Source organism: Neomonachus schauinslandi, chromosome 12 (genome assembly GCF_002201575.2).
Source record: "Neomonachus schauinslandi chromosome 12, ASM220157v2, whole genome shotgun sequence".
NCBI lineage: Eukaryota > Metazoa > Chordata > Mammalia > Carnivora > Phocidae > Neomonachus > Neomonachus schauinslandi.
The window spans coordinates 74,785,687-74,857,775 of NC_058414.1; positions in this window are offsets into that span (position 1 = coordinate 74,785,687).

Here is a 72,089-nt window from a genome sequence, read left to right on the forward strand (position 1 = left end):
AAACATGTTCTTCCACTGACCTTTGGCTGCCATGATATCCTGTGTATACCAGTACACATGCCTTGGTGAAGGACTTCATTAGTGTTTCTATTTAACCACTGAGTCTCACCTTTGTATGTGCTATGATCTTGATGACAAGCCTCAGCAACTATAGCCATCATATTTTTGTTATAATTTTTCCTGAAATATATTATCTTGCCAAATATTAATGAAAATCAGGCTGCAAAAGCATTATGATCAGAAGACTATTAAATAAATACACCCTTCAGGTGGGTAAGGAAAAGACTTCTGGACAAACTCCAAAGAGCAAATGAATTGACGTATGATGGGAGAATGAAGCTAAATAAAAAGACATATAATTTTTCTGAATCATAGGCAATAGCACAGTTCTATTTCATTAAAGATGAATGAAATCGTTCTTATCAATATGTATTATTTTCAATGGAATTTCAATCTGGGTACCTCTAAACTGCTATTAGTTCTAAAAAACAGAAAGAGCCTGGAACGACAGTAAATTGGAAATAACAAAGCAAACTTTAATTTTAGTGTGTAAACTTGCTCTCTTTTTCTTTTAACCATAAAGTTGGCCAAGAAGCATTTGAAATGTCTTCAGAAGACAATAGCAGAAAAATGCTTGAGACCACCCAGACCATGATGATTGTTTAATTGGAAACACATAGCAAGAACACAATATAGTTTCTAGTGAAACAAAAGGAAAGATAAGGAACAGTTTTAATTTGAAAGAGAAAATCACTTTGTGAATCAACACATACAGAGTTAGGATTATAAGCACTGAAATTAATGGGAAAATGGTAGAGTGATAAAGAGTTTAGCACAGAAACTACTTCTCTCCCTAGTAACTGCGTACTCAAACCAGATTGTTTACTCTGTAATAAAAAAAAAAATAGAAAATTTCAGTTCCCCAAGACCTATTATCCCTTTAAAAATGTTTATATATTATTAGGGGTTATTGATGTTAAATTTAAAAATTCTCTTTTAGAGCTTTGAATATTACCTATAAGTTACACTAATGAAATACTTCTCAATGATATACTAGAAATTACCCTTATGACTTTTAAATCTTAGCTAAAGTTTATATAGTTCATGCTCCTTTGTAAAGTTCATTGAAATTAGTCTTAGCAATAATTTTTTGGTGTATGACACCAAAAGCAAAAATTAACAAGTGGGACCACATTAAACTAAAAGCTTCTGCACACCAGAGGAAACTAACAAAAACTAACAAAAAGTCAACCTATGCAATGGAAGAAAATATTTGCAAATAACATATCTAATTAGGGTTAATATCAAAAAATATAAGGAACTCATATAACTTAATAGCACAAAACTCAAATAACCCAATTTAAAAATGGGTGAATGACTTAAATAAACATTTTCCCAAAGAAGAAATAAAAATGTCCAATAGTATGAAAAGGTGCTCAAAATCACTAATTATCAGTGAAATGCAAATCAAAACCGTTATCTCACACCTGTTAGATTATTAAAAAGACAAGAGATAACAAGTGCTAGCAAAGGTGTAGAGAAAAAAGGAACTCTTGTACACTATTGATGGGAATGCAAATTGGTATAGCCATTACGGAAACCCTCAAAAAATTAACAGAACTACCGTATGACCTAGCAATCCCATTTCTGGGTATATATCTAAAGGAAATGAAAAACGGATCTTGAAGAGATCTATGCATTACCATGTTCATTGCAGCACTATTCACAATAGCCAAGATAGGGAAACAATGTAAATGTCCATCCATGATCAATTGTTTTAAAGAATGTGATACACACATACATACAGAGGAGTATTACTCAGGCACAAAAAGGAAGTAAATTTTGCCATTTATAGTAACATGGATAAAAATAGAAGACATCATTCTAGTGAAATAAGCCAGAGACAGAAAAACAAACACTGTAGATCTCACTTACATGTAGAATTTTAAAAAGTAAAACTCATACAACCATAGTAGAATGGTGGTTGCCAAGGTCCCAAGGGTGGGAAATAGATACTGATCAAAGAGTGAAAACTTTCAATTATAAGATAAATAAGTTCTGGAGACCTAAGGTACAGCATGGTGACTGGAGTTAATAATATTGTATTGTATACTTGAAATTTGCTAAGAGAATAGATCTTACATGTTCTCACTGAAAAAATAAAGGTACCAATGTGAGGAGATGAATGTGTTAACTTGTCATATTCATTTCACAATGTTTGTATATATATAAAATAACCATGTTGTACACTCTAAATATATATAATTTTTGTTAATTATACCTCAATAAACTGGAAAAAATAAACTTACTTAAAATTAAAAAAATCCAAATCACAGTAACTCTTTTAGTAAATGCTTATCATAAGCATATAACTAGTCAACATTGGTCAAGGCATCAGGGAACATGGAGCCCACATTTCCGTGAAGGAATAGAAAAAAAATTACACATTGATAAATAGTAACTATGAAAAATACATTTTATAATCAATTAAAAAATAAAAGTAATGATTTGACAAAAATATTATATCAAAGCAGTAAGTGTAAAGTTGCATAATTTCTACAGGATTGTTATGGAAGGTCTTTTTGGAGATTAAAAAAGAGCTTTGCATTTGAAAAAGTTGAGTGGCCAGAGAGGTGGCCAGCAGCACATATTCTTGGTGAGGCAACTTCTCCATTATCGGAAATGGATACATAAAGGTGCTGGGGCAGAAAAAAGTACAGCATTTTCTAGAAAAAGAAAGAAACCAAAGGTTGCTGAAGCTCAGTGGTCACTAGAAGAGTATGAAAATTAGGGTTAGAGATAAAATTGGGGTTCATATTGAAGGCTAACATACCCTGCTAAGAAGTTCGAGGGCTATTTTTAAGTACACTGAAAGCCACTAATTTTAAGCTGAAGTGATTCAGTTTATATTTAGGCTCATCACTTTTGCTGCTTGTTACATGGGGAAATAGATTAGAGAGGGCATGGGCAGAGGCAAAAAAACAAACAAACAACAAACCGGGAGGCTGTTGCAATAGTTAATGTTAAAGATGATGACAGGCTGTGGACAGAGGAATGGCAGTGGAAATGGAAATATAGGGATACATTTAAGATACATTTTGTAGGCAGACTGGACAAGATAACTGATAGAATATGAAGAGGAAGGAGAGGGAGGAATATATGATAATTCCTGGTTCGTGGCTTAAACCATTTAGTAATTAATGGTGCCACCATTTGCTAGGAGAGGAATACATTTGGGGAGGAGGATGTCATATAAAAGGGGACACATGATAAGAATAAAGTAAGGTGGGTGCCTGGGTGGCTCAGTTGGTTAAGCAACTGCCTTCAGCTCAGGTCATGATCCTGGAGTCCCAGGATCGAGCCCCACATCGGGCTCCCTGCTCAGCGGGGGGTCTGCTTCTCCCTCTGACGCTCTCCCCTCTCATGCTCTCTCTCACTCTCTCTCAAATAAATAAATAAAATCTTTAAAAAAAAAAAGAATAAAGTAAGGTTTACTGCAGAGATTTACTCACTGCATGAGTCTTTGTCCTCTCACTATCCTTTGTGTAGTGTGCTTAGATCTGGTATAGTTCTACTTACCAAGCAACATTCTCCAACAAAGGGACCATTTCCCCATTGCTCTACATATTTGTAAGTAAAGGGAGACAAACAATATTTTCTTTACCAGCAAATAATCAAAGTTTCCTAATAAAGGAAAGGGCATTATAATGGGTGCCTGGGTACCTCTGGAGCTCAGCTATTGGCAGTCCTCTAGATTTTCTTCTTACTATCTGGTATTGCTTTTTTTTTTCTTCCTAAATTTTGCTAAATTCCTAAAACAGGGGAAAGAAAATGAACATCCAGAGCTATCTGAATTTGGTTGTCCTCAGGAGAAGAGTAAGAAGTAGAAAACTGGCAAGTAGACAACTGATTTTTGTAAGAGGAGTCTGGGTTAGTGAAATAACATTTGGTGAATACTGCATGTGAAAAATCATAGTATTGATAATTACAAACATGTAGAGAGGAGAGCATTAGAGATTGCAAAATTCTAGTAATTATAGTGTTTTTAGAAGAATATCTGAGAAAGGAGAGAAAGAGAGACTGAAAAAGTAAGAAGAAAATTTCATTATGTTTTCAAGCAAGCTGAGATCTGGGGGGCTTCAAGATGGAAACTGTGGTCAGCTGTATAGAATGCTGTGAGCAATTTTAGCTATTAATACAGAATCTGATTGCTTACCCCCTCAAAAAAAAAAGTTTAGCTCAAAACAATTCAGTAGGCTACTAAGAATTGTAAGGGGATATTAAATGGCATACTAGAATTTATTTAGGAAAAAAATGTACATTTCTAAAATATTTCTTCTTAAAGATGAACTTGAGTTTTTATGCCCCAACTAATATATGAAATGTCTGTGTCAGTCCAATGGGGAGTTATAAAATTAAGAGAACATTTTTTCTGGATTGACTCTTTTGCTTCTACCTTATTATCAATTTTGACTTCATTAGCTCCTGGTCAGAGAGTAGAATCTAGAGTGATATTTCTGGTGTCAGTCATTTCTTAAGATATCACACCACTGCTTGATATTCCCTAAACCACATTACAGTATTTTAAAGGACTAAAGGCTTACATAACCCTTTCAGGGGAACCATAAGTGTTGCACATTCACTACATTTATATCAGTCTAGACAAAATTTCATTGAAATTCATAAGTGTGTTAAAATTATACAGATGGCTATCCATCTGTGTCATGAAATACACTGATGCATGAGGCTTAAAAATGCAAGCTAGAAAAAAATTCAGACAGGCTGTATGATAACAAATGCCAATTAGAACAAAAACCTCATTTAAAATTAATGTTATTTTAATAGCTTTGTGTCCTTCAATGTGATCAGCATAAAGACCATATAAAGTTCAGGTACACTTTGCAAATACTAAGATGTTATCGAAGTTTAATTTTAAACAATTATTTTTAATTCACTTTGATGACTACAGTGAACTATGAATTGTTTATAACTACAATTCTCTAAAGTAGATTCACATTTCTACCTGAAATGATATATTTAAACACAAAGGCTTATTTAAATGTCTACCTGCTAAAATTAAATGCTTTCTTAGTTTTTTTAATAAAATTGATATATATGATCTTGCATTATTCTCTTTTAAATTTATGAACTATTTTTGTTTGTATCTTCTAGGTCTTCTATCTCATTATATGTCATTTTTTGCTTTCAAAACACTTTAATAGATGAAATTTGTCTTCATGTCAACCCTCTAAGGTCAGTTATGATGCAGACAATATGCTTCATACAAAAATTAAGTTTTACCATTTATCATTCTTCTAAATCTAAACCATCATCTTTTTAAGATTTGAAAATAATACAAAACTTAAGCTGTTCAAGTTTTTTTCCTTTCCTTGCTACTAATTCATTCTAAGACCGTCCACCTACTTTGTGCCTCAATGTCCACATCAGTAAATAAGTGTCCAAATGGTATTTTTTAAAAAATGGGCAACCTAGACCGATTAAACCATTCCACGTGCAGACACAGTGATCCTAAGGAGGAGGAGAGGAGAGAGGAAGAGGGGAGGGGAGAAGAGTTTGGTGGAGGGGGATGAGGAGAAGAAACTCTAATCACAGGGGAATTCAGTGTAAACTTGCAAGTGTTAACAGATTTGCAGTATTTAAGTCTATGATATCTGAGGCTTCCTAAAGAAAAATGGAGGCAGCATCTTTCCTGAAAAAAAAAAAAAAATTACCTTTTTAAGTTGGCTTTATCCTACTAAAATATCATGGAACTTAAAAAAAAAAAAAGAATAATTTTCTGGTAATGATAGAGACTTGAACAAATTTATAAAATATATACTTTGAGTTAATTTCAGTCTCAGAAAGCACTTTAAATTAAATTTCATTTAATTTTCTTGGATATCTTTAATCAAATCACTCATACAGACCAGCAGTTACAGATTTCCACCTAATTTTACACCTGAGTTGACTGAGGCAAGAGGAATTAAATAATGTGTGCAACTCACAAGTTGAGTTAATGATGCAGTTGAAGGTAGAAAATGGTACCTTTTGTCTTCCGTTTAGCCATTAGCCTCTAACACTAAACAACTTTTCCTTACCATTGGATGGAGAATTGCACATTCAGAAATCAGATACATTAAGGAGCAATCAGTAAGCTGCTATTTAATGATTAAAAAAAGAAATCTTTAAATACGATATCGCAAACAGAAAAGGCACACCCTTTGTGCAAGTGTTTAACATAGAAGAATAATCTCTAACATTTATTCTTTATTTTCTTATCACCCCCTCCATAAATTACAATCAATCTTACAGGTAGCTTAAGATCTTATCATTCCTATGTCCACTTTTATGCAAATTTCCTACCTCCCACTTGAGTTTAGTTTATCTAGCCTATTTATTCATTAATTCAATCACTTATCAATACTGAAAGTGTTAAATTCTGGTTTGCAAAGATAAATAAAACATGATCACTTCCATGAAAATTATTGCAGTCTCAAAGGGAGACATAACCAATCAAACAAGATAGTGCATTACCGGTGGAAAATAAATATTTCTACAGGGCAAACAGGAAGAATATGAAATGCCGGGTCAAGAAAAGATTCCTACTCTTAATCCATTTTTAGAATAATATTTTTATTCTACAGTCATATCCTTAATTCATTAGCCTAGAAATGAATGAGAGGGGAACGATTTTTGGTCAGAGTCATATTTCTGCAGTCTTCTGGCTGAATCTGACAATCTTAAACTGGAGGAAGGGGAAAGTCTGAGCTAAAAATGAGAAATGTAAAGAATGAAAAGTACTTCAAGGAAAGGTAAAAAAATAAATGGAAAATGCAATAAGGAAATTCTAACATTTCCTTGGTACATTGTGAGAATCTGAAGAAAGAGAGTAATAGCTATTATTAGCTATATTTACAGATGTATATAAAGGTGAAGCCATCTGTCTTTGAAATCTTTTGTGTGAAGCTGATGTCCATATTGGCTCTGGATAATTTAAGAAGCATTCAATCTGGAATATCTATATTATGTGTCTCAGTGATGCTAACAGTATATACTAAAACACTTGGAATAATTCTAATGGCATTTTGGTTTTCATTTTATAGGTTTATCCATTACAACAGACTTTAGAAGGTACAGTGCAGGAGCTGTTGCCTTTAAATGCACACAAAAGACCATGGGTCACTATGTATCTATTCATCTAGGTGATGATCAGTTGAGAAAGGTGCTGGATACAATGGTACTGGTACAGTGCCCAAGTTGTCAAAGTTACATGTATCTTAATGTCTACAGACCATGTGTTTGTGGATGGAGAGCAACAATCAAGGTAAAGAATACTGATAAAGTAAAACAAATATCAGCTTGGGAGTGACCCTTTGTGTTTCAATACCAACTACTAAAAACCACAATACCCACTGATTTGGAAAAGTCTTTGGCCTTCTCAAACTTCAGTATATTTGGGGTCTCTACTATCCATATTACATAATTCTGAGGAATTCAATATTCCAAGGCCAAAATGTATACTCAATATCCAAGCAATAAGCAAGCACCCTGGGGCAACTTCATTTTTGGTGAAAAAACTACATTGGCCAAAACTTTAAAGACTTAGGTGAAAGTATCATTTAAAGACTTAGGTGAAAATATCATTAATAGCACTAGGTCAAGCTGAATATGTCTTTAATAAAGACAGACATATTTTATCAAAATACTTGTTGGTCTCTATTGGATGCATACGAGGGATAACATCTCAGGAGAAAAGAATGGCAAATGACTTAAATAGCACAGCAGTAGAAAACTAGATAAAGCAAACAGAACAGATAATTAGACATCATACTCAGAAACAAAGATGGGAAACAGCATACATGCTGAAAAATTAGTGCCCTTTATTATGCTTCTCGAGATAGAAAGTAGAAAAAACAGTGGACTGGGATCTTGGCAGTAGAAGTTCAAGGAATGAACTAGTGGGAAACTAATGGTCCCCTAATTTATGGGAACTCATAAACAGGAAATGTAATCTGTATTGATGCTCTCTAGCTTCTAAGGCACCATATGTAAACAAAAATAAGATGTGAAATTATTGGGATTGGAGGCCTATTAAAATCGGGATTTTATGGTCAAAGAGAGGTTAGGCATTAGTTAAAGGCCCATTTGTATGACCTTTGTATCTCCATATATCAAACAGGAAAAATGATTATGACTACCAAAGAATTAGAATCCATAATTAACTGCGATTTGGTCCTTCATTTAAATCCCAATCTGTGATAACAGTGTCATGTGGGTAAGTGCCACTTTTGGTGGAGCTCTAGTTGAACTCATAAAATAATTGGTACTTTGTAATACTGACTCAATTTGTAATATTATTTTTAATTTTTTAATTAAAGTACAGTATATAACATTGTATTAGTTTCAGGTGTACAGCATATTGATTTAACAATTCTATACATTACTCAATGCTCACCATGGTAAGTATAGCCACTATCTGTCACTATACGATGTTATTAAAATATTATTGACTACACTCCGTCCTTAACTTTTCATCTCTGTGACTTACTTATTTTATAATTGGAAGTATGTTCCTCTTAATCCCCTTTATCTATTTCACCCATACCCCAACCAACCTCCCCTCTGGCAACCAAGTTTGTTCTCTGTATCTATGAGTCTTGTTTCTGTTTTGTTTTTTAGATTTTCTTTAGATTTGTTTTTAGATTCTCTGGCTTACTTCACTTAGGATAATATTCCTCTAAGTCCATCTATGTTGTTGAAAATGGCAAGATTTCATTCTTCATTATGGCTGAGTAATACTGTTACTTGTATACATATACACACATATATACACACACACACACACATATACACACCCCACATCTTCTTTATCCATTCATACATCAACTGACACTTAGATTGCATCTGTATCATAGGGGTACTTATATTTTTCAAATTAGTGTTTTTGCTTTCTTTAAATCTCCAGAGGTGAAACTGCTAGATCATATAGTAGTTCTATTTTTGACTTTTTGAAGAACCTCTATACTGTTTTCCATAGTGGCCGCACCAATTTACATTCCCACCAACAGTACACAAGTGTTCCCTTTTCTCCATATCCTTGTCAACACATTATTTTTTGTCTTTTTGATAACAGCCATTCTGACAGGTGTGAGGTGGTATCTCATTGCGGTTTTTATTTTCATTTCCTTGATGATTAGTGATGTTGAACATCTTTTCATGAGCTTGTTGGCCATCTGTATGTCTTCTCTAGAGAAATGTCTACTCAGGTTCATTACTCATTTTTTAATTGGGGTTTTTGTTGTTGTTGAGTTGTATAAATTCTTTATATATTTTGGATATCAACCCATTATGAGATAGATTATTTGCAAGTATCTTCTCCCATTCAGTAGGTTGCATTTTCATTTTGTTGATGATTTCCTTCACTGTGCAAAAGCTTTTCATTTTGATGTAGTTTCATTTGTTTATTTTTGCTATTTTTGTCCTTCCCTGAGGAGATATCCAAAAAAGTATTTCTAAGACCGATGTCAATGTCAATGCCTATGTTTTCTTTTACACGTGTTATGATTTTAGGTCTTATATTTAAGTCTTCAGTCCATTTTGAGTTTATCTTTTAATAGGGTTTAAAAAAGTAGTTCAGTTTCATTCTTTTGCATGTATCTGTCCAGTTTTCTCAACACCATTTATTGAAGAGACTGCCCCCATTTTATGTCCTTGTCTTCTTTGTTGTAGATTGACCATATAAGCATGGGTTTATTTCTAGACTCTCTATTCTGTTCCCTTGATCTACATATTTTTTTTTTGTGCCAATAACATTGTTTTGATTACTACAGCTTTGTAGTATAGTTTGAAATCAGAGAGTGTGATTCCTCCAAGCTTTGTTGTTATTTTTCAAGACTGCTTTGACTGTTTAAGGTCTCTTGTGGTTCCATACAAATTTTAGGATTATTTCTTCTAGTTTTGTGAAAAATGCCATACCATTTTGATAGAGATTGCATTGAATCTGTAGATTGCTAGTAGTACAGACATTTTAACAATATTAATTTTTCCAATCCATGAGCACAGTATATCTTTCAATTTACCTGTATCATCTTCAACTGTTTTCATCAGAGTGTTTTATAGTTTTCAGAGTAGAGGTCTTTCACCTCCTTGGTTAAATTTATTCCTAGGTGTTTTATTCTTTTTGGTGCAATCACAAATGGGACTGTTTTCCTAATTTCTCCTTCTGATAATTTGTTAGTATGTACAGAAATACACAACAGATTTCTGTATATTAACTTTGAATCCTGTAATTTTACAGAATTCATTTATTAATTCTAACAGTTTTTTGGTGGAGTCTTCAGGGTTTTCTATATATATCATCATGTCATCTGCAAATAGTGACAGTTTTACTTTTTCCTTTCCAATCTGGATGCTTTTTACTTCTTTTTTCTTGTCTAATTGCTGTGGCTAGGATTTCCAATATTATGTGGAATACAAATGGTAAGAGTGGGCATCCTTGTTTTGCTCTTGATCTTAGAGGAAAAGCTTTCAGGTTTTCACCATTGAGTATGGTATTAGCTGTGGGTTTGTCATATATGGCCTTTATTATGTTGAGCATTCCCTCTGTACCCATTTTGTTGAGAGTTTTTATCATACATGGATGTTGAATTTTGTCAAATGGTTTTTCTGCATTTATTGAGAGGATAGTATAATTTTTATCCTTCATTTGTTAATGTTGTATATCACTCTATTGATTTAAAGATATTAAATCACAATATCAACCCATGCTTGCATCTCTGGAATGAATCCTACTGGGCAATAGTGTATGACCCTTTGAATGTACTGCTGACTTTGATTTGCTAATATTTTGTTGAGGACTTTTGGATCTATGTTCATCAGGGATAGTAGTCTGTGATTTTCCTTTTTTGTAGTGTCTTTGTCTGGATTTGGTATCAGGGTAATGTTGGCCTTGTAAGGTAAGTTTGGTAGTACTCCTTTCTCTTCAATTTTTTGGAATAATTTGAGAAGGATAAGTAATAATTCTTATTTAAATGTTTGGTAGAATTCACCTATGAAGCCATCTGGATCTAGACTTTTTGTTTGTTGGGAGTTTTTTGATTACTGATTTAATTTCATTACTAGAAGTTGGTCTGTTCAGATTTTCTATTTCTTCATGATTCAGTCATGGAATATCATATGTTTCTAGGAGTTTATCCATTTCTTCTAGGTTGTCTAATTTGTTAGCATATAATTATTTATAGATATTTATATATTTGGGTTATAGGTAGCAAAATGCAGAGAAGTGTTTCTTTTGTTATCACAAAAATTTTGGTCTGTACCATGTTCTAGCAGGAGAGCTATACATTTTTCTTCCTGGCACTGTACTGCCTGTCAATGTATGATATAAAACCAGATAGTAAATTCTGGAAATAAAGAGTACCTATTCCAAAGTTTTCATCAACTAGTGATATTTAAATGGGATAAATTCACTTTTATTCTAGAAAATAAACCAAATTCATTTTATACCGGAGCATAGGTGGCTTACAACCTGTCTTATTATCACTGTGCCCAAGTCCGGCTAGCAGCATTTTTCTCCACTACGAGTATCACCGCAGCTAGATGGCTACTGGTGTAGGACAAATGGAAAGCAGAACTCATGAAGGGAGGGGACTTTTGAGGGTCTTCTAGTGCATTACCTCACAAGTTAAAAGATACAATTTATCAATTGATTGTAAACCTCAAAGGCTGTCTTACTCTTAGGTCATCAAAGCAATATACTCTTAAACAAACCTTAAGGTAACAATTATTTTTATCTGATGAAATTGAAATATCTGTTAGCACTAATTGATGTCTCCTCAAAATCTATATGTTGAAGTCCTTACCCACTTATCTTAGAATGTGACTTTATTTCGAAAGATGGTCTTTGCAGATGTAATAAGTTAAATGAAGTCTACTGGAGTAGGGTGAGCCTCTAATCCAATATGACTGTTGTCTTTATAAAAAGGGGAAATGTGGACAAATATATACACACAGAGGGAGAATATAACATGTACATAAAGGCAGAGATCTGTGTGATGGAGCAGAAGCCAACAAACACCAAAGATTGCAAGCAAACTATCAGAAGCTAGAAGAGAGGCATGAACACATTCTCTTTCGCAGCCCTCAGAAAGAACCCACCCTGCCAACACATTGACCCCAGAATTTAGCCTATAGAAGTGTGAGATAATCTGTTCTGTGTAAGTTTGTGGTACTTTCTTATGGCAGTTCTAGCAAACTAATGCATTCACAACGACAACAGAACAATGTGTGTGAGTAAAACCCAGCTGGGTTTAGATTTTAGTTTAACTACCAATTAGAAGCTATTCCTTCTCCTTTCAGTGCTTTAGTTTCCTCATCAGTATAATGGAGATGATGCTAATACTACCTCATAGGACCCAGGTATGAAGACTAAACAAGAATCTATGAAAACTGCTTTGGGGCGCCTAGGTGGCTTGGCTGGTTAAACGTCTGCCTTTAGCTAGGTCATGATCCCAGGGTCCTGGGATCCAGCCCCAGGTCTGGCTCCCTGCTCAGTGGGGAGACTTTTTCTCCCTCTCTCTTTGCCCCCTCCCCACACTTGTGCTCTCTTATGCTCTCTCTCTCTCTCTCAAATAAATAAAATCTTTAAAAAAAGAATCTATGAAAAACTGCTTTGAATAGCTTATTAAATTAAGTGCTTAATAAAGCTTTAATAATATTAACATCAGCATTTTAGTATTATTACTGCTATTTACCAAAATGTTGAGTTAAATAAAGCAAAGACAATTATACCTACTTAATAAAGTTGTTTTGAGGATTAGACATAATACTGTAATAATTCTAAGACACATTTTTTTTCATTTTATCATCTCTGATGTTGAGATGTAAATTATAATTGATGATTTCTTATAATTACCAATGTTTTAAAATTTCATATTGGTACTTTAAGTAATGGAACATCTTACAATTATAATGCCTTACAGATTAGTTAAGTATACATCTATACATTATAGAATTATTACATTTCCAGGGGCACCTGAGTGGCTCAGTCGGTTGAGCATCTGACTCTTGGTTTTGGCTTAGGTCATGATCTCAGAGTCTTAGGATCAAGCTGCACATGTTGGGCTCTGTGCTCAGTGCAGAGTCTGCTTGTCCCTCTCCCTTTGCTCTTCCTCCCCCCTCACTCTCTCTCTCTCAAATAAATAAATAAAATCTTAAAAAAAAAAGAATTATTATGCTTCCAGGACAGAGTCTGTATTAAATACACTGTAGCTATTCTGAGTACAATGAGGTAAGCTGGCTAAAAAAGTTCATCTTTAGACTTTACCTGAAAGTCTAAATAACGGTGTCTGGAAGGGGTAAAGAATGGTGTTTGCTGAAGAGTAGGCAACAAAAGACTGATAGAATTGTTGAAGAAATAATGTGAGAAGACAAACAGAGGAGAGTCATTCCATGTAACTTTTTCAATGAGTTTTTAATTAAGGGAAAGCTGATGTGGGCAGTAACTGAAGAGAGAAGTGGAGTTAAGAGTATTTTTAAGTATATGATAAATGACTGCATAAGTTCAATAAAGAGGAACATGTAATAATGAAAGAGCTATAAGAAATAATTAATCGAGCAATATCCTTAAAAAGGCAAGTGGTGAGATTTGCTTTCTAAGAGGAAGGGCTGAACTATATGGGAGGTAGGACATTTCACAGTAACAGGAGAGAAGCAAGGTTCATCCAAATGGGTAAATGTGGTCTTGAGAGCTCGTGCAAATTCTTTTCTAGTTGCCTTTTTTTTTTTCTTCAATGAAATAGGAAGCAAGTTATCAGTTGAGCAGGAGACAGGTGGATGAATTGTTGAATGTTTGATAGAGAATGTATGGAATAGTGATCCACAAGACTGGGAGTATAAATGGATCACAGAACTGTGATAATAACCAGGTAACATTAAAGCCCACTAAAGTAACTTTTTTATTCTATTTCATTAATATTTGTGGTTCTTCTCTCAATTAGACTCTATTTTAATTAATGAAATTCTAGGAAATATTTTATTATTCATAAGGGAAATTCTATCAATTTTTTTCCCTAAAATGTTTTATCATTACAACTAGGTTATTCTCGATGGTCACTTTATGTAATTTCATTAAAATAAAAATTTGGTTGATAGTCTCATTGAATTTAAGTCAGGTGAAGATTAGTGTAGAAAGAGATCACATTTTGAGAATGAGTGATTCCACTGGGGATCACAGTAAAATATTTCACTTATTTTTTTTTTTCTTTTTAATAATCCTTAGGAAAGTTTTGCTATTTCAAGTACTCCTACATATTCCTAAGGTTATATTTAGATATTTCACATTTACTTCTACTGAGTAAAGAAGAGAGATTATAAACAATCATTTCCTAATGCCTGCTATAATGGAACCGTAGTGATGATGGAAAAATATCACTAACTGTGATCACTAGATGGCACCGATTCTTAGTCTGAGATAGCATAAAAGGAAGTATGTTCTAGTCCTTTGCGACGCTGTGAGCATACAGATGTGCAAATCATTTGGATTTTATTAAAAAGCTTTTCCAGACACTGAAGTTGAAATATTACAGATATTTTCTTGTATTGCCTGTTTTCCCCCCAGTAATGTTCTAATATTAAAGCTTTTGGGAAATTTAAAAGAATGCATTTTTTGTAGTCTTATTTCTAACTAAATTCTAATTTCAGCTAGGCCACATTAAAGATGTGACTAAACTGTCGTACAACAGAGTTACAGCTAATTGATTTTCTTGATGGAGTTTTATTATTGTTGTTGTTGGATAACTTGTTTTTATTTTCTGATATATTTAAAACTGGCAACAAAAAGCTATTCTCTCTGAGGACAATGTAACAAAGGGCTGTCCAGTTGGTTGCTGAAGAGCCTTAGAAGGGAGGAACAGCAGGCTTCAAAGCGGAGGCAGAAGACCACGTCCAGCTCCAGGAGGAAGTGAAATGGAGGCCAGAGCACACACCTTTCTCAGAATCTGTCCCCACCTGCTTGCGGCCATCCGTTGTCAGTTTCTAGCCATGTGGCCCCTATTACCTGTTGTTTACGACTTTTTCGTTGAGAGTATGGATCCCTGTCAAAAGACTGTACGTCCATCCCTTTCATCACGTTCCCCACACGGCATCTGCGCGTATTTTCCCGAGTTCTGTTACTCACGCCCCCACCCGTGAGGCCTCCCCTCTGACCCGAGGAGGAGCCACGGCGTCACTCACCTTTCCTTCTACAGAAAAACAAGACCATTTTCATCGCCCTGGGGAGGGGGCTGAGCATCGCTTGGGTGAATCCACATGCTCCCGACCTCTTTCCCTTCTTTTCGTTGCTCCCTACTGCACTCCAGCGCTAGGTCACCCGCGCAGGCCTCGAGCCTGAAGCTCCTCAACCTCACACTTTCTAACGCAGAGGTAAATGCCGTCAGGCAGCCTGGCAAACTCCACTGCACATGCGCACTGAAGATGCCTTTGTCTTGTGCATGCGCACTATAGCTCACTGGCTGTGAGAATCCAGGCCTGTGCTCCACGCTCTTCACCCACCCTGCCCCACCCCCAACTTAAGAATGATCCCGTGCACAGCTGTGTGTTCTTCTCAGTCCAGGAGCAATTAGTGGAGCTTGCTGGGAAGCACTATCGCCCGTGCAAAAGCTGCATTTTTTTCACGATAAGATCTGCATCAACCCGGGGATTCAGGACCATGACGCCTTGTTCGGCAGAGACCTTCTTCAGGTACCTCATGCATTTGTTTTCATTGCTTTGATATACTTTTAACCTCACTTAAAGGCAGAAGCCTGAGTGCCGGAGCATACTCTCCTCCTCCAACCCTCGCCTGTGTTTCTGGAAATTGGCAGGATTCGGGTCCCTGCCTTGGTTTCAGAAAGTGTGGCAACAGGTGCTCCCAAACAGAAACCGATGAGGTGGCAGTGAAGTATACTGGCCAGCCAAAAAGAGAAATAAAAAGGCGTTACTGTGGCGTCCCTCCTCCCCTACTTATAATAACATTCAGCTGTTCAATAACATGAATCTGTTTCTATTTGTGTGGGGGGCGTGCTAAGTTCTCTCCCTTCCCTTGCCTTCCCGGTTCCCTCTTCCCTTCCACACTCTCCCTTTTTCTCTCCCCTCCCTTTCCCCCTCCCTCTCTGTCTTCCTCTTTGTAGTGAAAATTTTTATCAAGTTTCACAAGTCGTGTATAAAACAATTACAGAGGTTCTGGATGAGGTTACGAGTAATGTTCTTCCCAGTAGAATTACTTTTTCTGTTGGAAACACAGGGATAACCAACAATTCACTTTGTTATTGTAGGGTTTTGATATTTGGCTTTGTAAGGGCTGTGACCTATTTTAGCACATATCCTTAAGGTGGTGCTCTTATTCCTAAGTATGGTCCTCCTAAGTGTTCTAATGAGAGTTTCAGTTCTTTACTTACCCCTTTTTGGTATGGTTTGAACACCAGCCTATAGTTCCTAAGTACCAAGTTGGATTATATTTCAGCCGGAAAGAATAGCATGTGTAAAATTGCTGCTCATCTATTTATCCTTCCCACTGACGTGTTTTGCCAATTCACAGTGATCTGTATTGTCTTTACGTCTCATCCTGTACGTGAGAGCTTAGGAGTCAGCTGAAACATAAGGGAAAATTGCATGTAGAATTTGAGAACTCACGTTTCTATGACTTTCTTGTCACCAATATGTTGCTTTTCAAATTCTAGCATCTTTAGCAGACCTGAAGTCCAACTTCTTTCTCCTCTGCCTAGTGAGACTGCTGCTTTATGCTTAAATTGCACTTCCCTTGGGCGCCTGGGTGGCTCAGTTGGTTAAGCGACTGCCTTCGGCTCAGGTCATGATCCTGGAGTCCAGCGATCGAGTCCCGCATCGGGCTCCCTGCTCAGCGAGGAGCCTGCTTCTCCCTCTGACCCTCCCCCCTCTCATGTACTCTCTCTCAATCTCGCTCTCTCAAATAAATAAATAAATCTTAAAAAAAAAATTGCACTTCCCTTTTCTGCTGGGTTGAATATGGGACTCTTGTGAAATTGCCTTCCTTAAGTGATATTAGCACCTCAAGTCTTATCTGAGTTGCTTGTGTGCCAGTGTCTGAAGATGGTCACTCAGTTATACTGACCAACTTTTATAGTTGTTTTTGATGGAAGATTTGGTCTGATACAAGTCTGATACTCCATCGTGGACAGTGCTGGAGATCTCTACTTGGGAATCTGAGGTGCTAAGGATCTAATTTGTAGGAAGTAGAGATCCACTGAATAGTTTTAAGCAATAAAATGACTATTGGTTTACAAAGGTTGTGCTGGCAGTAATGTGGTGGAATGGATTAGAGGATAATTATATTGATATTGAACCATGGAGACAATTGAAAAGGACATAGTTGTAATTTAGATGAGAAAACAAATAACCCAAAATAAGATTATAGAAGGCTGAAAGAGAGATTACAATGGAAGGGAGGCAGCTCAAAAACTTTAGGAGGAAATTACCCTCTCATATATCTAGGGTTGAGGTGAAAGGAAGAATTGGGAAGACTACTCAAAATATAATGTAAAATATTATAATAAAATAATGTAGATTGGAATAATAGTGGCCTGGAATAAGCTCAGAGCAAGGATCAAATTTTGGATACATTTGGAAGTAGTAAAATGAACATTTACTAATTTATTATAGGCCTTTGAGAAAGAATTAACATGAGTGTTTTGAACTGAGTATAAGAATGGGCTAACCTGTTCTACGATCAAGAAGACAGTGTAGAGAGCCAGTCTGTGTTTGAGTGTCAGGAGGTCAGTTTGGACATGCGGAAGGTAAGATGCATATAGACAATCAAATGTAAGTATCAAATAGGCAGCTAGATACCTGATTCAGCTTGGAGGTCAGAAGACGGGACCAGTATGAAACTCTCGATTTGGAAATCAGTAATATATAGGTAATATGTGAATTTTATGATATTGAATGAAATCACCCAGAAATGAATACAGATTAAAAAAAAATTCTAGGCACAATATTCTAGGTATTTTTTTTAAAAGTTAGTGCTGGCAGGATTTGCTTTTACTTTGGATGTGTACTATGCTAGGATTCCAAAATGACTGCAATTTTTAAAAAGAAAAGTGAAGGGTATAAATGGAGTGATCTGGAACACTTCAACATTGGAAATGATGTGGAACTAGCAGAGTTGACTGAGAAGGTATAGCCAGATCAGTAGGATAGTTGCAGTGTCTTGGGACACAAGTGTAGAAAAGTGTTTCAAGGAGCATGCAATGATCACTTGTTACAAATGTTGCTGTATTAATACTAAGATTGATAAATGATTATTGGATTTCACAAAATGCAGATCCTGCTGGAGAACAGTAGGAATGATGTCAGTCAAGTGCAAAAGGATGAGGGCAATTGCATTGAGAATGGGGAAGAATAAACTGGAGGCAGTTATTATAGGCAATAATTCAGAAAAATTTACTGTAAAGCAAGTGAAAGAAATAAGGTGGTAGTTACCGGAGGGAGTATGGTCACAATGCTCTTTTTATGAGAAAATGTCAGTATACATTTATGCTAATTTTCGTTATCCAGTAGAAAAAAAATTGATGATCCATGAGTTGAGAGGTAGAGGGGATTGCTGGATCCATGCTATGAATTAGCTAGAGAGAATGGGCTTTAGTGCACAAGAAGAGAGGCTAAGCCTTTGCTAAAAAGATGGAAATTTCATCTACAGTAACTGGAAAGAAAGCAAAACGTTTTTGGCAAGGTGTAAATAAGTGGGTAGATGTCCTGGAATCCTGTGGAATTTTACTGTGTCTTTTTTCTCAGTGAATCAGAAAACAAGGACATCAGCTGCAAGCAAGTTTGAAGAGGTTTGAGGAGAAAGAAAACATGACATGGTTAAGGAGAAGGAGAGTGGAAATGGACCAAGGAACTAACTTGTCACTGCTGTTCAGTATTAAGGGCTCACTTGAGGTGTCTTCCATGAACTAAAAGTGAAAACAGACTGTCTTTTTCTTCAATCACATCAGTATCTCAAGCAGATAGTTTTAAATAAGGCTGTGGTTTAGCCAGCCAGCAAGAAAAGGAGAAAGGGGCTAAAATGTTAAGAATTGACCATAGACTTTATTTTTATTTTATTTTTTTGTTTTGTTTTATTTTTTATTTTTTTATTATGTTATGTTAGTCACCATACAGTACGTCATTAGTTTTTGATGTAGTGTTCAATGATTCATTATTTGCTTATAACCATAGACTTTAATCAAGTAAGTAAGGAGTTGATGGTATGGTGGTATATGGGTAAAGGTCAGTGAAAAAATAGTAAGATTTATGAAAGGCAGGTTGGGGTTGTTTGGAAGGATTTTGGTGTTTTGTGACTAGACAAAGTGCGCTGGACATGTGGGAGTTGGTGTTCAAATGATATTAGAGAGGGAGTGCAGTTATTGTTAATGACAGATTGCAGCATGTGACCGTGAAGTTGAGATGCTGAGGTAAGCTGCAGAACAAGGTTGCTGGAGGAGACTGACTGCTCCAGGGAAAGTAAATTTCAGCTTGAAAGAGTTAAAACATGAGGTCTAATTTTGAATAGTAAAGTTATATTTTTAAGAAATCTGGTATATTTCCAGCCTAATCCACAAACTGTAATAAAATGTATATTGATGTGGGTGTCAGGAAGGCTAGATTCTAATCACTCTTTGTGACAAATTAATTGTGTGGTCTTGATGAAACACATCCCTTCAAGCCTTGATTCTTTATCTTTTGGCAGTGTCAGTGCCTTCCAGCTGAAGACCCCCAGGAACACACCTGTAGTTGAACAAGTTGGGTTTATTATTCATTGCACTATGAAAGAATGCAAACCATGGGGACCTCTTAGGCATCACAGAAAGAGAGCACAAAAAGACGTATAGGGGTCTTAATTCCTCTTAACATGTTAAAGTGAACCCAGGGATTTTAATTTATAGAGGTGAATGCATGCCAACATGGAGAAGCTAATGCCATTGAAAGATTTTTATTACTTATATTTTCCCCCTGAGAAGGGGGCAACTCACATCATGTAGTACCTCCTCGGAGAACACCAGTGTTGGTCAGCAAGCAGACAGGACTAGGGAAAAGCCCATGCCAGAGGTTTTTTTTTTTTTTTTTTTTTTTAAGATTTCTTATTTATTTTTTTGACAGAGACACAGCGAGAGAGGGAACACAAGCAGGGGGAGTGGGAGAGGGAGAAGCAGGCTTCCCACTGATCAGGGAGCCCGATGCGGGGCTCCATCCCAGGACCCTGGGATCATAACCTGAGCCAAAGGCAGACGCTTAACGACTGAGCCACCCAGGCACCCCCATGCCAGAGTTTTTATTACTATAGTAAGTGGAAGTTCTTAGGTGAGGACATCACCTATTGGGCAGCAAATGAAACACAGACCATGGAGTTTGTGGTTGGAAAATTTGTAGCATGATTTTCATGCACCTGTGAAAGCTGGATCATTGGAAAGATGTAAACAACTTTCTTTGGCTGTTAGTTCAGCCCTGTGATTAATGGATGCCAAATAGACAAATACAGAATTTAGGGAAACAAAATTAGAAGACTTGGTCCTTCTAATTTCCTCAATGATATATTCTTCCTGAATTAAAATTTTAACACATGAACTACAGGAATATGAGAAAGAATCTTAACCTTCTACATTTATAACCCTAGCTAAAAATTAGGATACTTGTACTTACCTCGACTGGTGTGAAAAAAATGAGACATTTAAATTACTTAGAACAGAATCTAATAAACAGATGTTGATTAACAAAATGTGAGCTCATTTTCTTACCTCTTTATGTGGGAGAAATTAATGTATAATCCAGGGTTTTGCTGTTCTCATTCACTTAGCCTTGTACTTTCAGTTCTATACAGGTATTATTGCAAAACTCAGCATGCTCTTTTGATTCACCAAATTAGTAAGCATTATGTTTCCAGTTTTACTAAAGGTTTGTGTGGTAGGATTATTTGTTTAGCAAATATTCACCTCTGCCTTCTTGTTCCCCCTTTGGTAGAGTTTACTTCCATACCCCACTGACTTGGCTTACCCAGATAACTTGCAGAGGCCAGTTGTCTTCTTGAACTCATGCAATTTGTCATCTAAAGAGCATACTCAGGTAGCATGTCATCTTCAGCCTGCATCCCAGAATGAGACACAGCTATGACATATGTGAATGTAAGCCTGGCTGACCCTAGGAACCCAGCCAGGCTCAACTCAGCACACTCAACATCTGTAGATTCAGGAGGAAGAAACGAATATTTGCTTTTGTAAATCACTGAAATTTTTGGGTTATTTATTGTAATAATTTCTGAATAATAGAGTGAGGGACAGGGGCATATCATATAGCACATGGCATTTCATTCAAAGTTTCTGGAGATGTAGTTCTTTTCCCCCTTCCTGGCTTCCAGATCCCTCCTCTTCCCTAATTGTCCCACAGTAGCTCAGTTTTACACCTTCTCACTGGTCTCCTTTATTATGTGGAGTTGTTTTCTTCCTGCTGGTGAAACTCAGGTGTTATTTCTGCAGTGTACCTTTCGCAATGTGTCTCCAAGTGATTGCCCACCTCCCCTACATTGCCTGACGCCCCATGCCTCGTTACTCTCTGTATGGACACCCTCCTTACCTCATTGACTTAAACAGTCTGCTTAGGATCACCCACCAATCCACACAGGGAAGACCTGTCACCAGATTTGGGCATTTACATGCATATCAGTAGATGCCTTTCTTAGCTAAATTGGATTCTGATATTTCGGGTTGGGATACCCTCCTCTTATGTGGTCATTCTTTTCATCCATCTGTGGTTATAGGCCCTACCTTTTCCCCCATCCCTACACTCCCAAAAGCAGACTGCCCCTCCATGTAAATATGCTTATTACTTTGCTTTGTCTTTGACAGCCAGCCCTCCACACCCCATTCAGGCTCCAATTCCCCAAGCCAGGCTTCTCACTCTTTCTTCCCTATGTTGTTACCCACCATCCCCAGCTCAGGCTCTGAAACTCATGCCTGGCAGCTCTCCGTGTAGATGCCCTACTCAGCTATCTAAAGATTCCAGATTCTGTATCATGTGTTATACACCTTTACCCCACAGTGGTCCTCCTCCTTCAATCTGCTCATCAAAGCACCTTCCCACATGGTAACCTCACACACCTGCTTGGGTTCTGATGTTCTGTGTCAATCCACGTGTAAAACGTTCATTACTAGGCTCATGTTCTGCTACTGCATGCCAGGTTGAACAACTTCCCCATGTGAATAACCCCCTCTTTCACTTGTGTTCTTACTCTGTGCCTGGCCACCCCACCTCATGGGGATCATGGATGCCCTCTTCACCATTCTGTGTCTCTGTCACTGCGTCAGGCATCCCTCATGATGGAGACACATGTCTTAGCCTATTCAGGTTTATGCTTCCCATACCTCTTAGCTTGTTTAGGATTCCGCTCAGGCCATACTCCTGCATGGAGCTCCTCTTACCTGCAGGAACTCTGATACTATATACTGGGCAGTCTTCCATGTGGATCCATGTTAGGTGACCTCCATGCATGGACATATCTTTCACCCTGTTTGAGCTCTAACAGAGCGTGCCCAGCTGCCCCTATTCCATGGACTCCATCTTCATCTTGCTTTTACTCTGACTCCTTCTACTCTAAATCATTTTCCATTACATGGACACCTTTCTAACACTGCTAGGGGTTTTTATACAAGTGGAGATAATTTAGACTTCTTATTCTCCTTTAAAGATCTTTCATTTTCGGAACACCTGGGTGACTCAGTTGGTTAAGCGTCTGCCTTTGGCTCAGGTCATGATCCCGGGGTCCTGGCATCGAGCCCCTGTTGTCGGGCTCTGCATTCCCACCCTACTTCTGTGCATGGGCACGCGTGCACTCTCTCTCTCAAATAAATAAATAAAATCTTAAAAAAATTTTTTTAAGAAAAGGATCTTTCATTTCCCTTCTTTTTTAAAAAATATATTTTGCTTCCTTCAAAGATAATCATTATGAGGATTTTAATTAGTATTCTGATGACCAAATAATATATACATAATGCATTAAAAAAAAAGAGAAGCACATAGGAAAAAAATCTGTAATTCTATGACTCAAGGATAAATACTTTAGAAAATTAGGTGAAATTCCTTCCAATGGAAGGAGATTATTTTGTTTAGACAAGTAACAGTATAGAAGTATACAGAGTGGAAACTTAAAAGCCTTCTTCTTCCATGGAAGAAATAGCATGGAAATAGACCCACACAAATATAGTCAACTGATTTGACAAAGGAGTAAAGGCAATCTAGTGGAGTACAGATAGTCTTTGTGAACCTAAAACTGCTATAAAAAAAAAGGCAGTTAAAATTTTTTCTTTCTTTTTCCTTATCCCATTCTCTAAGGCAGGTCAGTTTTTTTGGGACTCTCTCCAGTTAATCATCATGCCCGTTTTTATTTTGTGTGAACACAGATAGGATCACACATATCAATGTGTTTTACTATTTTAATAGTTACTGGTTATGTTAGTTATAGTTATGACATAAAGGATTATTTTCAGTTTTGAAAATATTATTATTATTATTATTATTATTTTTTAAAGATTTTATTTATTTATTTGAGAGAGAGAGAATGAGAGAGAGCACATGAGAGGGGGGAGGGTCAGAGGGAGAAGCAGACTCCCTGCCGAGCAGGAAGCCCGATGCGGGACTCGATCCTGGGACTCCAGGATCATGACCTGAGCCGAAGGCAGTCGCTTAACCAACTGAGCCACCCAGGTGCCCAGTTTTGAAAATATTATTAAAATGTATTTTAAATAATGCAAAGAATATGGAAACATGCAATTAAAAAATAAGGTACAGAAAATACCATCATCCATCTGTAAGTAACCAACATTAATAATTGGCAAACATTATCAAGACTTTTTAGGCATACATGCAGATCTAATAATGGATGATGGATAGCTAGAGAGAAGGATGACTAAATAGGTAGAAATAACTCTTTTAGAATGAAATTATACTACAAGTGGTATTTTAAAATTAAAGTATTTTAATTAGAGAAAATAAAGGAAAACTACAGAAATTGTTAGAGTTCAGATAATTTCCTTTTCCCACAACAGTTATTAATCCCAAAAATACTCTGCTAAATTTAAAGATCATGAAAATCATTAAGAAGTAATTAACACATATTATCTTTTACCCACCTCACCACATTGTATGTTTTGTTACTGACATTATTTTAATTTTTTCATAGTTTCTAACATGAAGATTCATTTTGTAACCTATTTAGCTCTGTTTTGTTGATATTCATGGTCAGGTAGTTTTTTATAGGAAGAACTGAATTGCCTTTTGTTTATATGTTTGAACAATAACTTGAGTGGTTATAATATTCTTGTTTCATGCTTTCTTTCCCTTAAAATGTTGATTTTGTTTTATTGCAATCTGTCATTGAATTTTACTGAAAAGTCTGAGGCCATTTTGGTCACTTCCTTCATTATAGGTGATTTGCCTTTTCTCTCTTGTTACCTGAAATATTTTCCTTTTATATTTAAGGTTGACTAACTTAGCCAAGAAATACCTTGATGATGCTCTTTATTAATATTTCTGGGCAGGATAGAATCCTTTCAATCTGCAGATTCAATTTTTCCTTAAATTACAAGCAGTTGTCCTGTATTAATGATTTTTCAGTCTTATAAAATTTCATTTATTAGATTTTCTTTTTCAGGGACACTAATTTTCTCTAGTAATCACATTTTGCTGACTTCTGTATTTCTCATCTCTCTAATTTCTTTCTATTTGCACTCTTTCTGCACATTCACAGTGCTTATTTTAGTCTTTCCATTAATTTGAATTTCAGCAAGATCTGTTTCTAACATGCCTGATTTATTCTTTGTGATGGTATTATTTTGGATCACCAGTGCTTTCTTTACCATAGCCATCTCCATTTTTTTTTCTCATTCTAATATTTGTAGTCCTGTTTTTGAAAAATTGTTTTGTAAAATCCTTGGTCTTGTTAACGTACATATACTTCAAAAGAATCAGTTTCTGGGGTTATTTTCCTTCCAAATTGCATTCTTAGTCCATATCTAGCATGCTAAATCCTTTTATCCCTTTGTTTCTCTATAACTTCCTTTAAAAAAAAATAGCAGAATATGAGAATGTAGTATGATTTTACAGGTGCCATATAATTTATTTTCATTTTGTTCATGCACTTGGACAGCTCTAATTTGCCCTTCTCTTTAGTCTTCTGTATCAATGGAATGTGGATAAAATTTACCTTTCCTGCCCTTAATTTTTACTTTTGTTATATACTAAGAACAAATTCTAGAATACTTTATAATTATTTGTATGATAGCAAAATTAAAATATTTTTCTTCTGAAAAGTTTTTTTGTGTAATTGATTAGTATCTTCAGATTTTTATTTCATATTTTACACAGAATTATATGTATAGTATTTTGAAAAATAATGAAATGGTAACCATTTCTTTAAATTATTCTGATTACAGCTTTGCTTAAAAATACTGAAATATAGGGTGCCTGGGTGGCTCAGTTGGTTGGGCCACTGCCTTCGGCTCAGGTCATGATCCTGGAGTCCCTGGATCGAGTCCCGCATCAGGCTCCCTGCTCGGCGGGGAGTCTGCTTTGCCCTCTGACCCTATCCCCTCTCATGTGTTCTCTCTCATTCTCTCTCTCTCAAAATAAATAAATAAAATCTTTAAAAAAAAATACTGAAATATATTCAAACTGTAACTTTTTATTTCTTAAAATTTATCTGCAAGAAATATTTTAGTTACATGCAATATCTGAAGCAAAGATCTAATAATTTCCAGAAAGTATTCTGTTAGAACTATTCAGAAATAATTGCAATCTATCCATATAGAAATAACAAAAGTACCGAAGTCATTAAGATTTTAAAAAATTAAATGTATTAGATGTGATGTGATTAACATAAGTCTCCTTAGGCGCATTATTCAAGTTAGTATCTTAAACACTTTAGGGGAAAAATATTCTATTTTAGAAATTGTAACAGGTGAGAAAATGCATAGAACACTTAAACTTATAAATCAGTGTGTTGACTAATCACACTGCAATCTCAGACCTGATGAAATTAGAAGTTTGAATGAGTAGAGTCTTACTATATTTAAACCAGCAGATAATGGGTAAATTTTTAAAGACTCCTATTTTTATTAGAAAAATATCTCTGCTTCTTGTCTTACATTTTGTGTATTTCCAGGTAATGATAAGCAGTATTTTCATGCTCTTCTGTAAAAATAAGGAAACCAATTAAAGTGAAATCATTGGAACTGTCTAGTGATATATAAAGATGGGCCAGTCTTATATCTCAGTGGCTCATGATTTATGCAGCACTATTCTTCGCTGCATTGTTTCTGCCTCTTTTCTTTTGAAAAATCGGGCAGGGGAAAGTTAAGAAAGATAAAAGAAAAACAGGGTGATGGTTGCCAGAGGCTTAGGGATGGACTAATGGGGATTTATTGTTTAATGGGTACAGAGTTTCAGTTTTGCAAAATGAAAAGATTTCTGGAGATGGATAGATTGTTGTTACACAACAATATAAATACAAATGAACTGTACACTTAAAACTGTACGCTTAACAGATAGTAAACCTTATGTAATATGTGTTTTACCACAAAAAATATGGAAAAAAGAAATGAAAAAGATCATCTTTAATCATATAACCTTGACATGTATTGAAATATTTGTATATATTGTTTTAGACTGTGTGCATATGTGTATAATGTGCGACCATGTCCTGCTTGTGTTTTAAAACTTGATTTTTCGGGCGCCTGGGTGGCTCAGTTAGTTGGGCGACTGCCTTCGGCTCAGGTCATGATCCTGGAGTCCCTGGATCGAGTCCCGCATCGGTCTCCCTGCTCGGCAGGGAGTCTGCTTCTCCCTCTCCTGCTCCCCCCTCTTGTGCTCTCACTCTCTCTCTCAAATAAATAAATAAAATCTTTAAAAAAAAATAAATAAAACTTGATTTTTCATTGTACAATCTACTATAAAACAGTTTCCATCTTGACATATTTTTCTACAGTATAAATTTTTAATATTATACGGTATGAATGGATGTGTCATAATTATAATAGTCTTGTGTTGTAAGACCTTTAGGTTATTCAAAATTTTCACAAGAGTTACATTTTCTTTCTTTCTTTTTAATGGGTTTTTTCTTTAAGAATTTATTTATTTATTTGAGAGAGAGACACACAGCGAGAGAGGGAACACAAGCAGGGGGAGTGGGAGAGGGAGAAGCAGGCTCCCCACTGAGCAGGGAGCCCAATGCGGGGCTCGATCCCAGCACCCTGGGATCATGACCTGAGCCAAAGGCAGACACTTAACGACTGAGCCACCCAGGCGCCCCAAGAGTAACATTTTCATAAGCTTTGTGTACACATGACTTTTTTATAATCCTCCAAATATTTTCTTTCAGATATTTGTGTATATCACTATAAGTAGAACTGCTAACTTGAATGAGATGGTCATTTTAAAGATTCTGATAGTGTTTCCAAACTAGAGAAAATTTCTACCAAATTTATATTCTTATAAAGATAGAAATAGTTGAATTGATTGTAATGTGATCAATCTGCCTCCAATTTTATAGCATATATAAATTTCAATTCTGGAAAGTCTTTAAAAATCCATATTTTCTTTAAAAGTAAGTACTGTCATCTTTTGGGATAGGGCGTTCTGTATGAATCAGATGAAAAGATTGCTGTGGATCTGTGTGTTCCCCTTATTGTTTCATTCAAATTCACTTTTCTGTTTCAGTTAAGATATTTATAGAGAGCAACTACCATGCAGACATTTATTGACCAATTTACTGTATTTTAGAGTTTTCTAGTCTTTTCAAGGTTTTTATTCTCTCTACTAAATTTTATTTCCACAGAATTTTGATTGAAAATTGAATTTAACAGGCAAAGTTAAAGAATCCTTGTTTTACTGAATTCTGTTAATATATTTTGCTTCCAATCAGCTTATTTTAATACTAATTTAGCTGGATTATAGGCCCAATAAGGGCAGCAAACTAATTTCAGAAGTCAATAAAAAAAATATTATACTGAATTTTCTCCCTGAAGCTGTTTTTTTTTTTTTTTTTTTAAGATTTTATTTATTTATTTGAGAGAGAGAGAATGAGAGACAGAGAGCATGGGAGGGAGGAAGGTCAGAGGGAGAAGTAGACTCCCTGCCGAGCAGGGAGCCCAGTGCGGGACTCGATCCTGGGACTCCAGGATCATGACCTGAGCCGAAGGCAATCGCTTAACCAACTGAGCCACCCAGGTGCCCTGAAGCTCTGTTTAGGAAAGGTTTACTTCTTCCATACTAATGTAAGTCTAATAGCTTTTCTTACTGATTTTTATCCCTAAAACTTGTATAAAAACTGGACTTGGGGAGTCTGGCCAAGATACATACTTTTCTGTAGACATGCAATTTGTTAGCAACAAAATAGTTTTTAGGAAATGAAGTCATCTTTAATATTCTGCACAACAGAATCTGTGTTTCACAAATTTGGTGATTCATGGTATTTGGAAATATGTGTTTTTCAGATTAATTTAAAATTTAATTTACATACTCACACAGAACATAATATGGTATACAAGAGGTTTTCAACTGTTGATTAATAAAGAAATGTCATGATTTAAAAAAATTAACTTCAGGGATTTCACTTTTTGGAAAGATAATTACATGCAGATAACATTTTGTTCAAAGATCCAGACAATCTGTAGATTTTGTGATACAATTTATCCCTTAAAATATAATTTGTATAACACATGAGTATATTTTTCTCTCAAATCTATACGATATATCTTAAGGGTGGTACTTCCTAGTGTATTTGATGTTAGTTTTCCTAATTTTATTTATTTATTTATTTATTTATTTATTTATAAAGATTTTATTTATTTATTTGAGAGAGAGAGAATGAGAGACAGCACGAGAGGGAAGAGGGCAGAGGGAGAAGCAGACTCCCCGCCGAGCAGGGAGCCCCATGTGGGACTCGATCCCAGGACTCCAGGATCATGACCTGAGCTGAAGGCAGTCACTTAACCAACTGAGCCACCCAGGCACCCAGTTTTCCTAATTTTAAATAGTATTCAGTAGGATACTCTAATACAGTATGCGATTTATAAATAATACATAATATTGCCTTGTAACAAAATTCACACTATAAACCCTACTTATATTAGCACATGGATAGGATGCAATATAGGATGATGGAAAAAATACCTCTGTGGGCGTCAGGATGCTCATGTCAGAAGTGTAGAGATGCTGTTCTGTCATTAACTTGATCTGTGGCTTAGATGATGCATCTGAGCCTTTGCTTGCTTGTTTATTTATTTATTTATTTTAAAGATTTTATTTATTTATTTGACAGAGAGAGACACAGCGAGAGAGGGAACACAAGCAGGGGGAGTGGAAGAGGGAGAAGCAGGCTCCCAAGGAGCAGGGAGCCGGATGTGGGGCTCGATCCCAGGACCCTGGGATCATGACCTGAGCTGAAGGCAGATGCTTAACCAACTGAGCCAACCAGGCACCCCTGAGCCTTAGTTTATTTAAAATGAAGTGTCTGTCCTGGATGACTCCTGCAGTTTTTTTAATACCTGGAATGTAATCTCATTAGGGAATACAAAAAATTTAAATACTCTTTTTAAAAACAATAAAAAGCACCATTCAATTTAAAATCACACTTCTGAATTTCTGTTTAGTGTATGCCTTATTTCATATTAGGTAAACATTGCTTCACAAAAGGTTTTTATTTGTATTGCTAGATAAATATTTAACTTAATTTATTCCTGGTTGGAAACAACTATAATAACTGTCAGAGTAATCTATTTCAAAAACAGTCTGTCAGAAAGTGCCTTAAGTAGGGGGCGGAGCAAGATGGCGGAGGAGTAGGAGACCTGGATTTCGTCTCCTCTCAGGAATTCAGCTGGATAGGGATCAAACCATTCTGAACACCTACAAACCCAACAGGAGATCGAAGAAAGGAATAGCAACAACTCTCTGAACAGAGAAGCGACCACTTTCTGGAAGGTAGGACGTGCGGAGAAGGGAATCCGAGGCAATATTTGGGAGGATAGACGGCGGGGGAGGGGCCTCCGTCGGCCGCTTCTGGCAAGTGATAGAGCCGCGGAGCACAAAATCGGAACTTTTAAAAGTCTGCTCCACTGAGGGACGTCACTCTGGTGGCTAAGCGGGGGGTGGAACCCTCCGGGACAGTGTGGTCGCAGGACCCTCGGGGTCACAGAAAGACCGGGGGTGCCTGAGTGTGGCAGAGCTCCCAGGTAATGGAGCAGGGAAGCTGGCTACAGAGGCGGAGCCCAGGCGCGGGCTCTCAGCTCGGGGTTGTCATAAACCGTGATCTGCGGCAGTCGGGCCCCTGCTCCTCCAGCAGGGACCCAACAAGCGGCAGATCCGGGGAGACTCACCTTCCTCCCCAGGGAGGGCCATGCGGGAGCGCACCGCAGGGATCTGCTGGGTTTGGAGACTCCACCCGGGGTCGGGTGCCAGAGAGAGAAACGCGCAGTCACAGGCCAGGTGAGCACGGAGTGCAGCCGGAGACTGGGGAGACTGGAGTAACTGACGGCTTTTCTCTGGGGGCTCACTGAGAAGCGGGGCCCCGAGTTCTCGGCTCCTCCGCGGCGGAGATTGGGAGGCCGCCATTTTCACTCTCCGCCTCCAAAGCTGTACGGAAAGCTCGCAGGGAACAAAAGCCCCGGAGAGCAAACCCGAGCAGATTACTTAGCCGGGAGGGGGCAAGGGCGGGACAATTCCACCTCCGGCAGAGACATTTGGAAACCACGGCAACAGGCCCCTCCCCAGAAGATCAGCGAGAAAGGCCAGCCAAGACCAAGTTTACCGATCAAAGAGAACGGCAGAACTCCAGCGCTACGGGAATACTGCACATAGAATTCATGGCTTTTTTACCATGATTCTTTAGTCTTTCAAAGTTAATTTTTTTTTTAACTGTCTTTTTTTCTTTTTTTTCTTTTTGAATTTTTCTTTTTCCCTTTTTCAACCAACATCTTATCAATCCCTTTAAAAAAAAAAAAAACATTTTTATTTTTCATTTTTAGAGTCATATTCTATCCCTTCATAGTAGTTACCCGTATTTTTGGCTTATATATATAAGTTGTTCTCTCTTTAAAATTTTGAGATAGTTTCTTCTAACAGATTAAAATATACCCTAAATCTCTAGTATATGGTGTTTTCTATTCCCCTGCCTGATCACATCCTCTCCCTTTTTTTTTCTTTTTTAAAATCCTCTTCTTTCTTTTTTCAAACAACTTCTTATCAATTCCTTTTATAAAATTTTATATAATTTCCATCTTTACAGTCATATTCCATCCCTTCATCATATCAACCCTTATTTTTGTACATATATAAGTTTTTCTTTCTTTAAAATTTTGGGAGGCACTTTCTTCTAAAAGACCAAAATACACCCCAAATCTAGTGTGTGCCACTGATCTATATACCAGCCTGATCATATTTGATCACATTCTGGTTTTTTTGTTGTTGTTGTTGTTGTTTTGTTTTGTTTGTTTTTGTTTTTATCTTTATCTTTTTCTTTTTTTTCTTTTTCTTTTTTCTCTCTTTCCCTTTCTTTTCCCACTGCTTCAAGTCTTTTCTGATTTGTTTAGAGTATATTTTCTGGGGACGTTGTTACTCTGCTAGCATTTTGTTCTCTCATTAATCTATTCTCCTCTGCACAAAACGACAAGACGGAAAAAATCACCTCAACAAAAAGAACAAGAGGTAGTACCGACTGCCAGGGACCTACTCAATACGGACATTAGTACGATGTCAGATCTAGAGTTCAGAATCACCACTTTAAAGATACTAGCTGGGCTTGAAAAAAATATGGAAGTTATTAGAGAAACCCTTTCTGGAGAAGTAAAAGAACTAAAATCCAACCAAGTAGAAATTAAAAAGGCTATTAATGAGGTGCAATCAAAAATGGGGGCGCTAACTGCTAGAATAAATGAGGCAGAAGAGAGAATCAGTAATATAGAAGATGAAATGATGGAAAATAAAGAAGCTGAGAAAAAGAGAGATAAACAACTACTGGATCACGAGGGCAGAATTCGAGAGATAAGCGATACCATAAGACGAAACAACATTAGAATAATTGGGATCCCAGAAGAAGAAGAAAGAGAGAGAGGGGCAGAAGGTATAATGGAGCAAATTATAGCAGAGAACTTCCCTAATTTGGGGAAGGAAACAGGCATCAAAATCCAGGAAGCACAGAGAACCCCTCTCAAAATCAATAAAAATAGGTCAACACCCCGACATCTAATAGTAAAACTTACGAGTCTCATAGACAAAGAGAAAATCCTGAAAGCAGCTCGGGAGAAGAGATATGTAACCTACAAGGGTAGAAACATTAGATTGGCAACAGACCTATCCACAGAGACCTGGCAGGCCAGAAAGGACTGGCAGGATATATTCAGAGCACTAAATGAGAAAAATATGCAGCCAAGAATACTCTATCCAGCTAGGCTGTCATTGAAAATTGAAGGAGAGATAAAAAGCTTCCAGGACAAACAAAAACTAAAGGAATTTGCAAACACAAAACCAGCCCTACAGGAAATCTTAAAAGGGGTCCTCTAAGCAAAGAGAGACCCTAAAAGCAACATAGACCAGAAAGGAACACAGACAATATACGGTAACAGTCACCTTACAGGCAATACAATGGCACTAAATTCCTATCTTTCAATAGTTACCCTGAATGTAAATGGGCTCAATGCCCCAATCAAAAGACACAGGCTATCAGACTGGATTAAAAAACAAGACCCATCGATATGCTGTCTGCAAGAGACTCATTTTAGACCCAAAGACACCCCCAGATTGAAATTGAGGGGCTGGAAAACCATTTACCATGCTAATGGACACCAAAAGAAAGCTGGGGTGGCAATCCTTATATCAGACAAATTAGATTTTAAACCAAAGACTGTAATAAGAGATGAGGAAGGGCACTATATCCTACTTAAAGGATCTATCCAACAAGAAGATCTAACAATTATAAATATCTATGCCCGTAACATGGGAGCAGCCAATTATATAAGGCAATTAATAACAAAAGCAAAGAAACACATCGACAACAATACAATAATAGTGGGGGACTTTAACACCCCCCTCACTGAAATGGACAGATTGTCTAAGCAAAAGATCAACAAGGAAATAAAGACTTTAAATGACACATTGGACCAAATGGACTTTACAGACATATTCAGAACATTCCACCCCAAAGCAACGGAATACACATTCTTCTCTAGTGCCCATGGAACATTCTCCAGAATAGATCGCATCCTAGGACATAAATCAGGTCTCAACTGGTACCAAAAGATTGGAATCATTCCCTGCCTATTTTCAGATCACAATGCTTTGAAACTAGAACTCAATCACAAGAGGAAAGTCGGAAAGAACTCAAATACATGGAGGCTAAAGAGCATCCTACTGAAGAATGAATGGGTCAACCAGGAAATTAAAGAAGAATTAAAAAAATACATGGGAACCAATGAAAATGAAAACACAACTATTCAAAATCTTTGGGATGCAGCAAAGGCAGTCCTAAGAGGAAAGTATATAGCAATACAAGCCTTTCTCAAGAAGCAAGAAAGGTCTCAAGTACACAACCTAACCCTACACCTAAAGGAGCTGGAGAAAGAACAGCAAATAAAGCCTAAACCCAGTAGGAGAAGAGAAATAATAAAGATCAGAGCAGAAATCAATGAAATAGAAACCAAAAGAACAGTAGAACAGATCAACGAAACTAGGAGCTGGTTCTTTGAAAGAATTAACAAGATTGATAAACCCCTGGCCAGACTTATCAAAAAGAGAAGAGAAATGACCCAAATCCACAAAATCATGAATGAAAGAGGAGAGATCACAACCAACACCAAAGAAATACAAACAATTATAAGAACATATTATGAGCAACTCTATGCCAGCAAATTCGATAACCTGGAAGAAATGGATGCATTCCTAGAGATGTATCAACTACCAAAACTGAACCAGGATGAAATAAAGAACCTGAACAGACCTATAACCACTAAGGAAATTGAAGCAGTCATCAAAAATCTCCCAAAAAACAAAAGCCCAGGGCCAGATGGCTTCCCAGGGGAATTCTACCAAACATTTCAAGAAGAATTAATACCTATTCTTCTGAAACTGTTCCAAAAACTGGTAATGGAAGGAAAACTTCCAAACTCATTTTATGAGGCCAGCATGACCTTGATCCCAAAACCAGACAAAGACCCCATCAAAAAGGAGAATTACAGACCAATATCCCTGATGAACATGGATGCAAAAATTCTCACCAAAATACTAGCCAATAGGATCCAACAGTCCATTAAAAGGATTATTCACCATGACCAAGTGGGATTTATCCCTGGGCTGCAAGGTTGGTTCAACATCCGTAAATCAATGTGTTACAATACATTAACAAAAGAAAGAACAAGAATCATATGATCCTTTCAATAGATGCAGAAAAAGCATTTGACAAAGTACAGCATCCTTTCTTGATCAAAACTCTTCAGAGTATAGGGATCGAGGGTACATACCTCAATATCATAAAAGCCATCTATGAAAAACCTACAGCGAATATCATTCTCAATGGGGAAAAACTGAGAGCTTTCCCCCTAAGGTCAGGAACGCGGCAGGGATGTCCACTATCACCACTGCTATTCAACATAGTATTGGCAGTCCTAGCCACAGCAATCAGACAACAAAAAGAAATCAAAGGCATCCAAATTGGCAAAGAAGAAGTCAAACTCTCACTCTTTGCAGATGATATGATAATTTATGTGGAAAACCCCAAAGACTCCACCCCAAAACTGCTAGAACTCATACAGGAATTCAGTAAAGTGGCAGGATATAAAATCAATGCACAGAAGTCCGTGGCATTCCTATATACCAACAACAAGACAGAAGAAAGAGAAATTAAGGAGTCGATCCCATTTACAATTGCACCCAAAACCATAAGATACCTAGGAATCAATCTAACCAAAGAGACAAAGGATCTGTACTCAGAAAACTATAAAATACTCATGAAAGAAATTGAGGAAGACACAAAGAAATGGAAAAACGTTCCATGCTCATGGATTGGAAGAACAAATATTGTGAAGATGTCAATGCTACCTAGAGCAATCTACACATTCAGTGCAATCTCCTTCAAAATACCATCCACTTTTTTCAAAGAAATGGAACAAATAATCCTAAAATTTGTATGGAACCAGAAAAGACCCCGCATAGCCAGAGGAATGTTGAAAAAGAAAAGCAAAGCCGGCGGCATCACCATTCTGGACTTCCAGCTCTATTACAAAGCTGTCATCATCAAGACAGCATGGTACTGGCACAAAAACAGACACATAGATCAATGGAACAGAATAGAGAGCCCAGAAATGGAGCCTCAACTCTATGGTCAACTCATCTTTGACAAAGCAGGAAAGAATGTCCAATGGAACAAAGACAGTCTCTTCAACAAATGGTGTTGGGAAAATTGGATAGCCACATGCAGAAGAATGAAACTGGACCATTTCCTTACACCACACACAAAAATAGACCCAAAATGGTTGAAAGACCTCAATGTGAGACAGGAGTCCATCAAAATCCTAAAGGAGAACACGGGCAGCAACCTCTTTGACCTCAGCCAAAGCAACTTCTTCCTAGAAACATCGCCAAAGGCAAGGGAAGCAAGGGCAAAAATGAACTATTGGGACTTCATCAAGATAAAAAGCTTTTGCAAAGCAAAGGAAACAGTCAACAAAACCAAAAGACAACCAACAGAATGGGAGAAGATATTTGCAAATGACATATCAGATAAAGGGCTAGTATCCAAAATCTATAAAGAACTCATCAAACTCAACACCCAAAGAACAAAGAATCCAATCAAGAAATGGGCAGAAGACATGAACAGACATTTTTCCAAAGAAGACATCCAAATGGCCAACAGACACATGAAAAAGTGCTCAATATCGCTCCACATCAGGGAAATCCAAATCAAAACCTCAATGAGATACCACCTCACACCAGTCAGAATGGCTAAAGTTAATAAGTCAGGAAACGACAGATGTTGGTGGGGATGCGGAGAAAGGGGAACCCTCCTACACTGTTGGTGGGAATGCAAGCTGGTGCAGCCACTCTGGAAAACTGTATGGAGGTTCCTCAAAAAGTTGAAAATAGAGCTACCCTATGATCCAGCAATTGCACTACTGGGTATTTACCCCAAAGATACAAAAGTAGGGATCCGAAGGGGTACGTGCACCCCAATGTTTATAGCAGCAATGTCCACAATAGCCAAACTGTGGAAAGAGCCAAGATGTCCATCGACAGATGAATGGATAAAGAAGATGTGGTATATATATACAATGGAATATTATGCAGCCATCAAAAGGAATGAGATCTTGCCATTTGCAACAACGTGGATGGAACTGGAGGGTATTATGTTGAGTGTAATAAGTCAAACAGAGAAAGACATGTATCATATGATCTCACTGATATGAGGAATTCTTAATTGCAGGAAACAAACTGAGGGTTGCTGGAGTGGGGGGTGGGGTGGGAGGGATGGGGTGGCTGGGTGATAGACACTGGGGAGGGTATGTGCTCTGGTAAGCGCTGTGTATTGTGCAAGACTGTTGAATCTCAGATCTGTACCTCTGAAACAAATAATGCAATATATGTTAAGGGAAAAAAAAAAGAAGAAGAATAAGGTAGCAGGAGGGGAAGAATGAAGTAGGGTAAATCGGAGGGATAGACGAACCATGAGAGACGATGGACTCTGAAAAACAAACAGGGTTCTAGAGGGGAGGGGGGTGGGAGGATGGGTTAGCCTGGTGGTGGGTATTGAGGAGGGCACATTCTGCATGGAGCACTGGGTGTTATGCACAAACAATGAATCATGGAACACTTCATCTAAAACTAATGATGTAATGTATGGGGATTAACATAAGAATAAAAAAAAATTAAAAAAAAAAAAAAAAAGAAAGTGCCTTAAGTAACATTAAGAAGTCTGTGATTTTGTGTTGAGAACTCCTGACTTTCCAATTCTATGATCTTTGCCTTCACTATCTCTTCCTCTTGCTGTTAAAGTTATCTGCAAGAGTAGATTTAAGCTTATTCTTTGGGCATCCTTGTCCTATTAAACTGAAGTCTCCAGCCACACCTGATCAGACCATTTGCTTTCCATGGTCCCCTGGTGTTCAGTGTTTGTTTTTGTTGGCTAAACCTAATCCAGTTTGGGGAGGGTATGTGCTATGGTGAGCGCTGTGAATTGTGTAAGACTGATGAATCACAGGCCTGTATCTCTGAAACAAATAATACATTATATGTTAAAAAAAAAAAAAAAGATAGTAGGAAGGGAAAAATGAAGGGGGAGACAAACCATGAGAGACTATGGACTCTGAGAAACAAACTGAGGGTTCTGGGGGCAGGGGATGGGTGAGCGTGGTGATGGGTATTAAAGAGGGCACGTACTGAATGGAGCACTGGGTGTTATACGCAAACAATGAATCATGGAACACTACATCAAAAACTAATGATGTAATGTATGGTGATTAACATAACATAATAAAATAAAATTTAAAAAAATTAAAGAAAAAAAGAGGGAAGGAAGGAATAAAATTTAGCACTGTGTTGTTACTATGGTTTTAAGCATTTAAAATTATTCATAATCAGAAGTTTTTGACTATTTTTGCCCTAGAAACACTAGGCCATACCGGATTTGTTTCTATTTTATAGTGCCATTGTTTTATGATGTCACAGGCTCCCTAAGGCTTAAGAGAAAGGTCATAAAATTACCTGCCAGCATTGCTTGGACTATTACTGTCCAGGCCTTTAGCCTTCAGCCCCCCTACTCCCTTCAATCAATCAGGTAAAAGACCCAACTATGCTTAAATGCATGATCAGAGTAAATCTAGGTTTTACCTTCAGTGACTGTGTTTGTATTCCAGAATGCTATTTTCCAGCTCTGAGTAACTGTCTCTAAACATGAGTCTTATTTCTTTTATCTATAACATGATCTGTTGTTGTAATTTATTTGAATTAAATAATATATATGAGAAATATATATGATAGATGCTCTATCCATGTTCCATTATTCCTTTGAAAATAAAAGATTTTTTTAAAAAGAAACTAGTTTATAATGAAAGAAAATTTGTACCAGATGGTACAAGGCAAGGATAACATTATTCAAGATAGTTGCAATAAAGGGGAGAATTTGGACTTCACTAAAAAAACACGAGAGATTTTAAGCACTAGGATGAGCTAATGAAAGAGTATAGGAGGAAATTGATCAATGTGATTAGGCCATATGTGTTTGCTGATTGAAGTTTATTGAAGTAAGGCTCCCACCCTCTTACAGACACTGGGAGATAGAGGCCTTATTTACCATGATGGTTGCATTTCACAGGGTTGGCTCCCAGGCCCTTGAGAAAGACATTTCTGGGTTGTGAAACTGGCAAGAAGCTGAGAGAATATTTACATCACAAAGAGGCAAAGAAAGAATCGATAATTAAAAGTTTTCTAAAGTAAATGCTCTAAGAAAAAGAAAGTCTGGGGTCTATCCTTAGAAACTGGTCTAAAATTTATTGAAGTTTAGGGGAATATTAAGTCTATCTTGGTCAAAAGCTATACAAAGGATGTTTGTTTTGTTTTTCCCTCTCCTCAAGGCAGGTTAAGAAAGGGTCCAGCCAGGAGTTCCTAAAGCTAGACTTAAGTTTTGGGCAAGGCAAAAATATTGACAACTGAGACTTGAGCAGCTGCTTCTTGTTCAAACCTGAATTAAATGTTATTTTCTTATTGACATGGAGAAACTTAATCAGTAAATTTAAGCTATTGTTAAAAAAGTATTATATAAATTTACCAGTAATACGTAGCTTGGAGTTGTCAGGTATAGGAAACAAAAACAAACAAGAAAAAGCAAACATGCAAAAGAAAAAAAAAAGTGTTTTTCCTTTTCTTGGTTCCAAGAGAGAAGTGAAGTCTGTGCTTAGCATGGAAAGAGTGTACAAAGTCACAGTTTTGTCCTGTTTGACCAGAAAATTAATACAAGATCTTTGAGTTGGAAATATGGACAGGCAGAATGCTCAGATGAGTAAGAAGCTATGATGAAGAGAACTTTTTACTAGAGAAGGTGGAGATAACCTTTCAGAAGAAATGGGTTTTGTGAGAAGGGCTTTGATACCTAGGGGAATGTGGACAGAAGGTGTCAGTGCTGAAGCAAGGAAGTGAATGCACAATTTGCAAACCTAAAAAGTGAGACAGTGTAGCTTCCCAGCCACATGTTGTCACATCACAGTCTCACACTGTCAAGTATTTAACAGTTTTATGGAAATTTATTGTATCTCTGTTTATGTTAATTTGAATGATAATGACATGTGTAAACGTTTGTGTGTATATATGTATAAACACACACACACATATATATTAGTGCCTCTTCATGTTTGTAGCATGATCTAAATATAAAATAGATTTACCAAAATAATGAATTAGGCTTTCCATTTGTAAAAATAAATTCTTAGATAAATTTTGCATCTACATTATAAAATAGTTTTTATTTAAATGCAAAATATGTAGGATGTGTATTTCATTTGTTTTTTTTTTTATTTTTATACTGTTGAAGAACTTACCGTATTTAAATTTCTTTAATCAAAAGTTATGTTCTCTGCAAAACATAATGTATTGTAATTGAAAGATAAGGGAATATTGGGTTGTTTCTGGATTTTTTTCATTTAGGATGGCTAATATCTTTAAGATAGATTTGTAGATGCCAGTTCTAAGTAACTGAGAGAAATTTTTTGCCCAGGACTTACAGGCAAATAGATTTTAGGATCTTTAAGTAGGGGAGGTAGAGTAATCACTTCATTTAAACAGCATCTTAAGCATTTATTCTGAATTTGATTTATGTAGGAAATGTGGGATAAATTATATGTGGTTTATAAAATCCAGGTACTTTGACATTTGCTTTTATTTTAATATTATCTATAAATTTTAATCAAGTACATTTGCAAAGGACTTAATAATATTTAGATTTAAAAAAATAAGCTCTAGTATGTCACTTTAAAGTATGAATTACACACCAAAGGAATTAAATTCTCTTGATCTGCCATAGCTTCCAGAACTAGCTCTAGCACTGAAAAGGACATGCTTGAGAAAGAAATTGTAGTTGGCATTTCACCTAGATGTGGATTTCTACTAATGTGGTTCTTTCTTAGATGCAATGATTAATATAGCTGCTGTATGAAAAATTAACTAGCCAAATCGAAGGAAACCTGAATTTAGAATGGACATGCTCTCTGTGTTTTCTTCTGAAATAGTTTACCCACAGACAGCAAATCCCATGTATATTTAGTTTTCTGTTGTGTGAAGTAGGAACCCCTACACACACACACACACGCACACACACACACACACGTTAAAGCCAGAAGAGAGTAATGTCATAGTGTGCAGCTTTGTATTAACAAAAACGTGCTTTTCATTTTTTGCACACTTAGAGGGACTGCAGAAACACTTACTCTTTGTCTATGGAAAACAATTTTTAGAAGCATATCATAGGAGAGGAAAATATGTGTAGATATTTTGTATAGAAAAAACTACTGCCCTCATATTATGTTGCTTTTTGTTTAGCCTCACTGCTGAACTCAGCTTATCCTATCAGCACTGGGAACTGTAATAAATCTCCAGCCCTGCTGTGTATTGAGAATAGCAGTTATATGGCAAACACATCAGCAGTGGTATAAATGTGCATCTGAAATGATTCAGTGTAAGAATTGATGTAATTTTACTGGTTTTTAGTGACAACCTGTATTTGAGAATATCTAGGAGATCAAGTTAATTGTTGTTTCTATTCTCTATTAATCTTAGTAGTATGGATGTTCATTCTTAGCCTGAAAAATTGGGAGATACTATAATGCTTCTTATAGGGGGAGGATGAAGCTACCTTATTGGCCAGTGGATAGGAAGGATAAAGAAGAATAGGTAAAAGGTGTTAAACCAGAAAATACACAAAAATAAATCTTGTTAAATAGTTTTCTATAACAAATAATGTGTATCTGAATTTCTCTACTTTGGGCAGTTGCTATAACTTTAATTACACTGCATTCTGATTAAAGAATACTTGGAGAGTTCTTTTATATTAAAACTCAGTGAGCTAGGAATCAGAGGGCTCTGGTATGAAGATTTATATTGGGGAATAGATATTTCTAGCAAGTGGACTTGGATAATCCTCCAATCTCAGTATCCATTTGTATTTCCTAATGTGCATAGAAGATATGGCACTCTGAGAAAAAAAAAATTGGTTCCATTTATCCTAGGGTTTCGATGATATTATGGCCAACGTACCTGACCCCTCCCCCCCATAAAAAGAAAAATGGATGGAGTCTGGTGAAATGAGCCTAGATCTAGCCATGGGGCTTCATTTTCAGGGGAATGTAATTTGTACCTAGAGTTGAGTGACTGATACTGGACTTGTCCTGACTCAGCTACATTGCTGAGTGTAAAACAGTGAATTGAAAGAGCCATAATTCTTAGAAGCATGGGAGATCTTTGCCAAGACTGTGCTGCAGTGGTGATTGAGACCCTGGCGCAGAGAAGGGAGTCTGCTGTGCAGCAGCTGCCCCTCTCCACAGCATTATTACAGCCTAGGCTGTATGTTTTCAGCCTAGTACTGTGTCACCAACCCCCAAAGTAACTTGGATCTCAAGCAACAGGGACGCCCTCTTTAAATCTTTTGAAAATAACACAGAAAGCATATTCTCTCTATTTTTTTTTATTGTGGTAAAATATACATAACGAAATTTAACACTTTATTTTTAAGTGAACAGTTCTATGGCATTAAATATATTCACATTGTTGTACAATCACTGCTATCCATCTCCAGAACTTTTTCATTTTCTCCAAACTCTATACCCTTTAAACACTAACCCTGCTGCCCCCTCCCCCCATTCTCCTTCCCTCTAGACCCTGGCAGCCACCATTCTACTTTCTATCTCTGTGAATTTGACCACTCTAGGTACCTTATGTAAGTGAAATCATGTAATACTTGTCTTTTTGTGACTGGCTTATTTAATTTTGCTTAATGTCTTTAAGATTCATCCATGCTATAGCATGTGTCAGAATTCCCTTCCTCTTGAAAGCTGAATAATGTTCCATTGTATGTAGTGGCTAATTAAATTTTATCAGGTCATCCATTGAAAGATACTTGGGTTGTGTCTACCTTTTACCCATTATGATTATTGCTATTATGAACACTGGATGTACACATGTCTGTTTGAATTTCTGCTTTGAACTGTTTGGGGTAGATACCCAGAAGTCACTGTCCTTAATTGTTAACAGGAATAATTTCCAGCTTTATTAGCCACAGCCACAGTAGTGGTGGTAATGTTATAAGTGCCACTTTAATCAAATTTGAGTGTAAAGGATTTCCAACTTCACTGACAATCATTTCCATGATGGTGACAGCAAAGGGGATGGAACTGGATTTCCAGATTTGAAAAATCCTCCTGGAGCCCCATCACGCTTGTTGGGACAGTGAAATTAGTTCCGATTTGTTAACATGGGCACACAAATATATAGTGTTTTGTAACAAAGGCCAAATTTCCAATAGCCACACAAGTTGATAGTTGGAGCAATGAGAATTATATAGGCATGTGACTATATCTACATTTATCAACTGACAGAGTTCACGCACTGAAGATATATCACAAACCATGTATAAAAGAGTAATTTATTAAAATATTACTTTGAAGATGTGCATTAGTCTGGATCCCCTAAGAAGCAGACAGTAAAATGGGATTAACCTTGCAAGGGTTTTTAAGGGAAAGGCCCGTGAGTGAAAACGAGGTGGGAGTGGGCAAGGCAAGGCTGGAGGTGCCATCAAACTTGGACACCTATCTAACCCGGAATGAAGGAGAAGGAAAATGAAATTGCGTGGAGACTTTCTAAACTGCTCTGAAGTTTAAGGAAGGTTAGAAAGCCTTAAGCCAATGTCAGTCATCAGGGGAACCTCAGGTCCTTGGGGCAGCTCTGCCTTATAGTCACTGCTATGCTCACTGCCTACTGGGAGCAGCCCATGGGAAGCATGGTCCAGGCATAAATGTAGCAGTGGATTTCAGAGTACAGCAGCTGGGGGCCTTGGTCAGATAACTCTTGCTAGTTGGAGATGAGCAAAACACAGTCTCATGGCCTGCTACTGTGCTTATCCTATAGAGTTCTCTTCTCCCCAATACAGACAGGTACTTCGCACTGCTCGCCTCACAGACTTTGGGAAGGTGACAAGCATTCTTCTGCAATTGTAGCAATAAAATACTGTGCCCTCTGACACAGCACACCCCAGTGGTGCCATTCCCTTCTCCACTGCCACCCTATCCTCTGGCTCTATCCAGAGAGGGATTGTGAACAATTGGATTGCCTTTTGAATTGTTGGTGATGTCTCATGAATTTGAGCACTTTCTGATGTTATTATTGTCTGCCTCATTCAGCATGCTCTCTTTGAGACAGTGAGTAGCCATCTTACCATGCCCACCTGTTAGGCTCCAAAGAGCCTCTGGGCTGGTGACTCAGAAAGATAAATATGACCTCACAGGATGGTCCTTGTTCTTTTTGGACCCAGTTCTGCAGTAAGCTATACTGCTTGTCAGATGGAACCAAGCTGAGTTTTTGCTCTCAATACTCCATTAGTAGGTTGCTTTTATACAGTGAGCAAACTCCACAATCCTATGAAGCAGCCCTATACCCTACTTCCTTCAGTGCGAAAAGGCAAATCCTGATTTGGGTCTAAGCAGGCGCTCACAAGCTTCTCTGCATATCTTTGTTTTTTTGGTGTCAGTTCAGTAATGTTCTGTCTTCATCATACAAGGAAGGAGTACTGACATTTTCTTTATGAACGTTTCTCAACTCCCTGTTGTGTCTGATTGAGAAGCCCACAAACTGATGAGAGGCTTGGGAGGACTATAGCAGCCAGTATGGAAAACAATATGGATGTCCCTCTAAAATTGAAAATTAAAGTAACATATGATCCAGCAATTCCACTTCTGGATATTTATCTGAAGAAAATGAAAACACTAAGTCAAAAAGATATATGCACCTCTGTGCTCACTGCAGCCCTATTTACAATAGCCAAGCTATGGAAATAACCTAAATGTCCATCAATGGATGAATGGATAAAGAAATTGTGATATACACACACGTACACACACACAGTGGAATGCTATTCAGCTATTAAAAAGAATGATATCTTGCCATTTGTGACAATATGGATGGACCGTGAAGGCATTATGCTAAGTAAAATAAGTCAGAGAAAGACATATATCATATGATCTCTCTTATATGTGAACCCTAAAAAACAAAAAACAAAAGCAATGACAAAAAACTCACACCAAGCTGAGTGGAAACAGAAGCATGTGGTGGTGGGTGGGAGAAATGGATAAAGGAGGTCAAAGGTAAAAAATATATATTTTTATGTATATTATATGTATGTATATATATATATAGGTAGAACAATTACTATCACCACAATAACCCTCTGCAAATTTATGATGTAAATTTCCATCTTCATCATTTATTTTATTGTTTATATTTAATGGATTCTATGGGCTTCAGAATTTGACCTTTCTTCTTACTCCAGAAGAAGCTGACATATAACTAATAGTAAACTTTCTTTTTAGATCTATTTTAGTATGTATAGTGTATCTTTAGAACACTGTATTGTTCTTTTATATATTGTAGTTTTCTTATTTGTATGAGAAGTCATTTAACTTTGGAAAAGTGCATTGGTAGTTTTCTGTATTACAACAATTTATTTCTTCTTTGCACATATAAATCTTGGGGGATGATCTTTTAAAGGGGGAACTCTTTAGAGAGAAATGCATACAGATGTAGCTCATATATTTTATATGTGAATATGTTCATGTATAAATATACTGTGCTATTATATATGAGAAAAGAAATCAAAATAAATCAGTGCAGTTTAGCTTAAGGAAAAATACTAGAGAGATGGTATCCTGGTTTTTTCAGTCTCATAAAACTGATACAATTGTAGGGAAACTCAAAGTCAAATTCTTGGATTAGCTTGTATTTGATACAGGAAATCAGATTTCCCCAAAAAGTAAAAATTTAAAGTTTTACCCAAATAGGAATTTCCCTGGATTTAAGACATGAACTTTCTAATTACAAAAATTAATTTGATCTAACGGGTAGATTGGTTGTTTTCTCTCCACAATAAAATAATACATTCTTAAAAATTCCAAAAGGCATTCTATGAAAAAAATATTATATTCCAACAGGCTTTATTTCAAAAGATAGGCATTTTTTAATCCTTCTTTATAACTGTGTTAAGTACATCTACTATGCTACTTTCTGCTGTAAAAACAGCATCTGATATAAAGCAGTGAAAATTAAATCTGTGCTTTCATGCCAAATCTTCAGAGTATTTCCCAACACTTTGCTTCTCTCGTGTCTTGGCCTTCCAAATTCTGGCATCTTGGATTGCTCTTTAATGTCTTAAAAATCTTATTTTTGGTACAAATTTTATGTTCATCTTTCTATTTTATTCAGCTTTTGTATTTATTCTTGGGCAGATATTTAGTCTGATATAAGTCACTTCCTTCATAGCTGGAAGTGAAAATCTTATTCTCTTACTTTTGAGATGTTACTAAATTTAAGGTGATTATATAAAAAAAATCATAATTACTTTAATGTGATCATCTTCAATATCTTCAGAGAATTAGTGTTCTTAGAACAATTCTGCATGTCCATAGCCTAGGATATATTTTATCCATCTTAATAATAAATTTGTACTTGCTCAATACTTTTTTTTAAGCTTTACATACATAGGACAAAGTGATTTTTTTTCATAGACCCAGTTTGGTAGTCATGTAACATTTGATCTGAATACTGAGTGTCACTAGGAAAGAATATGCTGAATTGAAGAATCTTTACTACTTTTTGGAAGAAAATAGCAAATGTAATTTAAAATAATGAGAAATTAAGTCTGAACAAACTACTTAGCATTTGTAATCAGATGAAAGCATGGTTTCTTCTGATTGTGACAATAGAAAATGTACAGTTCAGGAAAATTATGGGTTGTAAAATGATTCAGGAAGCTAATTTGGTAATTTCATGAGGTGGCCATAAATAATTGAAGAGTTTAGGAAATGAAGACTAATTTTAGAACAGGAACAAGGTGTCCTTTGACTGACATTCTCATCAGATTCAGACTTCGCTGCCTTGTTCCCATGTCAACCATATAGTAAGTATATAATTCAGTAAGTTTAGCACTTCTAGCTTACTATGACTTTTCAAAATTATTCTTAATTCTCAAATAATATAAAGTAGCAATCAGAGATATAGGGCCACTTTTTATAGCCTGTGGAAAATTGAATGCCACAGTCAAGTGTTTGTAATATTTCCATAGGCCTACTGCAACCAGAATTTTTAAGCTCTCATCTTAAGCATTCATTACATTTTTCAGGAAGTCATTGAGAGGGAATAGCAGTACATTTACTGGTTGATTTTTGCTGTATAATAAATAACTCCAAAATATTACATTGCAAAAAATATAGACATTCAGCACTTACCCTAATGTTAAATTTTCATGTTTCCTTTATAGCATCTTATAAAAATTATCACTTTTTGTAGAGAATTTGATCAATTTTAACTTTTCTTTTTTTCTCTCAGATATTTCTATTTTTTTTCCTATACATAGAAAATGGAATTATATATGTTTGTGTTCTGTGTGTGTACTTGTGCCTGTATAGTTATATAAATATATACATATTTTTGCACATGCTGGTTCTGTATCGCATTAGAACTCATTTAATTGTGGCTAATATTTGTAGCTATGACTAGAGCAGGGAAAACAAAGTACCTCAAAATAATATTCTTTTATGTTTCTTTTAGGCTTTGTAATTATTATTATTAAATCAGATTTTTCAAATTCAGGGTGAGACCTATTAGTAATATATGTGTTAAAGATTTAATATGAAATTTTCTTGAAAATACTGTTGTCTTGGGGGCGCCTGGGTGGCTCAGTTGGTTGGGCGGCTGCCTTCTCGGGTCGTGATGCCGGAGTCCTGGGATCGAGTCCCGCATCGGGCTCCCGGCTTGGCGGGGAGCCTGCTTCTCCCTCTGACCCTATCCCCTCTCATGCTGTTTCTCGCTCTCTCTCTCAAATAAATAGATAAATAAAATCAAAAAAAAAAAAAAAAAAAAAAAAACTGTTGTCTTTTTTTTTTTTAAATATTTTATTTATTTATTTGACAGAGACAGCGAGAGCAGGAACACAAGCAGGGGGAGTGGGAGAGGGAGAAGCAGGCTTCCCGCTGAGCAGGGAGCCCGATGTGGGACTCGATCCCAGGACTCTGGGATCATGACCTGAGCCGAAGGCAGCCGCTCAACAACTGAGCCACCCAGGCGCCCAGAAAATACTGTTGTCTTTTAAAATTAATTCTTCTGTAACATTACTAGCAAGCAAAGGAACTTCACCATAAAGAGACACAGTCACATTTCTCACCAGAATACAAGTGGAAAACCTCTTCTGGTTTTATTTATTTTTTTATTCTTAAGTAGTAAATTTTCAAATGTGAAATTCTGTCACTTAACTTTTAAATGTATTATTTTTAAAAATGTATAGATTTTGAGATTTTTTAACACTGCTCGCAATTAATTAACCAATGACCTTTGAGGAAGAACTGTAACACTTACACACATATATACACACATTTAATCCCAAAACCTAAAATAAAGATGATTTTATTATGACTGTTAAAGAATTAAACATGGAGGCTATTAGATGAGGTGGCTTTCATGTCTTGGTAGTAGACTAGCAAACCAAAACCTAAGCCAAGTGTCAGTACACTTGAATCCAAGAAAATGAGACTTAAGAACAACCAGTCATAAACAGCCAACTAAGGATTCCTAAATAAGGCAACTGCTTATGCTGTAGCCCATCAAATAATTTCCTTGCTTTGCTTCCTCATCTTTTCTGTAAAAAGCTAAGCTCCTATTGGTGGAGCACTTATTAACCACTTTCATTTTGGTGCTGCCCTATTTGAAGTTTAAATGTGCCTCACTTTATCTTTTTTTTATTATTTTTTTTAAAAGATTTTATTTATTCACTTAGAGAGACAGACAGAGAGAGAGCATGAGCAGGGGAGAGAGGCAGAGGCAGAGGGAGGAGCAGACTCCCTGTGGAGCTGGAAGCCTAACGTGGGGCTCAATCCCAGGGCCCTGGGATCATGACCTGAGCTGAAGGCAGACGCCTAACCATCTGAGCCATCCAGGCGCCCTGCCTTACTTTATCTTTTAACATGACTCAACTAGCTAGGAAAGAAAAAGAATTCTGCAGAAGTTTAAATTTAATGGTTTTAAATTATATTTAAAAATTCAAGTAAGTTTGTTTAAATCATAGTATATAGGAAATGTAGAAGGTTTTGTCCAAGTCACATAGCTGGTTATGGCAGAATTGAGATTATGAATCAGGTACCTTGACTCTTGATTCTGTGCTCTTGCAAATTCACGTTCTGTTTCTTCTTTTTTATGTATATAAACCTTGGGGATTTACTGGGTCATTTTTGATGCTTAGTTTGATGTATAACACATCCTCGTCCTTCATAGGATTATACTGAAAAAGAATTGGGTTGCCCTGGCAATCTATAGAGATTTAAGGTGTAATTTTGGGAAGAGAGGTTCCAAACATATTCCTTAAAAAGGATATTGGTATGTGATAAAATATAGATTATCCTAAATGGAAATGGACTTGAAAACAGATTTAGTAACCCGGATTCCTCCTACTCCAGGTTTCTCTCAGAGGGAATACTAGGAGAGAAAAGACATCAAGTTGATATTTTCTCTTACTCATTTCTGTACTTGGCATAGTTAATATAGGCTATACAGAATTGAGTGAGGAGTAAACTTTGGAAAAGAATCCTGTGATGTAGCACTTCTAAGGCAGGACTATAAATTTTTCTTAAATTAGTTCTTAATTAGTAATTAATTAATTAGTTAAGTGTAACTATTTAAATAGCCATTATGCCTGATGTAGCAATAGGTTTCCTGAATGCAGAGGAATGGCATGGTACTTTGAGTTTCTACCAGAGACTATTGGCAACAGTATGGATGAAACAATATGAAGTGAAATCAGTCAGTCACAAAAGCATTTAATTCCCTTAGGGAACTGATAATCAGGTCCCCTAACAAAGACTTGACACCCCTCTGTAACACTCCAGATAAAAAAATAATTCATGCATGGTGCTGGAGATTCTTCAATTTAAAGTACTAAATTTCTAATGGAGGGATTTTAGGACACTGGGGAAATAGTTTGATGGAGGGTGGTTTCTCTCCAGTACTTGATGAGCAATGCACTCTACAAGTCACACTACATGGCATCTATCATCTCTGGATGGGTTTGATGATCAGCTGTGAGAAGCACTTTCTCTGCTTGGCTTCCTACCCCTTCCTTAGCTGAGAGGGTATGAGGATATTCCAGGACAGCTTCTATCTCCAGCATTTCCTTCTACGTTTCTCTTCCTAAACTCTCAGAAAAAAAAAAAATGTGATTTTTTTTTTCTTCTAGGCGAATAGCACATAGACAGATATTTGTTTGTTAGCCCAATCTCCATTGTGATTGTCATCTCCTTTATCCTTACAGTTGTTCATTATTTCAATTACCTGTTTATTCATCAGCCCTTTGTTACTGTAGTTCTCGTGTTCAAATGCTGGTACACACCTTCTTTCAAACAACAAAATGAAATACTCATTCAATCAGAATCATTTTTGTAATTTTAGTTCCCTTCTCAATAAAATTAGAAAGGGAAAAGAGGGCAGCAATTGTGAACTGTCTTCATTTTCCATTTTATGACAGTACTGCTTAGGAATGTGAAATTATTACACATTACTAGACCATCCCAGAACCATTTTGAAAAAAAAAATATTTTAGAGACCTTTTAAGGGGAGTTCTTTTAACACAGGCAGTATTACTGTTTATTCCAAAGCTTTCCACTGCAATGGGAGTGGAAGAATAGATAATGAAATGTCTATCATCCTTAAGACCTGATTCTTTTTTTTTTAATTTTTTTTATTCTTATGTTAATCCCCATACATTACATCATTAGTTTTAGATGTAGTGTTCCATGATTCATTGTTTGTGCATAACACCCAGTGCTCCATGCAGAATGTGCCGTCCTCAGTACCCATCACCAGGCTAACCCATCCTCCCACCCCCCTCCCCTCTAGAACCCTCAGTTTGTTTTTCAGAGTCCATCGTCTCTCATGGTTCGTCTACCCCTGATGGGAGTAATGTACATGGACTGTTGGAAGATATGATGGGGAACTCTTTTACTTTTAAAAAGAATGGCACATATATTTCCTGAAGGGAGGGAACATTTCTTATTTATTTTTGTGGAGGGGATGAGCACAAGAACAGGTAATTATTATATAATATTATGTATATTACTGTGTAACATATAAAACAAAATGAGGTCTATTTTCTCTCAAATATTTGCTGAATCATGCTGACAGAAGTATGAATGAATGATAAAGAGATTGAATTGGTCCTAAGAGATAATATATTGAACAGTGGTCAGGAGTAAGGTTAAAAATGGAAGGTTGGGGAGATTATGATCGTTCAAAAATGTCAGTTTGAAGAGTATAGAAGTGATCTCATTTGCTGGTCCTTATGTAAAATGATGATGCTGTGATTCTACCATTATATTGTTGTGATTTTACCAGCAAATTGTTTCAAGATGAAGTGCATAAATAGACTTGGGTATATCTATGATCTTATTTTGTCCATTTTATGATCAGTTGTGCTGCCTGTGACCATGGATCAGGAAAGAGGTTAACTGATTCATAGGGTGATATTATCAGAAACTATGACTCATTATAACTATGTTCTAACCACATGAGCTAATCAAGAAAAATTATTTTTTTTCTGCAAAATTTTTGACACATTTCCTTTCTTCTTGACTTGTCAACACACACGATGTATTTCTCTAGAAATTGCCTATTCATTTAACAAATCAATATTACATGCAGTAATGATATAATGTACTATTTGTTGATATTATAGAACATAATTCTTAGAAGTGGAATGGAACTTTAAGATATTGTATAATCTACTCCCATAACTCTACACATGAGTAAGCGAATGCCCAGAGAGGTTAAGCGGCTGCTACTGTCACATGTATTCCTCCTGAATGCTGTTATAATCCAGACTTTGACTCAACATGCCAGTCTTTCATACATTATATTAAAACTTATATTTTAATTTTAGTCTAAAATGCTTGAATTCAAGTGGGTGCCTTAAAAAGGTGAAAATAGAAGTCCATAGATACCATCATATGAGGGAGTCTTGAGAAGGATGTTCTAGAGAGGGACCGTAACAGCAAAGGAAAGAACTTGGAAACCACAGGTGTGTTTAGTGTTTCTGAGCAGGGTAAGTTATGTGGTGGGAGGCAGCAGTGAGAGATGAGGCAGGACTAGGGCACAGAGGGTCACAGCTACTGTGCAGAGGAATTACAACTGTGTGGCTTAAGGGAGAATCACAAATAGTTGTTACGCCAAGTAGTGGGGGTGCAACAACATGATTTAAGTATTTAATAGATCCATCTGGCAGTAATGAAGAAGATGGTGTGGAGGATAGAGAAAATGGAACCAGAGATGACTATAAGGCTACTGTGAAAGCCTCGGAAAGATAGTTTGTGAAGTCAAACTAGAGAGAAAGGGAACATGTACAGAGCAAAATTCTGAAGTCTACAAGATTTCATGGGAATATAATGTTTTCTCTCACAATACACATTTAAAGGTTAATTTTATATTTTTCTCTTAAAATATTATTTACTTTTCTATAAAATAACTGCCTCCTCTAGTTTATTATACTATAAAATTAGTTGGGTTTTTTTGTTTATTTTTCTAATGTAGACTTGCTCCTAATCTTCCAGCAATCCTTCTGGCTAGCTACAGCTATCAGTACCCTCTGAAGATCTGGGTATGGTAATAGGGATTTCTTTTCCTACCTTTAATAGGGTTTCTACCTCACTCCTTCTTAAGATTCTGATGGTCAGCTTGACTATGTTTGGATTCTTTCAGATTTTATAGACCTCTATCGTTGTCAGTATTATTTTCTCTAAATATGTCTGAAATTTCTGAGGACAGGAGATGGAAAACTCCTTTCCTTACAAAACATTGGATAAAACAGTGTACCTAGATTAGATCATGGTGTCTGGCAATTAACACAATTAACTGAAGTTTACATTTGCAGGTACTTTCCTCATTATTAGGCTGAATCATCAGTGTGTTTCTTCCAGATTCATTATGGAAATAATATACCTCACTAATTAGAGATTAATTAGTTCTTAGAGAGAATATGATTCCAAAACCAGAATGTTACACCAATACCCTTTCGATAGGATTTTTTATACCTTAAGAGACATTTCTGGCCTTCATCTGTGAAAAAACTGAAAACATTTTTGCGCATGGAACCAAATAAAGCATCTTCAGAACTAGAAGGAAAACATTAGGATTATTTTGCTAAAATTCTTCTCTTGGCCACAGTTTCCCTTTTTCATTACTAGGTGTTATTAACTACAGGAAAGAATACATAAAAGTATGGGCAAATATTTTAAAGTCTGGTAATTAAGGTTCTGTCAAGTAGAATGCAGCTCATTCCATTCTCACTTCAGAAGGTTCAGGGTGACTATCCATTTTTTGGCATACTAAATATTATCCAGTGAAATCATAAGTATTTTCTTCCCAAGTTAAAGAGTTATGCATTTAAACAACCCAAAGACCTGAGTCATTTTTCAGCGTTACACTTGGTAAATATGTAATATTCTATCATTAGAAAGATGAAGTTCTTAGAGCAATCTAATGGAATAGTATTATTTATGTTCTCACCCCTCTCCTTTTTTAATGGAAAGCTTCCCAGAATAAGTTTTATTTCTTGGTTCAAAAGGAGGAGAAATAGAAAGGGCCCTTACTTTTATATGGAATTTACTAGTGATCTCTAATGAAAGTTCTCCAGGAGAGAACACTGCTAATAGTTCAAAAACTCATCCTGATTGACATCACTGTGCTCTCACCATTTTCTTCCTAATTGGTCAATTGTGTATATTAAAAAAAAAAAAAAAGAGCAGTTTAACGTTCACAGCAAAACCGAAGGGGAGGTACAGAGATTTCCCATATATCCCAGCTGTCAGACAGGAATAGCTTCCCTGGTTATCAACATCTCGCACCAGAGTGGTACATTGATTACAATTGATGAACCTAAAATGACAAATCATTATCATTCATAGTTTATATTATGGTTCACTTCTGGTGTTATACATTATATGGGTTTGGACAAATGTATAATAACATTGTTGTTCTATCATTATAGTATCATATAGAGTATTTTTCTTGCCATAAAAACCTTCTGTGCCCTGATTTTTCTTCCCCCTTTCCCCCACAGTTCTTGCAACCACTGATCTTTCTACTGCTCATAGTTTTACCTTTTGCAGAATTTCATATAGATATACTCATCAGTAGGTAGCCTTCCAGATTGGCTTCTTTCACATAATAATATGCATTTAATGTTCCTCCATATCTTTTCATGGCTTCATAGCTCATTTCTTTTTAGCACTGAATAATAGTTCATTGTCTGGATATACCACAGTTTATCTATTCACCTGTTGAAGGACATATTGGTTGCTCCTAAGTTTGCCAGGTATAAATAAATCTGCTGTAAACATCTGTATTCAGGTTTTTGTGTAGACATAAGTTTTAACTCCATTGGGTAAATCCCAAGGAGCACAATTTCTGGATTATATGGTAGGAGTATATTTAGTTTTGTAAAAACACCAAACTGTCTTCCAAAGTGACTACACCATTTTTGCATTCTCACCTGCAGAGAATGAGAGTTCCTATTTATTCGTATCTTTGTTAGCATTTGGTGTTGCCAGTGTCCTGGATTTTGGCCATGTTAGTAAGTATGTGGTGGTATCTTGTTTTTAGTTTATTTATGTGATGATAAATGATGTAGATATCTCTTCATATGCTTGTTTGAAATCTGTATATCCTTTTATAGTAAGGGGTCTGTTGGGCCTTTGATCCATTTTTAAAATTGGGCTCCTAAATGTGAGACAGGAAACCATCAAAACCCTAGAGGAGAACACAAACAGCAACCTCTTTGACATTGGCTGTAGCAGCTTCTTACTAGACATGTGTCTGGAGGCAAGAGAAACAAAAGCAAAAATGAACTATTGGAATTTCATCAAGATAAAAAGCTTTTGCACAGCAAAGGAAACAATCAATAAAACTGAAATACAACCTACTGAAAGAAAGAAGATATTTGCAATGACATATCTGATAAAGGGTTAGTATCTAAAATATATAAAGAACTTATAAAATTCAACATCCAAAAACCAAATAATCCAGTTAAAGAAATGGGCAGAAGATATGAACAGATGTTTGTCCAAAGAAGATACCCAGATGGCTAACAGACACATGAAAACAGGCTCAACATCACTCATCACAAGGAAATGCGAATCAAAACTATGATGAGATACCACCTCACACCTATCAGAATGGCTAAAATTAATGCAGAAAACAGCAGGTGTTGGTAAGGATGCAGAGAAAGGGGAACTCTCTTACACTGTTGGTGGGAATGCAAACTCGTGCGGCCACTCTGGAAAACAGTGGAGGTTCCTCAAAAAGTTAAAAATAGAACCACCCTATGACCCAGCAATTGCATTACTTGGTATTTTCCCAAAAGATACAAAAATACTTATTTGAAGGGGCACATGAGCCCTGATGTTTATAGCAGCATTATCAACAAAGAGCCCAAATGTTCATTGGGCTGATGAATGAATAAAGAAGTTGTGATATATATATATATGGGGTGTGTGTGTGTATGCATGTGTGTATGCATATGTGTATATGTGTGTGTGTGTATATGTATATGTATATGTGTGTATATATATACACACACACACACAGACATACACTCAGTGGAATATTACTCAGCCATCAAAAGAGTTAAATTTTGCCATTTGCAATGATGTGGATGGAGCTAGAGTATATTATGCTAAGTGGAATAAGTCAGTCAGACAAACACCATATGGTTTCACTCATATGTGAAATTAAGAAACAAAACAGATGAACATAGGGGAAAGGGGAAAAAAAAAGAGAGGGAGACAAACCATAAGAGACTCTTAACTACAGAGAACAAACTGAGGGTTGCTGGAGGGGAGGTGGGCAGGGAGATTGTTTGTTTATTTATTTATTTATTTTATTTTATTTTATTTTATTTTATTTTATTATGTTATGTTAATCACCATACATTACATCATTAGTTTTTGATGTAGTGTTCCATGATTCATTATTTGCTTATAACACCCAGTGCTCCATGCAGTACGTGCCCTCTTTAATACCCATCACCAGGCTAACCCAACCCCCACCCCCCTCCCCTCTAGAACCCTCAGTTTGTTTCTCAGAGTCCGTAGTCTATCATGGTTCGTCAGGGAGATGGTTTAAATAGGAGAGGGCACTTGTAATGAGCACCGGGTGTCATATGTAAGTGATGAATCACTAAATTCTACTCCTGAAACCAATATTACACTATATGTTAACTAGCCAGAATTAAAATAAAACCTTAAAACAAAAAAAATTGGGCTCTATTAGCTTTCTTATGTTTGAGTATTAAGAGTTCTTTATATTTTGGATAACAGTCCTTTATCAGATGTCTTGTAGATATTTTCTCCCAGTTGGTGGCTTCTCTTATTCTCTTGGCATTGTTTTCACAGAACTGAGCTTTTAACTTTTAATGAAGTCCAGCTTAGCCATTATTTCTTTCATGGATAATGCCTCTCGTGTTGTATCCACAAATCATCACCGTATCTGAGGTCACCCAGGTTTTCTCCTATGTTATGGTCTAGGAGTTTTATAATTTTGTGTTTTCTGTTTTGATTTGTGATCTATTTTGAGTTAATTTTTATGAGGGATTTAAGGTCTGGGTCCAGATTCATTTTCATTTGTGGATGTCCAGTTGTTTCAGCACCATTTGTTGCAAAGTCTTTGCTACCATATTGCCTTTAGTTCTTTGTTAAGGAGCAGCTGACTATGTGAGTCTGTTTCCAAGTTTTCTATTATGTTGTGTTGATCTATTTGTTTATTCTTTATCACTGTCTTGATTACTGTAGCTTTATAATAAGCTTTGAAGTTAGGTGTTGTCAGTCCTCCAGTTTTGTTCTTCTCTCTGAATATTGTGACAGCTATTCTGTTTCTTTTGCCTTTCTGTATAAACTTTAGAATCAGACTGTAAGTATTCATAAAATAACTTGCTGGAATTTTGATTGGGATTGTATTGAATATATAGATAATGTTGGGAAAAGCCAACATTTTGACAATATTGTCTTCCTTTTGATGAACATGGAATATCTCTCCATTTATTAATTTTTTTCTTTCATTAGAGTTTTGTAACTTTTCTCATATAGATCTTGTACATATTTTGTTAGATTTATGCCTAAGTATTTCACTTATTTGGGAGCTAATGCAAATTGTATTTTGTTTTTAATTTCCAATTTAACTTATTCATTGCTGGCATATAGGAAAGCAATTTGCTTTTGTGTATTAAGTTTGTATCTTGCAACATTGCTATAATTTTTTATTAATTTCTTTTTTTCCCCAGTTCTTTGGGATATTCTGCATAGATGATCATGTTATTTGTGATTAAAGACAGTTTTACTTCTTCCTTCCCAATCTGTATACTTTTTATTTTATTTTCTTGTTTTACTGAATTAGCTAGAATTTCCAGTATACTGTTGAAAAAGAGTGGTGAGAGGGGGTATTCTTGTCTTGTATCTGATTTTAGTGGTAAAGCCTTGAGTTTCTCACCATTAAGTATGAACTTATCTGTAGGTTTTTTGTTAGATGTTCTTTATAAAGTTGACAAAGTCCCCCTCTACTCCTAGTTTGCTGAGAACTTTTACAATGAATGAATGTTGGATTTTATCAAATGCTTTTTCTGCATCTGTTGGTATGATCGTGTGATTTTTCTCCTTTAACTTATTGTTGTGATACATTACATGAATTAATTTTCAAATGTTGAACCAGACTCACATACCTGGAATAAATATCACTTGGTCATGGGGTATAATTATTTGTATGTATTGTTGAATTTGATTAGCTAATACTTTGTTGAGGATTTTTGTATTCTGTGTTCATGAGAGATGTTGGTCTATAATTTTTTTCTTGTAATCTCTTGTCTGGTTTTGGCATTAGGGTAATTCTGGCATTATGAAATGCATTAGGAAGTATTCCATCTGTTTTTATTTTCTGAAAGAGATTTTTAAAAATTGTTATAATTTCTCCCTTAAATATTTGGTAGAATTCATCACTAAATCTATCTGGGCCTGGTGCTTTTTGTTTTGGAAGATTATTGATTTTTCAATTTCTTTTAATAAAGGCCTATTCAGTTTGTATATTTAATATGTGAGTTTTGGCAAATTGTGTCTTAAAAGGAATTGGTCCATTTCATCTAGTTTATCAAATTTTTGGGCATAGAGTTATTCATAGTATTCTTTTACCATCTTAGTATTCTTTTCTGAAGTATGGTGTTTAATGTCTGTGTATTTTGGGATTTTAATGGTTTCTTTCTGTTATTAATTTCTAATTTAATTTAGTGCAGTTGGAGAGCAGTCATTGTATACTTACCATTATTTTAAATTTGTTAAGTTGTATTTTATGGCTCAGAATGTGATCTGTCTTGGGGAGCATTCGAAGAATGTGTATTCTGCTATTGTTGGATGATGTAGTATGTAGATGTCAGTTATATCTACTTGATTGATGGTATTTTTTTAAAGACTTACTTACTTTTGAGAGAGAGAAAGTGGGGGCAGGGAGGGGCAGAGGGAGAGCATCTTCAAGCAGACTCCATGATGACCACAGAGCCTGACAGGGGGCTCTATCCCATGACTCATGAGATCATGACGGAGCGGAAATCAAGAGTTGGACACTCAAATGAATGAGCCCACCCTGGGTGGGGTGATTGATGGGATTAAATTTAACTATGTCTTGCTGCTTTTCTGCCTGTTGGATCTATCCATTTCTGATAGAGGGGTTTTGAAGTCTTTATGATATTGGATTCATCCATTTCTCTTTGCAGTTCTATTAGTTTTTCCCTCACATAATTTGATGCTCTATTGTTATGCATAAATACATTAAAGATTATTCTGTCTTCTTAGAGACTTGTCTCCTTTTTCACTATGTATTGTTCTTTTTTAACCTTGATAACATACCTTGTTTTAAAGTATACTCTATCTGAAATTAATGTAGCTGCTTCTGCTTTCTTTTGATTAGTGTTAATATGGTATTTTTTTTTTTTGCCATTAATTTACTTTAAATTTAAGGTGGGTTTCTTGCAGACAACCTAAAGTTGGGATTTGGTTTTTTGATCCACTTTGACAATCTCTGTTTTTTAATTGGTACATTTAGACCATTGCCATTCAACGTGACTGTTGATAGAGTTGGGTTAGTATCTGGCATATTCACTATTTTTTATATGTTGCCCTAGTTCTTTGTTCTTATTTTTTGTGTTCCACTCTTTTCTACCTTTTGTGGTCTTAGTTAAGCATTTTATATGATAGCATTTTCTCTCTTGTCTTAGCATATTGGTTATACTTCTTCCTTTTTTTTTTTCTTTTAGTTTTTTTACTGGTTGCAATATACATTTGTGTCCACTTTCAAATAACACTATGCAACTTCACGTGTAGTGTATTTTATAATAAAATAGTCCCAATTCCTTCCTGCTATCCCTTGTATTATTACTGTCATTTGTTTCATGTTTACATAAGCATATATATATGTGTGTATAAATAGCATAAAGATATATAAGTAGCATAAATAATTGAATACGTTGTTGGTATTATTTTGAATGAACTGTTATATATCAGATCAATTAAAAATAAGAAATACAAGTTTGTTTTTACCTTTACTTTTTCTTTCTTTCATGCTTTTCATTATGTAAGTCTGAATTTTGACCTAGATAATTTCCCTTCTCTCTAAAGAACTGCTTTAACAAAACAGGTGTACTGGCAACAAATTACCTTGATTTCTTGATTTTTTTAAATTTTATTTTATGTTAATCACCATACATTACATCATTAGTTTTTGGTGTAGTGTTCTATGATTCATTGTTTGTGTATAACACCCAGTGCTCCATTCAATACGTGCCCGCTTTAATACCCATCACCAGGCTAACCCATCCCCCCACCCCCCGCCCCTCTGGAACCCTTAGTTTATTTCTCAGCATCCATAGTCTCTCATGGTTTGTCTCCCCCTCTGATTCCCCCCCTTCATTTTTCCCTTCCTGCTATCTTCTTTTTTCTTTTAACATATAATATATTATTTGTTTCAGAGGTACAGTTCTGTGATTCATCAGTCTTACACAATTCACAGCACTCACCATAGCACATACCCTCCCCAATGTCTATCACCCAGCCACCCCATCCCTCCTACACCCCACCACTCCAGCAACCCTCAGTTTGTTTCCTGAGATTAAGAATTCCTCATATCAGTGAGATCATATGATATATGTCTTTATCTGATTGACTTATTTCGCTCAGCATAATACCCTCCAGTTCCATCCATGTTGTTGCAAATGGCAAGATTTCATTCCTTTGATGGCTGCATAATATTCCATCAAATTGCCTTGATTTCTGTTTGAGAGTCTATGTCTCCTTTCTTTTTGAGGAATAATTTCACAGAGTACAGAATACTAGGTTGATAATTTTTTTCTTTTAATACTTTAAATATTTCACTCTACTCTTTTCTTGTTTGCTTCTTTTCTGAGGAGAAGATAAGCACTTTTTAAGTAGGAAAGAGGTGCTTGGATAATCACTTATGAACCCCTAGGATGTCTACTGTGGTAGAGGTTATGAGGAAGTAAAAAAGAAAAGTATAATATATGGCTCCTTTTTCAAGGCACTTATATTCTAGAAAGGGGAGTATGGCATATACTTAGAAGGATTAAAATACTTAGACTATTACCAGAGTTGGCAAAGGGAGAACAGAAACTAGAGACTGTTTCTGCCTGGGAGGTAGGAAAATTTTATGAATTCTTGTAACAGTAACAAAACCATGCTAACAGTAATAATTTTAAGAGCTAGCATCCTGGGGCGCCTGGGTGGCTCAGTTGGTTGGGCGACTGCCTTTGGCTCAGGTCGTGATCCTGGAGTCCCGGGATCGAGTCCCGCATCGGTCTCCCTGCTCAGCAGGGAGTCTGCTTCTCCCTCTGACCCTCCCCCCTCTCATGCTCTCTCTATCTCATCCTCTCTCTCAAATAAATAAATAAAATCTTTTAAAAAAAAAAAAAGAGCTGGCATCCTATTCTTTATGGGTGTCTCCTAAGTCCCTCACACTCTCCTCAGTGTTTTGCATATTATCTCATTTAGTCTTCAAAATAACCTGTTGAGAAGGACATTGTTATTCCTTTTTGCAGCGGAGCAGATAAGGCCTAGTAAGTAAAGTAAGAAAGAGGATGCTCAAAACATAGGCATAGAAGTTGTTAGGGAGGGAGAGTAGTTGACTTTAACTACAGCATAGGGTAGGAAGTAATGAAAAATACTTAGGAAGGTGTGTTGGGACCAAATGGTGGATATCTTGAGTGCCTCACATTTCTGGCCTTTTTCTCTTGATGTGTAACCTGCACCTTCTGTATAACTTCAAATGAATTTTTTTATGCTCTGTGCATACTAAGGAGTTTTTACTTTATTTAATATAAAATAGAGAATTGCTAAAGGTTTTGGAGCAGGGGAATGCCAAAGTGCATTATGCTTTAGAAGGAGTAAATTTAAAATAAGTTGTTTAGAGACCTTTGTATTCCTACTTTAGAATGGACCTCCATGATTGAATAGCAGTAGATATTTTCCTTGATTATAAGGTGATTTAGCATCCTGTATGATGTCAACCTTAAACATAAATTAGTTAATTCTCTTTTTTTTTTTTGAAATTTTTTTTTTAAAGATTTTATTTATTTATTTGAGACAGAGAGAATGAGAGACAGAGAGCATGAGAGGGAGGAGGGTCAGAGGGAGAAGCAGACTCCTTGCTGAGCAGGGAGCCCAATGCGGGACTCGATCCCGGGACTCCAGGATCATGACCTGAGCCGAAGGCAGTCGCTTAACCAACTGAGCCACCCAGGCGCCCAATTCTCTCATTAATAGTTTTATTAAATCATTGCTTCATTCAGCACCTACTGTAACGTATTATGTACAGGGCTTTTATTTATTTATTTATTTTATTTTAAATGTTTAAGCAGATTCAATCTCAGGGCCTCCCAGAGATAGGATCTTAAGTATATGTGTTCAGTCTAGATGATGCTGTCTGAGCTTTGCAGTGGCAGAAGCACTTGAAGCACTAGTGGGAACTGTGTGCCTTAGAATTGTTGAGGAGACTTAATATTTATAGTAAGGCTTTATTTGCAAGGACTCCAGCTGCAACAAGGTCAAAATGGTGAGAAACACTAGAGCCTATGGGAAGAAAGAGTGTGGTGGTGGGAGTTTATTGAACTTAGTACTACATAGAGCTTTTATTTTTTTGAGTAGGTTTAACCGACCTGTGTAATTATGAGTAACACTAAAGATAGTGAGTAAAATAAGTACATTAAAAACAAGCTACTGTGATTCTAGAGCCTATGAAACATTGATTAAAGATACATTTTCTATAGGAATTCAAACAAATGAAAATGCAGAATAACTGTGCATAATGGATAGTTACATTATTTCCACAAGAAATGTCATATTGTATATACCATAAGTTGTTTTGAAGTTAACAGAAATAATACCAGATAAATGACCAAGGCAGTAAGCCTTTGTGAAGTTATTTGAGAAATATTTTGATAAAGAGAAATAAACACAATTATATAACCTCATTCTCACTATTCCTCTTCTGCCTTTAAAATCAGTTACTCTTTTTTTCTAAATTTCATAATGTCAAAATCTGGCAGTCTTTTTTTCAAAATCATATTCTAAAACTTTATTCCCTCTGGCTATGATCATCATTCTAGATAGGAATAATATAGCTATGTCAAGACCCAAATTTGGGGAAGCCAACTGAGAACTCTGCATCTTGTCATATCTAAAAAAAATAAAACCTGTACTTTTCATGTAGATGATATACGAAATATATAATATTTAAACTGTTGTTTTATGATACTATAGCAAAATATGTTCTTTTAGGTCTAAAGCTTTTGTGTTTTGTTTTTAATAGAATAAAAATTATGAATTAAGGAATGTTTTCAAACAAATGAATTTTCATTGCTTTTAAACTGAATAGCATCAATTGTAAACATGTTTCCTGGTATAAATCTTATTGTATTTGCTTTAATGAACAGATTAAATTACATTCATAAATAACTGCATCCACCTTGGTTTAAATACTAAGCATTTTTAAGTGCAAACAATTTAATTTTTTTTAAAAGGACTGAACTGGACTTAAGAATTTTAGAGTTAAAAACATCTTTGGAGATCATTTGACAGTTGGAGAAAGGAGATTCTTGATTAATTTATTTAGCAAACACATTTTTTATAGAAAGTGGGTACATTTCAGTTCAGTGAATATACATTTCAATATAATTCAAGTTGATTTACTAAATATCAAAAATTATGATGTATTCAAGATTCAAACATTTGAAGAATCCAATTTATTTAAGTGTGCTTATATTTTTTCATATTTAATTCCTGATGTGGGAAAAAAATCTATATAAAAGGAGCAGAATTTAGTTATTTAAGGATAATTAAGAGTAACAAATTTTTTTTTAGCAAAAATAAAATTTTACACTATTCACCCTTTAGCATTTATTTATCATTATTATGGAAAAATAGGTATTTTTCATTAGAATCTCATTAAGGGATCATGGGATTTTTTTGTTCATTTGAGTTTTATCATTTGAAGATGTAATGCTGTCTTTTAAGATTTTTAGTCATGAAATAATACACATTTAAGAAAAAAAAACATTTAGTTTTAGTATTTTTGTACAACTTTTAATATAGTTATTAGTTAACCAAAATTTGCTCAACTAAATTCCCAATGAAAGCAAATTTTAAATTCTAGTTATAGGTTCACTTTGAGGAACAATATTCATATATATAAATTATATATAAATTACATATGTTTTATATATATACACATTTTATATATATGTGTGTGTATTTATATATATATATATATAGTTTTAAAGACCCCTATTAAACAGTAAAGCAGACCTTATTCAAAGGGTCTCCTGCAGTGGGGTTTTATGATAGTGGAGGGATGGATACTGGGCTCAATTCTAAACACAACAAAGTAAAGTGGAAATTAATGGCTAGTACTAAAACAATCTACTAATATACTATCGTTAATGTTAGTCAATTGCTAGATGCCTATATGTCCCATTTGACATTTGAGGAATAAAAGCCTATAAATAAATGTTAACTACTCTAATTTTATGTGGTAATTCTTCCTCTTTTTTTTTTTTTAAGATTTTATTTATTTGCAAGAGAGACAATGAGAGACAGAGAGCATGAGAGGGAGGAGGGTCAGAGGGAGAAGCAGACTCCCTGCTGAGCAGGGAGCCTGATGTGGGACTCGATCCCAGGACTCCAGGATCATGATCTGAGCCGAAGGCAGTCCCTTAACCGAATGAGCCACCCAGGCGCCCAATTCTTCCTCTTACAGAAGAGGGACATAGGGGCGCCTGGGTGGCTCAGCTGGTTAAGCAGCTGCTTTCAGCTCAGGTCATAATCTCAGGGTCCTGGGATCTAGTCCTGCATAGGGCTCCCTGCTCAGTGGGGAGCCTGCTTCTCCCTCTTCCTCTCTCCCTGATGCTCTGCCTTCTTCTGCGCTCTCTCTCTCTCTCTCTCTGTTAAATAAATAAATAAATCTTAAGAAAAAAAAGAAGAGGGACTTAAAAACATTAACATTTGTGAGATGTCTGGGAAATGATTATTAGATTTATGTGTCTAAATGCAAGAAAAAAAAATAAAGCCAAGCAAACAGAAACTTTCTAACCCACATTTTTAGGAAGACCATAATCCCCTCTGGGGAAAGATCTCAGATATGAGAGGAAAAACATTTGTTTATTCCTTATTAGTTCTTCATCTCTCAAAGATCACTGTTCATTGCCTGATGTCAAGTGTCTTGAAAATAATTGTTTAAAATATTTTATTCATTTCTTGGTTGTTTTGGGTGGGAAGATAAATTTGACTTTTGTAACTCTACTATGGCCATAAGAATTCATTGAAATCTATTTTTCCTTATTTATTTTTAGGTACTTTCTGTGGTCTTTTATTAGATCTACTAAAATTTCAGTTGCTTTTCTAAATTCCTCAATAAAGTAATGATATTATAAAAACGTGGCTTTTATATAAAAAAATAAATTCTCTAAATTTTCAAGAAAGTAATGATACCTATAAAAGTCTGGCTTTTTTTCCCAGAATTGAATAAACTCATTCTTAAGCAGACAAAACATAGTAGTTATAGTACTTATAGTAGTCTACTATGAGTAGAACTTCTTTTTGTTTTTAAGATTTATTTGTTTTGAGCAAGTAGGGGGAGGGGCAGAGGGAAAGGGAGAGAGAGAATACTCAAGCAGACTCCTCACTGAGTGTGGAGCTGGACATGGGGCTCGATCCCAGAACCCTGAGGTTGTGACCTAAGCTGAAATCAATAGTTGGATACTTACTGACTGAGCTACCCAGGTGCCTCAATCAGTAGAACTTCTAGACTAATGTTATAGCTATGGCTTTTCTCTATTTTATTTGATTCACCTCTAGTGATGTGATTCTTAACCTGTTTTGGTTATTGATCCCTTTGTGTTGTTTTTTTCCCCTCTCACTCTGTTATAATTTATTCTCTCCATATGAAATTGCATTCACATTTTAGATAGTGTACTTTCAAATTATAATGCCAAAAATGTATTGAAACACATCAGTAGGAAGAAGCCACCATATTACTGCCTCTTGAAAATCACAAGTTTAGAATGCTGTAATGATATTATTAACAATTTAATGCTAGTTTCAAAAATATTATTTTAGTATTACTTTCTTTTACCAATAGCTGGGATTTATCATTAGGGTTATAAGAAGACACTAAAATATTTATTTACCTACTACACTTAGTATATTTTTGAATTGAGCCACATATAATCTAATCCTTAAATGGGGAAATAATAGTAACTTCTTAGACTGTGGTAAGAGTCAAATGAAAAAATGTACACAGAATTGCTGTGTAAATTTTAAAGGGCTGCCATGTTAGTGTCACCTTACACTGTGTATCTCTGTTGGTTAGGACATTTATTACATATGTTCATACGTCAACATTTATTGCTTTCTTATTCTCACTATGGTGTTTATCAACAGAAAGCTAACTTAAAGGGTTAGGGTTTTTGTTGTTGTTGTTGTTTTTTAGCCTGTCATTCTGTAAAATACCTTCATGTAATTAAATATGATAAATAGAGATGGAGAGAGAGAGACAGACTTCTTTGGATATTCAAGGTCTTTTATGATTCCATATGAATTTTTAAGTGATTTTTTAAAAATTTCTGTGAAAAATGCCATTGGATTTTGATGCAGATTGCATTGAATCTGTGAATTGCTTTGGGTATTAAGGACATGGGTATTAAGGACATTATTAAAATAACATTAATTCTTCAAATCCATGAACATTAGCTTATCTTCTTTAATTTCTTTCATCCATGTTTTATAGTTTTCAGTGTACAAATCTTTCACCTCCTTGGTTAAGTTTATTACTACATATTTTATTCCATTTGATGCTAAAGGACATGGGATTTTTCAATTTATTTTTCTGATAGTTCATTATTAGTATATAGATATACAATTTTTTTTTAAAGATTTTATTTATTTATTTGAGAGAGAGAATGAGAGAGAGAGAGCACATGAGAAGGGGGAGGGTCAGAGGGAGAAGCAGACTCCCCGCTGAGCAGGGAGCCCGATGCGGGACTCGATCCTGAGACTCCAGGATCAGGACCTGAGCCGAAGGCAGTTGCTTAACCGACTGAGCCACCCAGGCGCCCCTAGATATACAATTTTTGATGTTGATTTTGTTTTCTGCAACTTTACTGAAATCATTCTTTCTAACAGATTTTGGTGGCATCTTTAGGGTTTTAGTGTATAAGATTATGTCATCTGCAATCACATGCATCCTTTAAAGCAGCAGGTTTCCTCTGATATGTGGCAAGGGAATTTGGATAATATTTAGAAGCTGAGTTGCCACTGGTTGATAGCCAGAAAGGAAACAGTACTACCCTTACAAGAAACTGAGTTGTGTCAGTAATTTAAATGAGCTTGGAAGTGACTTCTTCCTCAGAGACTCTCAATAAAAGCCCATAATGGCTAAAAAGCTTGTTTTCAGCTTGTGAGACCGTAAGCAAATAACTTACCTGAGCCCACCAAGACCTCTGACTATAGAACTGTGAGATAATAAATGGGTACTATTATTATTATTTTTAAGATTTTATTTATTTATTTGACAGAGAGAGAGAGAGCAGGAACACAAGCAGGGAGGGTGGGAGAGGGAGAAGCAGGCTTCCTGCCGAACACAGAGCCCGATGTGGGACTCGATCCCAGGATGCTGGGATCATAACCTGAGCCAAAGGCAGACACTTAACAACTGAGCCACCCAGGTGCCCCTAAATGGGTATTATTTAAGCTGCTAAGTTTGTGGTAATTTGTTATGCAACAATGGAAAACTAATGTACTCTTTCCAGAAGATAGGGAGGACAGAGCCTGTTAAAATATTTTGAAAAGAAAACCCTTTGTTTATAATTATATTATTAGATATTTTATGCTTCTGTTAATGAATAGGAAGAAAGTTGGCTCTCAGTGTCCTGAGAGAGTCAAGAACATTAAGGCAGGATTCCAATAAAAGCCCACGATTTATGCCGAGAGGATACATACAAAGGCTAACAGAACAGTTTTTTCTGTAGCCCTCACATAGTCAAACCCAACAGATTTACTCTAAACTGCAGGCAAAAACTCTCTGTATTTATATTCCCCCACTGTAACCAACCAAGTTATGATCTCTAGATCTAGAACAGAACCATTCAAGACTCTCATTTCAATAGAGTGAATATTGTTTGTCATTTTGCTGAGGGAGAATAAGGAGATAGTTAAACCATTTTGGTTAGTAGCTGAAACTTTGATCTCTTTCTGATTTAAAGAATCAAAATACAAGCCAATTTGCATGGAATAATTATTTCTTGGGGGGACTTAATACATCTAAGAACAGTCTTATTATTTTGTTGTATCCTCAAAATTGGAAACCAGCTCGACTCCATTTTATGGCTATATGCCATTTTTTAAAATACAAAATGGCAATATTTGCAATTATGTACATTCTTATGATGAGATAGTATTACTTGTACCTCATAGAAAATTGACTTATGAATTATGCTAGAAAGGCTTTTCCCTGTAACAAGAAAGGAATGTTAGAAAAATTAAATGATAATATTGTGAAGCTTGCTAGGACTACATTTTGTTATGAAATGAAATATAAATGAAATAATAATGTAGAACATTATAATATGGCCAGAACAGTAATGTAATAATAGAAACTGGAAAGATGCCTAAATGTGAGCAAACTAGATTATGGTAGATGTAGATCTGTGAAAAAAATGAAAAAGGAGTAAGAGATTTAATGCATAATTTTAACAGGGGAAGAAAGAGGTCATTGTATTTATAGGAAAGCTGAATGCGTTCAAAATATGAAAACATCTGACCATGAGTCATGGCATTTGGAGAGCTTTAGATGTTGGCAGCCAGGTCACATTAAGTGATCAACCAAAATGCCATTATTCACAAAATATATGGGAAGGAGGGACACATGTTTTCCTGCTTGTCTTAGTGCTGAACGTATTAATGGGGACTTGCAAAGAGAATCAAAATTCGGAAGGAATTCAAGTACATATTGTCTGGAGCTCATAGTGAGAGATGATGTTAAAGGCAATGAAAGTTAGGCTGAAGGTTAATTTTAAAGCAGGAGAGAAAAAAATAAAGGCCAAAGGAAAGAGCATGAGGAGGCATTTATAAAGGATATTGGAAAGAGAAGACAACTAGATAGGTAGAAAACAAAAAGTGAATGGTAGATTGGTGTTCTTAGGGATGGCAGTCTTACTTCTAAGTGTTCTTGGAAGGACAGTGGTATATATACTTTGAGAAGGAAATTTGTCTCAAATATTACATCAAATCTGGATATCATGTTTTATTTCAAAATATTTTGTGAAACCAAATATAATCAGTCCCTGCCTTTTCACATTCTGAGAACCATGATGTGAAGTAGGATATCCTAAAGATGGCAACATTCTCCCCTGAAGGATCCCTGTTATCATTAGTGATATATAATAAATCATGTAAATGACAACTGTATTAATAGAAAGCAAAAGTAATGGGAGATAATAGACAATATTTTAAAAGTACCTATTAAGAGCTGACATGAGACTGCCTTTTATAAATTCCGATAGTCATTAAAAATGTGATAATATCTTTCACAGAATCTTCAGGCCAGAACAAAGCAGGGGACTGCAATATTTTGTACCTTAGTTTTCACAGATCACATTAAAAAAAAAAATCTAACTTTGTTCTCTGTATTTGCATCTATGCGTGTGTCTGTCTTTACTTTATATTTTTAATTGAATTATAATTGACATACACTGAATTATACATGTGTAAAATACAAAGATCGATAGATTTTTACACATACACACCCCCAGGAAATAGCATTACAATCAATGAACATATGCATCAATGGGAAAATCTTCCTTGCACACCTTTGAAATAATTCCCCTCAGCCCAGCCTTCCCTTTCCCTGAGTAATCATTGATTTTCCTTCTGTCACTATGGGTTATTTGCATTTTGTAGAATTTTATATAACTAGAATTATAAAGTCTATATTATTTTTGTCTGGTTTCTTTCACTCTCAATGTAACTACTTTGAGATTATCCATGCTGTAGCATGTATGAATAGATCATCCATTTTTATTGCTGAGTTGTATTCTATTGTATGTATTATGGGGTATAGAGAAAATATTTTTGTGTATTTTCAGTGTGGAGGCTTTCTGAATGAATTTTGCTGAAATCTTGATTTCTGGGCTAAAGGAAAGCCTTGGGATATGAATTTATGATTGTATATATGAAAGAACTCCAGATGATCTTACCTTTGTACATGTTTACATTTTAAGAGAAAATGTATTCTGGTCTCATAATAATTTGGAAGTAGTTTCTACTTTTTAGTTTACTGCAACAGGTTTTGTAGAATTGGTATTGCTTCTTCCTTAAATGGTAGAATTCACCACAGAAGTCCTCTTTCTCAAGTTTTCTCTCTGGGATAGTTTTTATCTAAAAATGCATTTTTTTCAGAGATATAAGTCTGTTCACGTAATCTATTTCTTGATGAATGAGCTTTATTAGTTGATATTTTAAGTAATTTTTTCTATTTCATGTGTCATCAAGTTTATTAAAATAAAAATGTTCATAATATCCCCCATATGCTTTTAGTACTACTGGAAACTGCATTGAGGTTAATTCTCTAATTCCTAATATTGGTAAGTTGTGTTTTTTCTCTTTTTTAGACTGGTTAGAGGTTTAACAGTTTAATTGGTTTTCTCTAAAAGGTATCATTAGTTTTCTTTATTATTTTTTTCAGTTTTATTGATTTATTCCCTAAACTTTATTGTTCCAGTTTTTTGACTAACTTTGGGTCTTATTTTTTCTTATTTTCTTAAGGTGAAAGCCAAGATGATTGATTTGAGACTTTTCTTCTTTTCTAATGTAAGCATTCATCATTATATATACTTTAATAAGGCTTTAATGGCATTCCACAAAGTTTTATGGTATATTTTGAAATTTATTCATTTCAAAATGCATTCTAATTTCCCTTTTGATTTTGTCTTTGACCTATACATTTTTTAGAAGTATGTTAGTTTCAGAATACTTGTAGCTTTTCCTGATCTTTTTCTGTTACATCTAGTTTAATTCCACTGTGGTCAGAGTGCATTCTTTGTATCACTTGAATTATTTCACTCTACTGAGTCTTATTTTATGACTCATAATAAAGACTGTCATGGTGAATTTTTTGTATCCTTGTAAAGAATGTGTATCCTGCTGTCCTTGGTGAAGTCTCCTAAAAATGTCAATTTAAGTCAACTTGTTAGATAGTATTCCTCATTATCTTCTGATTTTCTGTGTATCCTGTAAATTATTGAAAAAGGGGTATTGGAATATCCAACTATAATTTTAGATTTGCCCATTTCTCCTTGAAGTTTCATCAGTTTTTCTTTATGTATTTTGAAGTCCTGGTAAGCATTGAGGATTGCTACATTCTCTTTTTGAGTTGATCCTTTTAGCTTTTTTTTTTTTTTAATCTGTGGCTATATTCTTTGTTTTGGGATCTATTTGATATTAATATAGCCACTCCAGCTTTCTTTTGAGTAGTGTTAGTACAGCTTTCTATCCTCTTTATTCTGTTTCTTTATATTTGAAATATATTTCTTTTAGGCAACCTATAGTTGAGGCTTGCTGTTTTTATTTAATCTGACACTCCCTCCTATTTAATTGGTGTATAGACACTATTTATATTTAATGTGATTTATTCATATATTTAGGGTTTTTTCCCCCTAATTGTTCCATGTGTTCTTTGTTCCTTTCTTCTTTTCTCTCCTTTTTTTGGATTTATTAAATGTGTATTATGGTCCAGTTTTATCTTTTATTGGATTATTGCCTCTTTTTAAAATTTAGTTGTTGTTTCTGGATTTATGTTTATCTAACTACAGTCTCACTCCAACGGCCTTATAATAAGGCACTAATATTTTTCCCTCCTGACCTTTTTGCTTTTATTTATGTTAGGGGTCCACACTACATTTTTGCTTATAAACAGTGGATTATATTTTATTTACTTATTTATTTTTGTATTTCAAATATTCTTAAAAAGGTAAAAATTTTATATAGTTACCTCTGAGGCATCACTTCTCACGTTCTTCATTCTGTTGTGCAGATCTGTTTTTTCATTTAGTGTCATTTTTCTTCTGTTGGAAGGACCTCCTTTAACATCACTTGTAGTGCAAGAGTACTCTTGGCTCCAGAATGTGCTCCCTGGAGTGTGTGTGGGGGGGGAGGTGACCACGGATCCTGTATCCACCTCCTGCCAAAGCACAGTGCTTCCAGGTCTGAATCTCTCATCCTAGCCCTCCAAACCCCTGTCATGACAGCTCTCTTATCTCTGCTTCTCACTCTATGAAGACTCACTTTTACTCCTCACTTTACTATAGATTTGTCCCTATACCTGAACTCTTTTCTTTTCTCTCAGAGACTAGGGCTTTTTTTTTTTAATTTTTAAATTTTTTAATTTTTTTTATTCTTATGTTAATCCCCATACATTACATCATTAGTTTTAGATGAAGTGTTCCATGCTTCATTGTTTGTGCATAACACCCAGTGCTCCATGCAGAATGTGCCCTCCTCAATACCCACCACCAGGCTAACCCATCCTCCCACCCCCCTCCCCTCTAGAACCCTGCTTGTTTTTCAGAGAGACTAGGGCTTTTAAAAAGGCACACACCAAGGGTTGACAACTCTTTTTCTCTTTTCTATTGTGTCATCTTTTCCCTGGAATTCTGGGTATTTTAGAATTAATTAATTTATTTTTAATTGAAGTATATTGATGTTCAATATTACATTAGTTTCAAGTGTATAACATAGTGCTTCGACATTGATATACATTACAAAATTCTCACTGCGATCAGTGTGCTTACTATTTGTCATCATACAAAGTTATTACAGTATACTGACAATATTCCCTTGCTGTACTCTGCATCCCTGTGATTTACTTATTTCCTTACTGGAGGTTTGTACCTCTTAATCTCCTTTACCTGTTTTGCCCTGTATAAAGCACTTATACAACTCAACACCAGAAAAATAAACAATTAGAATTCTGGCTATATTGCTAAGAGAATTGCCTAGGGATAAAAGGAAATTAAAGGGGAAAAGGAATTTCAGAAATGTTTTCCTACAGTGTATCTTCTTGTACATGAGGCACAAGCATTATGTTTGGCATTGGGTAGTCCTATGTAACAATTCCTTTCCTTGTCCATG